Genomic DNA, 72,089 nt, shown 5'->3' with positions numbered 1-72,089 from the left:
TGGAAATTACAAAGGTGAAAGTGACATTAGACTTAGCTATGGAAATAAGATCTAAACTTACATAAAAAGAACATCAACAGAAATCATGGGAAATGAAAAAGAAAGCTTCAGAGGACTGTAGCTAGGTTTTGAAATAACAAAAAAACACTGAAATTCATCAGTTATAGTTTAGTTGCCTAATTATACCTTGCCCTCTCATCATGCATTGCTTATAATGGGTTGAAGGTTATAGTTACATTATTATCCTATAGGGGCCTATTTACAAGCCGCTAGCTCCACTGTTGTGTCATTTTGTTGATGCAGTGGTGGTGCTAAGCAGTCCCCTACAATGCAGCACATTTACAAATTGGCACAATGGGACCATTGCACCAGTTTTTAAAGCCCTGCGCCTCATTATACCTGCATCAGGTATAATGTATGCAAGGTAGGCATTCCCAAATAAAAAGCCATGCACAACTGGTTCAGTAAAATTTATAACATTTCACTGTGCTGTTCTGTGACTTCACTGTGTCAGAATTTTAAACCCTGCTCAGAGCAGGTGTTACACTGATGCAGGGCTTTTTAACATGGGAGACTTCCTGGCATTACTGGAGTAGCGTAATTTTCTTTATGCTAGTCCAGCAATGTGTGACTTTAGCACCACAGATGCAGCAGAATTTCTGACACATCTGTGAAAACTTGCACCATGGAGCTACGTATTGTAAATATAGTGCATCCATGGCGTCTTTAGAGGGGTGCAGAGCAACACAAGAAATCTGTGCATTGGGGCTGATGCATCAAATTATTGTAAATGGGGCACATAGGGGCATATTTATACTCTGTTTGCGCCGGAATTGCATCGTTTTTTTTTACGCAATTCCGACGCAAAACTAACTCCATATTTATACTTTGGCGTTAGACGCGTCTAGCGCCAAAGTCCATGGAGTTTGCGTAATTTTTTAGCGTGGACACCTACTTTGCGTTAATGATATGCAAGGTAGGCGTTCCCGTCTAAAAAATTTACTCCGAGGCATGTGCGCCGTATTTACACTCCCGGGCAAAATTCACGCCCGGGAGTGGGCGGGTCAAAAAAAATGACGTACGCCCGCTTTTGCGCCGTTTTTTAGCACCTGGACAAGGCAGGCATTAAGGGACCTGTGGTCTTGGAAGGAGCCCAGAGGTGCCCTCCCATGCCCCCAGGGACACCCCCTGTCACCCTTGCCCACCCCAGGAGGACACCCAAGGCTGGAGGTACCCATCCCAGGGACATTAAGGTAAGTTCCGGTAAGTATTTTTTTATATTTTTTTTGTGGCATAGGGGGGCCTGATTTGTGCCCCCCTACATGCCACTATGCCCAATGACCATGCCCAGGGGACAGAAGTCCCCTGGGCATGGCCATTGGGCAAGGGGGCATGACTCCTGTCTTTGATAAGACAGGAGTCATTTCTATGGGGGTTGGGAGTCGAAAAAAATGGCGCAAATCGGGTTGAGGCAAAAAATTTGCCTCAGCCTGACTTGCCCCATTTTTTGGCGCCCAAGCTCCATATCCCCCTACGCCGGCGCTGCCTGGTGTACGTCGTTTTTTTCCACGCACACCAGGCAGCGCCGGCGGCTAACGCCGGCTAACGTCATTGATTAAATATGGCGCCCGCATGGCCCTTCAGAATGGCGTTAGCTGGCGCTAATTTTTTTGACGCAAAACTGCGTTAGCGCAGTTTTGCGTCAAAAAGTATAAATATGGCCCTTAGTCTTTGTGATTCAACAAGCTACAACCAATGCCAATTTACTATCATCACTCCACTGAGTAGTAATACTTACCTTTCACATCTCAGTAACTATAACTCACACCCTCATCATCATGCACTTCTAATTAACTCATATACTACATCACTCATGACATGTTCTATGATACCATTACTGATATCAGTGCAACATATGAAATAACATCATTGAAGACAACACTGATCATGGCGGGGATGCAAGTTATAGTTAATTTACAGCAGAAGTTGTAGTTGTTGAGATAACTTTAACAGGTGAACTTCAATTGTTTTATTAGTTTACAAAGGTGTGTTTTAACAAATAGTTTAACCGAATCATATTATTCCATTGGCCTTTGTTTTTTCAGTGGTTTTAAGGTTTATTTAATGTAAGTAAAAGTATAATTACAATTCCTAACTATATTGCTACTTTAACCTTCGTATTTTCTGGGAATGTCTAGCATTTTGTAATGTAAAGTAATATTTTATTACTATGCAAAGGCCGACCCACATTGTGCACAGTCTTTCCAGCAGCCAGGTCCTGTATCGAACTTCCCACGTCCAGTGAAACCCCCTCAAGCAGCCAACTCTGAACCATGGACAGACTTTGGCCATGTGCAGTGGGGATTGGCATCTGCATGTGCATCCAACCCTCGAGGGCAGCCAACCCCCTGGCTGGCAATGCCTTCAGTGATACAGGCGTTCATTATAGTGTGTGGGGAGGGTTTGCTTTCTCTGCAGAGGCTTTTCCCAAGGGTGACATTTGGGTAGCAGGGTGTGTGGAGAAATTAGACTCTCCTCTGACACCTTTCCCAAGGGCAACAGCTGTGCAGAGTAGAGTGTATGGAGGGACTGCCTTCTCTGCTGAGACCTCACACAAGGCTGACATGTGTGCGTAGTAGGGTGTGGGGAGGGACTGGCCTTTCTGGTGAGACATCTCCCCAGAAAACGGGTATGCATTGTACGGTGTGAAGATGGACTAAGCCTCTCCACTAACACCTCCCCCCTTTGCGATGAGTTTGTATAGTGGGGTGTGGGGGAGGACTGGCCGCTCAATGTTTTTCCACAATGCTGCAAGAGCCTCACAACAGTTTCATATGAACTCCAGTGGCATTGCAACGTTTTTTAACACAATGTAATTTTACTTCATCACTTTAGTAATGCCTCAAAGACCTCCTCTCAATTACTATGGGATGAGGATGTTTTTACCCTGCCTCCTTACCTAGCTTTTCTAATCATTTTTCCCCATATTCAGTAACAGCCTATCAGGACACGAGCTCCCACGGGATTGTGACTGTCATATTGTTTTAATAAAGCTGCATTTAAAAAAACAAAACAATGTGTATTTTGAGTCTTTTTAAAAACATTTTCAAGACTGCAAAGTGCAGCCACAGAACTAGTCACAAGGGGGCCCTACACTCCAGCAGGGAGCATACATCTTAATCTCAGCTTGCTTTAAAATTAATAGTAAGCTTTCGTGGGATCACCGATTCTACAAACCATTGAGAAGACTACGCTCTGTCTCCCTTTCACTTGTCCACACTCCCCCCTCTACCGAATCAAGAGTGGAGGGCGCTCCTTCTCTCACATCACAGCAAAAACCTGGAACAGCCTCTCCACAAATCTCAGGACCATCACCTCACTTCTGGAATTCTGAATGGCCTTCAAGACCTGGCTGTTCGAATAAGCCTCCAGGACCTGCAAGCGCCTGGATACCTTATCGGGTGATTAGCTTAGTTTTATAAATCCTGATTGATTGATTGATTGAAATACCCAGGAGATCTCCCCCCCCTTCGGTCACTTCCACTTCTACTCCCCTTCACTCTTGGCTCCCCCCTCTCTATGTCTTCCCTTGTCATCATTATATTTCGCGTCATCCTTCGGAACATACGGGTGGCTCATAATGTGGCCACCGCGGCCTCTGTCCTTATGGTTAGTAATTATCCTCTCCCCTGGACTCACCCTGGCTTTCTGCCATTCAGGTTATCTCCCTTACTCACCACCCCCTTCTCCTCTCTCTTCCTTCTTTCCCGCTCATATTTTGTCGACTCTTACTTCTTCTTTTTCCTCCCCCACTTCCCCTTCTCTCTCGCCTGTTCATTCATCAAATTCCCCTTTTTCTGTCCTGGTTCTTCCTACCCACCCCAGGTTCAAGACCCCTCCCCTCGAGGGTCCATAGCCCTACATCATCACCCTTTATAGATATAGGCTATTGGCTCCGCCCTCTCCCTTCTTTCCATATCTAGTGATTCCGGGTATCCTATAAGGGCAGAAAACCACATTGTACCATACCTACTTATTAACTCGCCCTAGACCTGCTAATTCTACTTAGACCTAGCCAACATACAATGGAGTCCCGGGTGGTTCTGTGAAGGGGTGGCTGAATACGTTTCCCCCAGAGTCCTTGAGGCTCCACATCCAACTTAGCCTGGGCATGGTGTAGATTGATGGAAGTCTCACACACTGTGATATAGTCAACAACATTTAGGGCCATATTTATACTTTTTGACGCAAAACGGCGATAACGCAGTTTTGCGTCAAAAAAATTAGCGCCGGCTAACGCCATTCTGAAGCGCCATGCGGGCGCCGTATTTATTCAATGACGTTAGCGGGCGTTAGCCGCCGGCGCTGCCTGGTGTGCGTGAAAAAAAAAACACGTACACCAGGCAGCGCCGGCGTAGGGGGATATGGAGCTTGGGCGCCAAAAAAAGGGGCAAGTCAGGCTGAGGCAAATTTTTCGCCTCAACCCGATTTGCGCCATTTTTTCCGACTCCCAACCCCCATTGAGATGACTCCTGTTTTAGCAAAGACAGGAGTCAGGCCCCCTTGCCCAATGGCCATGCCCAGGGGACTTCTGTCCCCTGGGCATGGTCATTGGGCATAGTGGCATGTAGGGGGGAACAAATCAGGCCCCCCTATGCCACAAAAAAATAAATAAAAAAAACTTACCTGAACTTACCTTAATGTCCCTAGGATGGGTCCCTCCAGCCTTGGGTGTCCTCCTGGGGTGGGCAAGGGTGGCAGGGGGTGTCCCTGGGGGCTTGGGAGGGCACCTCTGGGCTCCTTCCGAGCCCACAGGTCCCTTAACGCCTGCCCTGACCAGGCACTAAAAAACAGCGCAAAAGCGGCCGTACGTCATTTTTTTGGACCCGCCCACTCCCGGGCGTGAATTTTGCCCGGGAGTGTAAATACGGCGCACATGCCTTGGAGTCAATTTTTTAGACGGGAACGCCTACCTTGCATATCATTAACGCAAAGTAGGTGTCCACGCTAAAAAATGACGCAAACTCCATGGACTTTGGCGCTAGACGCGTCTAACGCCAAAGTATAAATATGGAGTTCGTTTTGCGTCGGAATTGCGTAAAAAAAAACGACGCAATTCCGGCGCAAACAGAGTACAAATATGCCCCTTAATGTTTTATTGAGTTTTCAATTTGATACAGGGCATGTCATGCTCTTTTGTCCATTTGCACTCAACATTATGCCCACCTATTTCTGTATTCTGTATTGTAGTGTCTGTACTGCCAGGATTGTGTACTTTGCTACGTTGAATGGCTCTGTGTACTGTTCTCTTGTTTTTTTGAATAAAGTATTACAACACGAAATACTCAGAAGACTTGCTGCAACTTTGTTCCTAAATGTTGCAAGGACAGCTGCTGTGCTCTCGACGTCCCCAACAACATTACAAAAATGATGTTGTGTCCCTGTATCTTCTTGGAGCACAACCAGAACAAATATCATTTAAAAGCTTTTGAAGGGCGTTATTGAGTGCTTCATGCCTGGAGCAGTGAATAACAAATGAGTGGCTCCAGCCACAGATTAATTATTATTTTTACTTTATTCATATTAATTTTGTGGGTGTCATGTCCTACCCGGGACAAGCACAGGTTGCTTTGGGGTAGGGGAGCCACAAGTCCCCTCTGTGGCCCCACTGGCTCCTCAGCCAGCACCTATCTTGGGGAGCAGGTGGGGATTGGCAATTCTTTAAATGCATTTTTTAAATAATTTATATGGGTGCCCTGGTCCCACCCAAGGAACTCATAATGGTTCCAGTCTCTGGGGGCAATGGGGAGTGGTCTATGGTTGTGGCAGCCCTGCCGGTTCCCCTGCCAGTACCAATCACTGGAGCTAGTGGGAGTCGGCTTTGCTCCCATCCGGCAAGAGCAGATTATCTCTCTGTTCCCATAGGTGGGAGCAAAACTATGGTCCCTGTCAGCAAAGGATCAGGAAGGGAGTTGAAGTGCTCCCTGCCTGTGGTCTTGCAGACAGGGAACAGCAGTGTCCCAGAAAATGGGGTCCCCCAGACACTGCTGCTATCACTGGATGGCTCGAGGAGGGGGGCCTGATGCCTGATGCCCTTACGTGCCTGAGGAGGAAGGACTTATGCCCCCCTCCCTCCTCTTCAAAGTAATGTTAATAATACTTTCTGGTGACCCCTGGGCCCTTACTCAACCTGGGGGTCTTAAAATAGAACAGGGATGGAGACTGCCCTTTTCCATTTATACCAGAGTCTCCATAGATCTGCAATACTACTACAAACAATATATGTTTTTGGCCCCAGTGGAACCCCATCCAGGTGAAAGTGGTCCTACTCTACTCTCCAATATATTTTTGTTATCTTTGTAAAATGCTGCAGCAACACCTTTGTTAATGTTGTGACAGCCAACCAGTTTGTATCCTTTGACCTGTTCGATCTGCAGAATATCCACATCGTTTTATATACATACATTTTAAATCTTAATTTCTAAAAAACTACAGAAAGGCATTTACACCAAACCACAAGTAATGCACTTTCTGGATCAAGACCTAGGGACAGATTTACTAAGGCTTTGCATCGTCCTTGCATTTTGTAAGGCGCCACATGTAACAGGAAGGGTTTAAGTCATATCTAATATTCATTGCAGTTTGTCTTTAGTGTAGTTTGGCTTGCCTTGCATGGGGCCATGTCTGTGTTTTGGCCGCTTCTGTGTCTTAGATTGTAAGGTATACAAGGTAGGTGTTTCCGTGCAAATGTTAATGCCAGTATGACATATTGTTATTTAAAAAGCAGACACTGTGCTACTCATTCTCACGCATTGTTTTGCAATGTTGAGAGTGCACCAGAATGCTATACATGGTCCCTGCAGACGTAAGTAGTCATAAAATAGCCTCAAACTAAAAGGAATAAAGCCCTAGCAATCTGCACGGGACATGCTGTAGTCATGGAGGATTCAATTGAGTTGTCGTTTTCCCTAGTGTAACATTCAATGAAGGAGGAAGAAAGGAACATTTAGCCAAAGGATCAACCTCATAGTTTTGAGGGATAAGGAGATTGTTTTGTTATATTGTTTAGGGCCAGCATCTTACAGTTATTGGGGGAAAATTTTCCTAGCCTGGAACTCACAACATCTCATTCACGTGACATTCCACTGCACATATATTTGTTTATGGTACTACATACATTGGCTTCTGGACCATTTCAGTCAACCCCTGCTCACTTGGCAGGAATTTCACAGTCTCCGTTCTGTTCTTTTTGGAAAACTTACTGGATGCCATATTGAGGATCACTCCTCAGTATCTTAAGTTTCCAAACAACTGGCAAAAACAAATTAACATGAGGCAAGGATTCTATGAAGTTGCACACATTATTGGAGCCATTGACTGCACACATGTTCTATGCCCTCCATTAACAGATACCGCAATCGCATACTGCAACAAAATGCACACATATTTCATTAACGTCCTAAGAATTGTGGACAAGAAAGTTCAAATTATAAATGTTGTTGCCAAATTTAAATTTCCTGCTGGTGCACATGACTCTCATGTCTACCGGCATTGCCTACTTAATCAACATTTTCAGGCGGGATGATATTGAAGTACACTACTGCTTGATAAGCGTAATATTTAAACATTATTTTCTAATATTATATCCATATGTCTTACTGTATGTCTACATAATTGTTATTTTGTTCACCAAATCATAATGTATAATGAAATCTAATTGTGAATAATATACAAGGATATATAAGGATGTTGTTGAAGAAACTCAAAAATTATTTACTAGTTGACGAAGAGGTGCATATGCAAATTGATATTTTTAGTGGATTGTGCGTTGCCTATTGACAGCTCATGCACCTTTACGTCATGCTAAAAGTGTGTGTGAGTTACAGCCCTGATGGTATTATTGCATAACTTGACATCATCCTACACATATAAAAATTCCAAAAAACAAATCACTCTTTATTTGTGTCTTGCACAAGGTATCATGAATAGAAGTAGGAAATATCATTAGTAAAAAACAAATCTTCTACACATGGTCGTGGTGTTACACTGTATGGAGCACAACCCATGTTTGCTATGGTCTCTAAGTCTTGCATCTCCAACAAATCCCCAGTGTACATGCATCTGAACACACATCATCCACCCATGGAATGTGTCCCACATGCAATCAAACACAATGAAAGGCAAATCAATGTGTTGTGTTACATTTATTTGCTAAAACACGCAAGTCCTCAGAAATCACAACCTTTTAAAAGTTGTTTACAAATATTTGTTGTAAATTTTTTTGAACTTCCTGAATCCTATTAAGTAATATGTTGGATTTTAACAGTACGCAGTTGTCTTATTCATTAATTGAAGACTGGATCATATGTACACATACAATATTTAAATACTTCCTCTACGAGCATTGACAACAAATCTGTGCATAATAATTTACTATGATAATGTGGACCGCCAGAACCATTTCCAGAAGAAATGGAACATATCCATTTCTTCTGGAAATGGTTCTGGCATTCCACATTATCATGATAATGTACATGAGTCTACTGAAGGATGTGGAAAGAGAAACTAAATTGTTCAAAAGTTTTTCAATTAACAAAATCATGTAAATATATATATATATTCATTACACTAAAACAACAGCTCAGTATGTGATATTCTGATTTCAAACCAAAGGATCTGCTATTATTGTTGCATTAGAATACTGCTTTTGGTATTTAAATGAAAGAAAAGTCTGAGTATGTTATATTGTACCTTGCATTAACATCCCTATTGAACATTTTACTTGGAACATAGATACCCAAGCCAGCTATACTACAGGTACTTTTCATTTGCTTTGTTGTGTTGTTGTGGTGCGATTCTCACACACATTATTTCCTACATGCAGCCACCTTCCACATCCTTACACCTATCTTTATATATATGTCACAACTTACCCTTTTGGTACTCATTTCTCGCAGCAGTGCATTGTTGCACTGCTATTCTTTTTTCTTTCCTAATATCACATTGAAATCATAAAAATATTATTTTCTCAAAATATTTTTTATAGGGGTGGGCGAGAATTCTGGTCTGCAGACAGAGTCCATGGAGTTGTCTCCACTCTGCACAGAGTTCCAAAAAACTTTGCAAAGTGACACGGAAGGGAGTTTTTTCTCTTGTTTGTGCTCACCAACGTTGAGTTCGCTCGCGTTGAGGAAGTTGCAACTCGAGCAGAAAATCTATTTGCATGGCAAAAATAACGTAGCGCAGTTTTTACAGATTTTACAGTGCAGTGGCGTTTTTTCAGCATTTCGCGGAGTTCAGCATAGCAGCACTCTATAATCTCCACCCAGGCCTAATTTTTTATTAAAATGGATAACTAATAATTACTGTCACTACACTCACCCTAAAATATTCTAACTTATTTATTAACCTAACTTTTCTAATATTACTATAACCCCATAAAACACTCCTACTAATATTCAACTATTATCCCACAACAATAACCTCCCCGATTAAAATCTAAGCAAATATTATTCCCATCTACATGGTAATTTCCAAACCACACCTAATCTAAAAGAAACACTAATTTACACATATATATTGTATCACATATACTACACCATTAACCCCATCCACCGTATCTTATCTTTAAAAATGCTACATCTACTTAACTCTAAACATTAAACCAACTATGACTAATCTATCTAAAAAGCCTGTTCTAAAATAATCATCATTACTAACAAGTGTGGGGCATATTCATAAGCCCCTAGCGCCAAAATCCTTGTGCCATATTTACAAAGTGGCGCAATGTATGCATTGCACCACTTTGTAAACCCTTTGCGCTACATTATGCCTGCTCCAGGCATAATGTATGCATAATGTAAGCCTGTTACGGGGGTGAAAAAATTATGCAAATACATTTTTTACAGCACTTTTAACGCCCGCTCAGAGCAGGCGTTAAAAGGGGGCTCCATTATTTATAATGGGCCCCTATGGACTCAGCAGGAGTTGCGCCAATATTTTGTCACTACGCCTGAAGAGTACATCAATAGCGTCATGAAAAACGCATGGTGGTGGTAGGGGGCGATAAAGGGTGCAAGAAAAGTGTGGCAACACCACTTTGCTTAAATATGACCCTATGTGTGTCAATTGTAAGGTGTTACAACTCTTAGGAATAACCTTGACTCAAAATTAACAAAAGAGTTTAAGCAAAATGTTCACACATGCAAACACACACACACACACCCACACACAAACACACACACACACACACACATTGCTTGCTGCATGCAGCCACCTACACATCCTTACACCTATCTACATGTTTCACAACTCACCTATTTAGTACCTGTTTATCATTACTGTGCATTGTTGAGTCAACATTTTTTTCTCTTTCATAATATCACTTTACAATCATAATTTTTTTTTTAAAGAAAATGTATAACTGAATAATTAAAATCACTACTACTCATTTGGAGCCAAATGTATCATTTTATTAAATTGTGATTACCTAATTGTGTTTCCCTGTGTATCGCAATTAGGTAATCGCTATTCTAATGTATGAAACTCATTTAATTTTGTGTTTCCAAATGGGTCACAGAGCGGCCTAGCTCATTAATATTCATGGGGTTGGTTGCAATGTGCGACCCATTAGGAAACGCTAAAAGCACAGGGATGATGGCCTGCTGGACTCAGCAGACTACCATGTCTGTGATTGCTTTTAAATAAAGCAATCTTTTTTTTAAGATGCAGCACGTTTTCCTTCAAGTAAAACGGGATGTATTTAAAAAAGAAAAATTAAAAGTTTTCAAGAGTAAGCAGTGGTCCATGGGATCATTGCCTGCTCTTAAAAAATTTTTTCACATGCATTCATAAAGGGGGACCCCTTTTTCTTTGCAAATGGGTTACCACCTACTTCAGGTAGGTGGTAAAATGCAAATGTTTTGCGACTGCATTTTGGTCACAAAACATTCCTGCATACTGCTGTGATTCAGTATTAGGAAGGGACGCCAATGCATGATACATCTGGCCCAAAGTATCCTCACTTATTTACTGACCTAACTTACCTAATCTTGCCATACTACCTAAAACACTCCTACTAATAAATGCCAACATTTAACTATTATCTCACAACAATAACCCCCTTTCCCAGTTAAAATCTAAACAAAAATTATTCCCATACACATGCTAATATTTACCTTACAGATTCTAAAATAACACTGAAGGCCAGATGTAGCAAATTCCGGCGTTGCGACTTGCAAATTGCGAGCCGCAATGCCGGATGCAGGATGATGTTTCTGACACCATCTGCGAGTCGCAAGGGGGTCGCAAAGGTCCACCTCATTATTATTAATGAGGTGGGCTGCAATTTGCGACCCCCCTTGCGAATCGTAGCACTCACAGGGATGGTGGCCTGCTGGAGACAGCAGACCACCATGTCTGTGACTGCTATTAAATAAAGCAGTTTTTTTGTTGTTGTAATGCAGCCCGTTTTCCTTAAAGGAAAACGAGTTGCATTACACACGAAAAATGAAACGTGTCAGTTCCATTTTTTCAGAGCAGGCAGTGGTCCATAGGAACAAGTCCAAGTGTGCATTCTGAGGGTTCTGGCAGGGGGACTCCTGAACTGCACATGCCATAGGCATGGGCAGTGCAGGGACCCCCCTGAGGCCCCCAGCACTGGCCTTCTGCCAGCCATTTCATGGCAGGGACCCGGCCATGAAAAGGCTGGCAGAAAGAGGACTCGTGATCAGCACAGCAGCGCTGAACTCAGCACCACCGTAGCTGACCACAACTCTGACCGCTGCCACCCCACAGGTCCGATCGCTACCATGGGTTTGGCAGTCCTCCGCAGACCACCAAACTTGTAATGGGGCGATAGGCTTTTTCTTACCTGCTTGGTAATACATCATGATGTAAAAGCAACAATGATGTAATTAAAAGTGGGAATCTACTGTAAAGTTGTCATCCATGATATAACGACTGACATTTGGCTGTATTACTATTCAGAACTAGAAGTATGGACTCAGTATTAATTTAGGGCAATGTTCCTGTCAGTCTTGCCTTAGATATTCACTCAGTCTTAAATAGTGAACAGTGACTAAAATTTCATATTATTTCCAAACATGTTATTTGCCCAATTGCTATGGCACTCAACATTTCATTGATTTCCTAGCATGGCCATAAACAGACTCTGTGATGCTTTACTAACATGTGCACAGTCATTCTGCCCATCTTCAAGCTGTTGCGGGCTCCATGGGGCATACAGGTGAATCAGGCAGGGTCATGTGAGCAATAGCGACAGGACACCGTAGTAGGCTAACCTAGCCTTTGGTGCCAAGCCTCTGGTGTTTTTATTCTCTCCCCCCTCACGTCAGGGCCGTACCATAGTGCACAGTTAAGGGCAGGGGAAAACACTGGGGGGCATATTTATACTCTGTTTGTGCCGAATTTGCGTCATTTCTTTTAATGCAAATTTAGCGCAAACTTTACTCCATATTTATACTTTGGCACTAGACCCGTCTCGCGCCACATTAATGGATTGAGCGTCATTTTTTTACAGTGGAAACCTACCTTGTGTTAATGACATGCAAGGTAGGCGTTCCCGGGCAAAAAATGACTCAAAGGCATTTGCGCCTTATTTATACTACAGCACAAAAATGACTCACGGGAGGGCCTTAAAAAAATTACTCTAAACCGGTTTAGCGTCATTTTTTAACGCCTGGTCAGGGCAGGCGTTAAGGGACCTGTGGGCTCATTTCAATGGTCTCCGACCAAGGAAGCAGGCCACAGGTACCCTTCCCTGCCCCCAGGGAAACCCCCTGCCACCCTCGCCCCTCCCGGAGGACACCCATGGATGTGGGGGCCTTCTATGGTAAGTAGAGGTAAGAATTTTTTTTTAACGTAGAAGTGGCATAGGGGGGCCTAACCTGAGCCCCCTACATGCCTCTGTGCCCAATGGCCATGCCCAGGGGACTGGAGTCACCTGGGCATGGCCACTGGGCAGGGGGGCATGACTCCTTTCTTTGCTACGACAGGAGTCATTTCCATGGGGGTTGTGCATCAAAAAATTATGCTAGTCAGGTTAGAGCCAATATTTTTGTCTCTAACCAGACCTGCACCATTCTTTGGCGCACAACCCCCAGTCTTCCCTTCGCCTCCGCTGCCCGGTTACTGCTATTTATTTTGACACTAACCAGGCCGCAGCGCCGGCTACAGTCATTCCATAAATAAGGCACCTGGCTGGCGCTTTGGAATGGCGGTAGCCCACGTTAAACTTTTTGACGCATATCTGCGCTAGCGCAGGTTTGCGCCAAAAAGTATAAATATGGGCCTGGGTCTCACCACGAGGTGCTCCCCTCGCAGTTGGACTATCTCACAACAAAACACAAGCATCTCCATTTAATGTGTTCTATAAGCCCTATTATATCTCAAGGCCCTCTTTGACTCTTTCTCTAAATTTTACATAATACCTCTTGCCAAATAAATGAGAAAAAGGATAATCTAGCTGTGTCACCCATGGACAGAAGTTCAGTTGGCTTGTAAATGAAGTTTATAACAATGACAATTCCTAGCTTAGAAAACAGTATATAAATGATGCCTTAAAACATTCACCTTGACCAATGGTGGCCCGTGTTCTTAATTAGTCTTATCCAACTCATTCTACTGTAAATTCCAACGTGTCGCTGAACACTTCTCTCGCTCATGAGAAAGCTTTGACAAAGTGTGTTCAAGCCTGTTTCGCTCTTTCCAGCGGCGTGCATGCCTTTGGAGATTCTGTTGTATATAGAAGGTGGGAATGCTTCTCTGAATTTATTGGAAAAATGAAAACAGGTGAAAACCTCTCTCATTATACATAGCACTATAAGTAAAAGAGAAAAATACTGCTGCGCAAACTGACAAATAGAAAAACTGAAGTGAAAAAGGTAAGAAATACTAGACTTGTGAAGGTGACAGTAGGGTTCGGCCAACAGAGAAAAAAAGGATGAGCTTTAGGGGCCTGGCTCTGGCGGCAGGGACGTCTTAAGGATTCTGGGGGCCCGGGACATAAACATATTTTGGGGGTCCGTGTTCAGAACACCTTTGAATTTATGATCCAATTTCAGGTCTTTCATGCCCTCTTTGACCAAGTCACTGACTGTGCACAAGCACACGCCCAAATTCTTAATGTATTTACATCTAATATTGAGAGATTGTGACATTAGTTTTTTAATAGTATAGCAAAGCAGCAGCTCACTCATATTACTGGGATAATCACTGTCACTCTCACATTTCCGATATGTGAGGTCCTGTTTTGATCTGAAAGAAACTTTTTTATGGATGCTGCACAAAGCATAAACACAACATTTCTCTGGAAAATGTCTGCAATAGACTCACACATCACCCACATTAAAAATACATTTGAGGACAAACTGTTTAAGAACTATCCAAGGTCATCAGGGCAAGACTCTCAGCAGAACAGAGCTGGCTCCCCCTTCCTCTCCTCCCTGAAAGGCAGGAGCACTAGGCAAGAGCTCACTTCGCCTGTGCCTTAAAACGCCTCTGTGATGTAGTACACCCACCTTTCAGGTACTGCCTGGACTATAATACTGCACCCTGCTACAATAGGAGGTAAAATACAACTAACTGAGGGAGAAGATTCAGTGGCAGATTGACAAGAAAGTGGTGCATCATAGATGATTTGCCACTTTTCTTGCACTCCCCTAATGGCACCTAATGACACATGGTTGCGCTGTATTTAGAATACAGCAGACCATGGTGGTCGTTAGCACAATAGCGTCAAACTTTGTGTGGTGCTTTGCTACACCAGTGTCAACATTTTTGATGCTAGCGCAGCAAAGCACAGAGAAGTCCATTAAAGATAATAGGTGCATCATTTTAACTCCTGCTCTGAGCAAAAATTAAAAATGATGGAAAAAATGGCTCAGTGAAATATTGGAAATTTCACTGCACCACCCCTGCACACTTTATACCTGACTCAGGCACAATGTGACGCAAGGGTTTACAAAGTGGCGCAATGCAAGCATTGCACCTCTTTATAAATAAGGTGTGCCAGAAAAGCTACCTTAGCGTAAAAAACATTACGCTATGGCTGCGCTAAGGAGGCGCAATGGGCTTTTAAATATGCCCTAAAGAGTTAATTTAAAGAATATCAGTTGCAAAATAAAACAAAGTAGACAGTTACAAACACTCCTGAGCAAGGGCTAATAAAATCCAGTACTTCATGGATTGGAATGTATTGGATGGGTAAATAGTATCTTTTAAACCTGGCATCCTTGACGTGGTCTTCCCTGTCTTTTTTGCCTTTGCTACCCATGTTTTGACTGTGTGATGGACTCTGTTTTTTCAGTTTTTGGTACTCTGGGCACTTTACCACTGCTGACCAGTGCTAAAGTGCAAGTGCTCCTGTATACAATGTATGTGTAATTGACTTCTTCCTGATTGGCATATTTCATTTCCTAGTAAGTCCCTAGTAAAGTGCAGTAGAGGTGCCTAGGGCCTGTAAATCAAATGCTACTAGTGGGCATGCAGCACTGGTTGTGCCACTCACATGATTAGCCTTGTAAACATGGCTCAGACCTGCCACTGCAGTGTCTGTGTGTGCAGTTTTAAACTCCCAATTCGACCTGGCAAGTACACCTACTTGCCAGACCTAAACCTTCCCTTTTTTACATGTAAGGCGCCCCTAAGGTAGGCCCTAGGTAGCCCTATGGGCAGAGTGCAGTGTATGTTAAAGGCGGGACACGCACTGATGTGTTTTACATGTCCAAACAGTGAAATAGTGCCAAATTCGGTTTTCACTGTTGCAAGGCCTATCGCCCTCATAGGTTAACAATGGGTCTGCCTTTAAAAAACTTTTAAGTGCAAATTCCCTTTGGGAGCACATAGAAATAAGGAATTTGGTCTCTCTGAACTCACAATTTAAAAGCACATCTTTTGGTAAAGTTGGTTTGTAAATGGTCAGTTTGAAAATGGCACTCTTAGAAAGTGGGCATTTTCCTGCTTAAACCATTCTATGGCTCTGTCTGTTTGTGGATTCCCTGTCTGGGTGTACTGATAGTTGGGCTATTTGTGACTCCCCTCTAGACAGTGAGACAAAGAGAGCTGGGGAGTAGCCTGCATATGGGCCATCTGAGCTAGAGTGGAGGAAGGAGTGATCACTTACACCTAAATGGGCTGGGCCTGCCCACACAATGCAGTCTCCAACTCCCTGGTGTGTATCTGGGCCTGGCCTGGGCAAGGCAGGATGTTGTGAACAACAGAGAATTTCCTTTGAAGTTTGCCAATGACAAAGGCAGAAAGGGGTAGAAGTATTGGACCCAAAACCTCTGAAAATCAGATTTCTTCAAGGATTCAAGACAAATCTCTACCAAGGAGAAGAGCTGAAGAGCGGAGAAGTGCTGCCCTTGCCTGTGACTGTGCTTTGTTGGGCTATCCTGCAGTTGCAGCTTCTGCCTGTGAAAGGGGACAAAGACTTGACTTTGTTGTGCATTCCTTCTTGAGAGGAATCTCCAAGGGCTTGAGTTTAGTCTGCCTCCTATTTTGAAGTCTCAGGGCCATCAAAGACTTCCTCTGCTAACATCTGGACTCTCTGCTGAGACTCCTGCCCTGCCAAATGGTGTCCTATCCAGTCCCTGGGCCCTTGAAAAGTGAAGTTGGCAGACAAGAGCTGAAAATCCATGCATAGAACTCCGTGCAGGGAAATTTTCAATGCACCATCCGCAACGCGGCTGATAAACATTATGCTGCTGGCTTTGCAGCTAAAATTGACGGTCCACCTGCATCGCGGCTGGGAGATCGACACATTGTGGCTGGAGAAACAACGAACAACACCCACTTGAGGCTGCTGATAACAACATAAATCCCACACAGCATGGTTTTCTGACACGGTGTGACCGAATTTCCCATACATCATCCCTGGGCGTCAAAGTCAACCCAACTCTATGTGGTCCGAGGTGCCCTGCCCAGAAATTGATGCATCGCTCAGTTTGCATGGAAGGTTAAACTATGCATCACCGACCCGACCATAAACAAAATGATGCATGGCCTCCCTTGTGAGGAAGGAATCGATGCATGGTTGCCTTTTCCGACGCATGCTCACCTGTGTGGCTTTATTTTTTTACACTAACTGGGTACTTTGCGCACAATCATCGTTTCCATTGTTCTTTATGAATAAGACTCTTATTCTTTTGAAAATTCGGACCTTGACTTCTGTATGTTGGATTTTTGTTGCGTTGGTCTTGTTTGATTTAGATAAATATTGCCTATTTTTCTAAACTGGTGTGGTGTCCATTTTGTAGTGTTTCACTGTATTACTGTGTGTGTTGGTACAAATACTTTACACATTGCTCTTGAGTTAGGCCTGACTGCTTGTGCCAAGCTACCAAGGTGGTGAGTGGGGATTAATCAGGTGTGTTTCTCTTTTGCCCTGACTAGAATGAGGGTCCTTACTTGAACAGAGGATAACCTGACTGCCTACCAAATACCCCATTTCTAACAGCATCAGTTATGGGCTTTGCTGGAAACATGGAACATAGCATGTTTTGGTGCTTTTTAGAATCATCTTCTCATGCCTCAATATTTGCCAGGCATAATTCCCTACCGATGTTACATTTACGAGGGAAAAATTGCAGGATTGTGGTGCTTGCTGCAAAAATCATAATTTTGAGGAGTTACTAACCAGAGGTAACAATGCCAAAATATACAATTTTGGGGCCCCAAATTCAGATTTTATTTTGAAGCAAAAGAGGCGAAACCTGATTAACTGTCCACATTAGGGCAGCAAATGTTTCCCAGGAAATCATGTTCAAATGAGAAACCTATGAAATTATGCATGAAAGACTAGAAATTAAAGTTGATATTTGGAGTTTAGTGACTGGGCTATTGCACAAACTGTGTCAGATATCCTGTCTACCCCATTTACAGGTAACAGGCTATAATTCACTTGTAATCAGCTCAGTGGGACAACCACCGTTTTTGTGATGAAGTATCCTGTCTGCTAAGTGGTAAATGAGAATCACATTTCTTCAAGTCTATGAAGAGAGATGAAAAACTGAGGGCCATATTTATACTCCGTTTGCGCTGGATTTGCGTCGTTTCTTTTACGCAAATTCGACGCAAAACGAACTCCATATTTATACTCTGGCGTTAGACGCGTCTAGCGCCAAAGTTCATGGAGTTTGCGTCATTTTTTAGCGTGGACACCTACTTTGCGTTAATGATATGCAAGGTAGGCGTTCCCTTCTAAAAAATGACTCCGAGGCATGTGCGCCATTTTTACACTCCCGGGCAAAAATGACGCCCGGGAGTGGGCGGGTCAAAAAAAATGACGTCCAGCCGCTTTTACGTTGTTTTTTAGCGCCTGGTCAGGGCAGGCGTTAAGGGACCTGTGGGCTCGGAATGAGCCCAGAGGTGCCATCCCATGCCCCCAGGGACACCCCCTGCCACCCTTGCCCACCCCAGGAGGACGCCCAAGGATGGAGGGACCCATCCCAGGGAACTTAAGGTAAGTTCAGGTAAGTATTTTTTTTTTTTTTTTTGTGGCATAGGGGGGCCTGATTTGTGCCCCCCTACATGCCACTATGCCCAATGACCATGCCCAGGAGACATAAGTCCCCTGGGCATGGCCATTGGGCAAGGGGGCATGACTCCTGTCTTTGCTAAGACAGGAGTCATTTCAATGGGGGTTGGAGTAAAAAAAAATGGCGCAAATCGGGTTGAGGTGAAAATTTTGCCTCAGCCTGACTTGCCCCATTTTTTGACGCCCAAGCTCCATATTCCCCTACGCCGGCGCTGCCTGGTGTAAGTCATTTTTTTTTACGCACACCAGGCAGCTCCGCCGGCTAACGCCGGCTAACGTCATTAAATAAATACGGCGCCCGCATGGCGCTTCAGAATGGCGTTAGCCGGCGTTCAATTTTTTGACGCACAACTGCGTTGGCGCAGTTGTGCATCGAAAAGTATAAAGATGGCCCTGAGAATCTCTAGCTTCTTCTTGCCCACCAATATAAATAACCAACCAAAATGGGAAGGTCATTTTTATGGATATCAGAACTCCAATACTTGGCACTACGGAACTGACTAGGGTATTAGCTATTATTAGAATTCATTCTTCATCTGGATTCCTGTGAGTGCTGTAAGGCTTAGAGCTAGCCAGACCATAATTGAGGAAATCTGGCTATCTGAAAGCAATACCTTCCTCTTCAATTTTATAATATTATCACTAGCCATGCTTAGGTCAGAAGCAGTTCATCAGCTTTGAGTACCTCGGAGTTGGGGTCATTTCCAGGCAAAGGTAGACCTTTGTTTAAAAAACAAAAAACACAAAAACACAATTGTTTGAGGTCCAGGTAGTTCACTCCCTGTGCATGGGGACTATTGAACAGTTTCTCTACTCAGAACCTCCATGCCAGACGGGGTCATCAATCTCCAAGTCATTTAATGACCCCTTCATCACTGTATTCCTGCAAGCAATTGTTCTGACTCGATAAGTCACATATATAAGCATTCAGAATCCATATCAAGGGCAATATCAAGATGAAAAAAAGTCTGATTCCAGCCTAGTGTCATTGGTGCTGACTTTGGCTGTCCATTAGTTCAACAATCAACTTACATTTCTCTACAGAACTCATAGTACATCTCTAAGGTGTCACGGTTTGCATGCTTTTTACTGCTGTAGTCAGCAAGTCTCAGGGCACCACCTGGTTCTTATTTGTTCGGGATTGGCCAAGATAAGGGCGACCCCTTCCAATAGCCACAGTGCTGCTGCCAATACTACACCTAGCAGTTCCTACCCTCTAGAAGAGTCCCAGAGGAAAAACCCAAAATATGGGAAAAAACCTCAGACCACAGGAACTCCTGAGAAGAGGCAAAAAGAGAAGCAGAAAAAAACGTAGAATTAGGAACAACAAAACTTCAGGCAAAAATAGGATGGAGGTCCAAAATCACTGGAAGCAGGAATGAGTATCACCACCAGGCTGGAAGTGTTGGCAACTCAAGGAAAAGAAGACCTTCTGTGCTTTCATACCGGCAAACAGGAAGTGACATGCAGGAAGAACTAAAGATACCATCTTGGATTGGGAAAGCCACATATAGATGAATAGAGAAAATGTCATTGAAGAAAAGGGTAATAAGCAATTCATGCAGGGAAAAAAAAGACAATATGGCCACAAGAAGAAAAAGGACAAAAGAAGAAAGAAAAAAGAAAAAGCATTCCAGCAAGCAGGGAAAGAAAAAAGTACGGGGTCCGCAAGCAAACGTGGCGCAATCCAGAGCCCAAGAGAGGATCCCTGGACCACGCTGCTGTCGAGAAAACAGGTCACGGCCCAAAGAACGGCCTCAGCAGGATCGGCCTCCTGAAACGCAGACCGCCAACCCAATTGCAGCCCCTCAGTGGGACCCCGCAGATCCGATCAGGTCCCAATGACTAGTATACGAAAAGATTCTCATCTCTTCACAAGCTACTGTTTGTGCAAGTACTGGAATTGTGGGTGCTCCTGAGTTCTCCACATTCTGAAATTACTTCATGCAATACAGTTTCACTATTCCACTCCCCTATTTTCTCCTGGTCAATTTGCACAGTTAACAAGTGCTGGAATGGTTGGGGTAAGTACCAAAAATTAACTGCGACATGTGGAATTCGTTGTTACAGGCACTAAATTCCGCATGTTATGACCAATTTCTGAATGAAAACGCGGGCTAAATGGTGCCTACCAGACGGAGTAAGTACTTCACTTCACAGTGTTGCCACAGTGTTGCCATGTGCCAGGTCAAATAGAAACACCAACCGCATTTGGGACACCTCTAATCTATGCCTATTTCGGGGGGTTAGCAGAGGTGCTTTCAATAGAGAAGCACAGAAACAAGGAGCATCATAACATATTTATGTTTAATATAAAAATAAGAATATTAGCTCTCGTTATTTCTTCGTTATGCGGGCCTGGATTCCATTTGCAAATAGGGCACTCTTTAGATAGCTCTCTAGAAGAGTCACTCGCATTCGAAAAGAAATTATATCATGGGGCACAGTGTGACAAGACACTACAAGTATCTGATAATTAGAAGAACCATGCACACAATACGGAACACAATGAAGAGTAGTAGGGCCTCAGTTATTTTCATCATGCAGAATAATGAAAGAAGGGTCTGCATACTTATTAGCATGAAACTGCTGTTTGCTCTGGAGCAGATAATATGTTGCAAAACAAAAACAGGGTCTCAGATCACAGCGAATCATTGATGGGGAAGTGATACAATCTAATCAGTGGGTGTTTTAAAAGAGATGAGAATCTTAAACATTTTCTCAATGGTGGCACACTTAAACAAAAGGAAGGGCACAGCACTGATTGAGTGACAGTTTACCTTTACCTTGAATCTGAAAAAAATGTTTTCCCGACATCTCATTTTTTGAGAACAGAAAAAAAGTCTTCTTTGCTTCAAATTCCATAAAGCTGGGGAAAAGTAAACTTTTTGCAAAATAAAAATCCTATTTAGGATCAATTATAATATCTCTCTGATACCAGATTTCTTTTCTGATCGACTGCTTCCAAATTACTTCAACGCACAATGTTTAACAGCTATAAAGCAAAACAGAGGTGTGTACCCAAGAAATATGATGAAATGAATGTCATACGAAGAAAGGCAGAAGGTGGGAGCATGTTAAAATGCCTCAAGTTACCTTAAAAGCAAGTAATGTGAGGCCCCTGTAAAGTCCAGGTTGGTGACGCCATCCAACTGAGGTAGACTTATAAGAAAATGCCACGTTTATTTTGTTAATTTGAAAGACTGTGGAACTTATTTACAAGGACCGTGGCACATGGTGGCGCAGCAAGTGCCTTGCTGTGCTTCCCTACATCACCGAGAAAGGGCAGAAAGGGCAGAAATGCACCATATCTACCGCTGGTGCACAAATTGCTGCCTAGCGCCAATGCAGGCACCCTTGCATCATGGTGCAAGGGTGTCTGAGTTGTGGGGATGATTGTTTTTGTGCAGAAGGGGACTCCTTCCTTCACAAAAAGAATCACAAGAGGTGTTTTCCTCTTTCTATATGTACAAAACAGGAAACAACAAGGAGAAATAACAATATTTCTCCTTGTTGTGTCTTTCTTATTCCACCCCTGAGGTTGTGTAGGAATCTGACACATTCCCAGATTTGTAAATCTGGGAATGTCAGATTCCGTCAGGTTCCATGGGTGTTGCGTGCGATCACCCCAAGCAACAACCATGGAACGCCCCTTTCACGGAGTGCTATGTTACTATTTACAAAGTGAAAAAACTAATAAAAACACAGACTGTGCTATGTACAATTAGTAAACCTTCAGACCACATGACTAAATTTCATTCTATGAACAAGGACCCATATTATCCCAGCTTTAACTGGAGGCAAAATGTTCAAAAAATATTGATGCCACTGACCTGCTCCAGCCCTTGCCATTATCCACATTTACATAACTTTTTACACAACGTTCCACCCATACAAAGGTCACTCAAGCAAAATAAGTCACGTGTATCACCTTTAGACTGACATTTCGAAAAATTTAAATTACACTATCCGGTTTTCACAGCCTCTAAAACATGTGTAACATACAAAACCACACAGTGAAAAATGCTATTCATTTCTCCAGTTTTCTACATACACATGTAAAGGGCCTTTTCAACATACGATAACGGAGAGAGATTAGCAGTTTCTTTAGGTCTTCTCGAGCACTGACACAGTCAGAGAAAAGGGTAACTAAATGATTACCAGGCAGAATAAAGACCAGAAAATCCATGACATTAGGTTTGGGAAAAAAACCTTAATAAAAAGCTAGCTGGTGGTGAAGACACAGGGAGACATTGTGACGTTTGCAGATGCCTGTAAGACATGTCTCCAGACCTGCCACAGCAGCCTGGATATGCAGTATTAAGGTGCCAACCTTCTGTTTTAATACTTGTAAGTCACCCCTGAGGCAGACCGCCTTCAGTCCCCATAGGCCAAGGGACATGGTATTTAAAACATTGGGCATGTATTTTTAATGTTTACATAGTATGACACCGAAAAACCTCCAAAGTTGTGACAAGGCTGGCCCTCTCATACAAAAACAATATGTTACACTATAAGAACCTCTAGTGCTTAAAATAAGTTTGGGAGCAGCTAGGAAAATGTTTCAAGGAGTCATTTAATTGATATTTAAAATCCAACGTAACGGTTAATTCATAATTTACATTACAAATTTGGGAACAACAGTTTTAGAAAGTTTTCATTTTCCTGCCTAAATCAAAAGGGGCTTTTCTGCCAGTGTCCCGTATTACATGACTGCCCATGGCTCTTCTGTGTCTGTGTCACAGACAGTGGACAAATGGCTTGGGTGTGAGGAGTTGTTTTTCTTTTGTCTTCCTAGATAACTGAGCCCTAGACCCAGTGGGGGAAGTTGCTCCATAACTAGTTTGGAGTGACCACAAGGGAGGATTTGTTCATTATCAAAGCCACTCCCTGGGTGAGTACAGGGTGCTCTGATCAGGTGAAGAAAGATTCTGCCATGTTGAACTTTGAGAAAGAAGGGTTCTGCAAGATAGTTTACAGCAAAACACATAGAAGTACTCCAACGGTGGACACGGTCACCCCCTGGGAACTTGTACTCCATTTGTTAGGAAGTAGCCAGGAGTTTCCCACTCCAAAGGTTTGGTGCTGGGCTAAATGTGGCAACACAGTACCCTCCTCAGAATGCTCGTGCACATGTGAAGATCATAATTTCCATCCTGCTGTCTGGAACCTGTGGTAAGACTGGACCTTCGTGGCTTGAACTCAGGAACCCCAGAAGTGACTTCAAGGCTGATTTGGCTGACCTCCTGTTTGAGCTACAGGGACACAACACACTACATGAGGCCACTCTCCCTGCAGCTGTTCCAACTTGACATGTCCCTGACACTGCTGCTTGGCCTCATTTGGAGTGATTGTTAACTCCCAAATGGTTCTCCCCAGGTTCTGGACTTCTGGCTGGTATGAGAGGGTACTCCTCCTGTCCCCAATCTGCAAGAAGTGTGACTTAGAATCATTTTGCCTAGAGAATCGATGATGACCGGTATGACATTCACCTCAGCTTACCAGTTTGGCCTCACTAAACAACTTACTATAAGAGAAACTTTTAAGTCCGAAAGTAGAGGGCTTCATCAGTATTGACGCCGAGCAAAATCCGATCAACGTAAAGAACTTTCTGGACACCAGAGCTTTCCTGCCTTCATTGATGACCGCACAGACCCTGCTCTTCAACAACCTGCCATTTCAAACCCCTGCTTCGTGTCCAGCTTGCAGCGAGCCCGATGGTGACTTGTCAAACTTCTCTTTTTCTCCGTAAAAGTTTCTAAGTCAGAAGGTAAACTTTCTACTGGGATAAACCTCATCCTTGTATCCAACCTGCACTCCATCACAGTCAGCCTTTATTCTTGTCCTTGACCCACTCTAATGCAACCAAATACCTGTGGTTGGTGCTTCGTGTTTTTTGGTGCCAGTTTTATTTCATATTTTTAAAATTCACATCACAGGTTCTATTTGTTGGGTTTTGTCATTTTGGTCTCATTTAATTTATTGTTTAAAACAAATGTTTGAGATTTTTGTTGAGTTGTGGTCTTACTTTAATACTGTTTGAATACAGCATAAATACTTGACATTGCCTCTAAGTTAAGCCTGGGTGCTTTGTGATGAGCTACCAGATGGTTAAGCAGAGGTTTATTTAGTGGTTTTAGTGGTTCACCATGGCAAGAATTGTGATTAGTATATGAAATTAGTTCTCAACCCCCAACTAACACTCCCATTTCTTACATTGGTGCTCAGAGGGGGATTTGGGTACATATATTTTTGCATCGCCACTTATGCTCTCTCTTTGTGCTGACCCATTCTAGGCAGTCCAGTGCCAATTCTGACACCCTTGAGCAATGGTTCCTGTATTTCAAGCAGAATTGTGTTTTTTTACAGTAAGGGATACGTTCCTGCACAAAATAATTCCTAGAGGCATATTCCTCTTTCCACTTGGGCTGCAGAATGCAGAAATAAGCACTGGGTCTGCCACCAATCAAGCCTCCTTGTTCAGATGCACAGTTTTTTATGCAATGACAGTGTCACTGTAATTTGGCATTGGGCCAAAGATCATGGTCAGAGTTTAATGATGAAAAATAAATTGCAGTGCCTGAAAATAGGTGCTGGTGCTCACCTGCACCTGCAAATATTAGCATAAATTAAACGATGCTCTGGTGTTAGTTACTATTGCGGCCATGTTGTGCAAGAAACATCTAGCTGAGTGTAGCTGACTTTACCCTCAAAGGTACTTTGTGCAACACGTGTCACAATGTCCCCGTAGATCCTTTTTAAAATCACACCTCTTACGGATATCCCACAAGGTGCCATCAATTATCTAAACACTTGTTTCAAATGTGCTATATTTGTTCACTTTTTCAAATCGCCACATGGTGTTGGATATTTCATGCATAGTGTTCAGCATTGGCATACCACATTGTTTGTTTGCTTTTCTTTTAAAAGCATTGTAAATGCAATAGTGACACTAAAAACCACTGTGCCGTATATGACACATGACATCACCACTATTCTGTTTAAGGGAGAGAGGGACAAGTAAGTAGGAACTCTTGTATGCACTTACCTATTTCACCACTGACAAAAGGTCACTAAAGTATAATGATCTCACAATACAAAACCGATTGTGTAATCTTGAGGCTCCTAAAACGCCTCTTGCTCTTAAATGAACATACTTAGGCCCAGATTTATCATGGCCTTGAGCCACTGTCGTGTTACGCAAGGTGGCACAAGACCTTAAGTCAGATTCACCTTGTGTGACTCTGCATAGCATATCAAATCTGGAGTGATGCAAAACAGTACAAGTTGCTGCCTTGCACTATCCTGCATTGGGAAGGCATTCCATGGGTGGAGCATGGGTGTACCCGCGCATCCACCCACATTTTTTGGTGAATTCCCAGGGAATGTGTTAAAAACTGACAACTTCCTAGTTGAGACGTAACTGGGAAAAGTATGTTTATTTCTCCTCTTTATTTCCTCTATCTTTGTGTGCTGCATTTTGCAGCACACAAGGTAAGAGGAAAATGCCCCTGGGGATTGTTTTTGAGCAGGAAGGTATCCCTGTAACGCACCATGAGGCAAGGAAGCCTGCATTGGTACTGGGCAGCCACAAGTGTGCCAGTGTAGAGAGAGAGCAGGAATGCACCATATGCTAGTAATTATGGCACATTCATGCTCTCTCCATTTGAGGCAGGACAGCAAGTTGTCTTGCTGCATTAAGTTGTGCCAAATGTTGATAAAGCTGGCCCTACATGTTTAACTTTGTCTTTTGCAATTTTTCCATTCATTGCAAGGCTCTTTCTAAAAAACGTTTATTAAGTGCAGAAAAGGCTCTACCAAACATATGAAAAGATAGTGTCTGAAAAAAAAAAATTAGACCACGTACGCACTCCTGAGTGAATTTGACTAGATGGATAGTCTAGGAAACATATTTTAGCTCCATTATCTCGTTTCTTGTTGACTGAATTGTCAGTTTTAATATCACTCAGAACAGAACAATTATGCTGCTGAGCTTCAATTTCTGCAGCAATTTAGCTGGAAGATTAGCTTCTGGGAGTTTCATAAAATTGTTATATATTTCATCAAATGATAATGCACTTGAAGCTTTTTAACTTCACGAATAGTTTTTACCTAAGAAGTGGAGCGGGAACACTTTGAAAGCTAGAATAAATATACTTCTTTTGTGCTCAATCAGTTATGCTTTGTTTTGTGTGCTTATGCATATTCTCAAAAATAAACAAACGAAAATAATTGGAATCTAAAACGAAGAATAAGCAGGCACGAAGGCTCGGCAATTTAATCACTCTCTTCTGACATCTGATGTGAGCTGTACATCAAATTCCAACTCACCATTCAGTGTTCTATACAGGAAACAGCATTTGATTTAACTTCTTTAGATCCTACAACATTAATGGCGGTGTGAAGTAAAAGTTATTTCTCATTGCTTGATTAAAAAGCAAAAGAGAAAACTAACGTAAAGCAGAATGAGTATAATGGGTGCCAATTCACAAAGGTAAATTCAGTCATAAATCTATGCTTACAGGCTAATTTACCTTACTTACACTTGCCAAGAGTTCACAAAGGGATCACTCACTGGAAGGTCTCTGCCACAGGTGTGGAGTTGTCTGCACCTGGAAATCCCACAAAATGATTGGAATGTGGGTTTTTGAGGCATTCCAGGGTGTAGTTAGTCTTGGAATCATTTTTGGTTCGCACTCAAAGATCTACATTTGTGGATATTTCCAGCCCAGAAAGAGTCCAGTTTTTACTACAGCACGGTGCTGCATAAATCGCTTTCATGGGAGCGAAGGAGAATGAATCACCCCAGATCAGTTGAGAGAATAGGAGAAGAGGGTTCTTCATAGGAAAATATTTTCTCTACATAAACGAAAAAATAAAGGTGTGCGTCTGCACTGGGGATACTATTTCCTCTCTACAGACCTCTTCGCTCTGGAAAACTCTGCACAGTAGAAATGGAATACAGATGGGAATTGCAAATGGTATTCCTAGGAATCTTCATGGAAACCTGCTTCAGGTACAGCTTTCCATGAGAACTCCTGTAGAAAATCTACATTCGGATGGGGCTGTTAATTTAGGAGTGTACATTCAATATTTTCTTTGTAAAACTTCATCATTGTCTCTGTGCACTAACTATAAATCACAAGAGAGGAGGAGAAATTAGGTTGTAATGTGCTAGCCTAAAGGAAGAATTGATCTTTTACTCTTTCCTGTAAGGTGAAGAAATTGCCGTAGAAAGCATTTTCCCATATGAATCTTTGAAACACCTTTTCCCACTAATGATTAGTCTAAAATTGAGGACCAAAGGATTCATTGCAAGTGGGCTGTATGATGTCCTGGTATTCCCTCCAGCCCCCACTCTGGGAATCGGAACCTATATAGGGAGTCAGGGGTGGTTATATCAGGGGATCCTGTGTTTCACCGAAATGGTATCTTCAGGAATAAAAAATGACCTACCCAGTCTGTCTAGAAATGCTGCCATAATCCCTTAACACGGAGTACTCAAAGATTTCCTAGAAAGTCTTATTTCAACTAAATAATTTTCTATAAAAAATGTTGTCCTGAAGTGGAAATTCCCCAAGGCTATAAAGTTTCCATTACACCTTCTGACAAACTAGACACAGAAGCCATGATTTCTGTCTGTAATTATGGCATCCTCATGATATGCAGGACACCAACTGAATATTTTCAACCTACACTTTGCCAATCTCAAGAATACCAAGATCTATATTCAAACACAAAACATAGGGTCTCATTTACAAGGCCTTTGCACTACTGTTGTGTCATTTTTTTGGATGCAGCAGTGGTGCAAAGCAATGGTTTACACTGCTCCAGATGTACAAACATGCGCATTGGGCTCAATGGTCTGCTTGTAAAGCCTTGCGTCACATTATACCTGCACCAAATATAATGTATGCAAAGTAGGCATTCCTAGTCAAAAAGCCAGGCAGAACTGATACAGTGAAATTTACAAAATTTCACTGTATCATTTGGTAACACACTGCGTCAACATTTGAACGCCTGCTCAGAGCAGGGCTTATCTTTATGGGAGCTTCCTCGCATTGCTGGAGTAGCGTCATTTTTTGATGCTAGTCCACCAATGCATCAGTTTAGTGCTACAGATCCATCAGAACTTTTGACGCATCTGTGATAAGGTGTGCCATGGAGCTCTGTATAGTAAATACATCGCATCCATAGAGTCATTATGGAATCGATGGGCAGCACAAGAAATCTGACACATTGGGCTGATGGGTCAGTTTCTTGTAAATGAGGGCCTAAGACTCTATTCCATACCCATAGCAATACCCAGCCTGCATCTCCTTTGCACACAGATGAACTGGTTGCAACAATTCAGACACCAGCAAACTCCCCCACCAATTGAGATCCAGCACTGCATCAAACTACTACGTAATGCAAACCACAAGCACAAAGCCTCTTCACCTTACAAGTGTCTCACACACTCTTGAACTATCATGCCGGTAAACCTCCTTGTTCCTTCCAGCCCAAAGATGTACTACTCTTTCCTACCCCATGCCATGAATACCACACTTACTTCTGATTAGCTCAATTAAATCCACATAAGAAGTGATGAGTCATATGTCAGTACTCGTCAAACTTGTAAACTTTCCTTCTGAACATTTAGAATTGACTCTCTAATGAGAGAAGCCAACACATTGGCCCTCATTCTGACCTTGGCGGTCTTTCCGCGAGACCGCCGAGTTACCGCCGCGGTGAAGACCGCCGACCGCGGCGGTATGCCGCTGTGCGCATTCCGACCGCTGGGAGCGTTCCGCCGGGAAACCGCGAGCAGCCACACTGGCGGTCGGCGGAAAAGTGGAGACTGGTCAACCTCCACCGCCACGCCAGCAGAACACCGCCCACAGAATTACGACCAACATATCTGTGTGGCGGTCTTCTGTTGGCGGTGTTCTGTTGGCGGTCACCTCCCCATGGCTCCCGTCGCCTCCCGGAGGACCAACGCACAAGGTAAGCTGAGGGGAGGGGGAGGGGGGGTGTTGTGTGATGTGGGCGTGCATGGGGGTGTGCGTGTGAGTGTGTAGAGGGGGTGTGTGAGTGCGTGTATGCGGGCGGGGGGTGCTGCTGTGTCTATGGGTAATGTGTGCTGTTCGGCAGGTGCGCATGTCTGCATGTATGTGTGCGGGTATGTGTCCCCGTTGTGTATGTGTGTGTAGGGGGTGTGTATATGTGCATGTTGGGGGTGTGTGCATGTCGGGGTGCATGTATGTGCATGTCGGGGTGGGGGTGGGGAGGGGGTTCGTACCACCTCTGGGGGTGGCAGGGGGGTGGAGGGTGTGGGGGGAGGACTCGGGTGGGTAGTGGGGGGTGGGGGAGACCCCTATCAGTGCCAGGGAAGGAATTCCCTGGCCCCGATAGTGCCTACCGCCATGGTTCGCATGGCGGTTCCCGACCGCAAGAAACCGCGGCGGTAGGCAGGGTCATGATACCGTTGGCGGTCTTGGGACGACCGCCGGGCCGGAGTGCGCAAACTCCAGCCCGGCGGTCATGACCGCCGTGGCGGTCGGAGTGGGGAAGTAGCGGTCGATCGCGGCGGTGACCGCCGCGGTCAGAATGCCATTTTTCTGACCGCCGGTCTGTTCGCGGTCCGACCGCCGCCTCTCCGCCGACCGCCAAGGTCAGAATGAGGGCCATTGTCTGCAGGGTGTAGACTCACAAACCATTCAGTCTCGGAAAGCAAAAAGATAATGACACTACAGAGTAATTGGTACCAACTAGTTATTTAGTATAGATTTTAACTCACTTCACACCGTTGGAGTACCAAAGAAGACTTCCCAAAGACAACTTGATGCAACCTGACTGAAGGGGATTGTAACTCATTATTAGAAGACTTCATCTCAATAAATGCCTTTGAACACTTATAAAATAAGCACCAGAAAAAGCTACAGAAAATATTGGAGCTCTCAGCTTGAAAACTGAATCTCATCACCATTCAATGCTATCTGGCACAATCCTCAATGTCTGATAAAAAAAATTCTAATGCAAACTACTAAACCCAAGATCTGCTGCAAAACACTGTACAGAGAAGGTCGTGATTATACACTCACATGACCCAGAGCTAGTGTTCTTGGCACAAACCTAGATACATGGCTTCTCCATCCCTTTGATGAACATTCCTGAGCCCTACCAACTATGATGATTGAGAGTAATGTACAGGACATGGTTTGGTTATATGACACAATATCATCCACCAGGTTTACCAAAATATTGTAAAAAAAAAAAATGTTTACCAAAATATTGTCACCCTGCATGCAAACAAGAAATACAAAAATGCTGATGACAAAAATATCTCCGCTAAAAATATCTAAAACATCACAACATAGAACACGAAAGTACGTATAACAAAATATTGCTACATCTTGAAAAATAGAGTAAATGTAAAAAATATTGGATTCAACAAAATTGTCTACTAAAATTATTGTTGAAACCAAAAAAAATATATAATTTCCAACTACCTTTAAAAACCCATAAAAATAACAACACAAACAAAACAATATCAAATATGAATCAAACCAAATAATATTATATAATCATCCATAATTAAAATAAAAAAGCTGAATTAAATATAAAATTATTGTAAGTAATTAAGAATATTAAAGTGATATAAAACAAATAACAAAACATATATAAACCAAATCGAATCCAAAATATAAAATATGAATTTATATACTCTCAAAAAAATAAGCGTACAGCATAGTAACTAATTTTAACCTCAAACATAAACCTTAAATAGTTTTGGCATTTTACTGGGACATACCCAATTGTTCCTATTTTTTGTGCTTTCAACCTTCTTCCAGTTAGCTAAAGAAATGGGTCTGAAAACAATTGTGAATCCCGGAAAACTATCTCTCTTGTGTGGGTGCCCAAACCAGTGTCAGCCTAAAAACATTTGAAAAATTGTGCTTATCAACTTGCTGTGATATCCCCTCAATCTCTATATGTTTTTTTTTCCTTTCCCTGTTGCAGGCACTTAGCCCATCCACACAAGTGAGGTATCATTTTACTCGGGAGACCGAGGGGAATGCTTGGTGCTAGGAAATTTGTGCTGGTGAGGTGATCTCTGCCAGAAATGTGAGAAAAGCGTGATTTTTTTTAGCTCAACTTAAAGATTGCTGTGTTCAGAGAGCCCTGACCGGATCCCGGGCCACTGGTGGGCCCTGGGGCTGGTGCTCCCTTCCTCCAGCCTGCCGTACCCTGAGAAGCCGACGCCTGGGAGTCCGCCAGGCTTGGGGAGGCTTCCCCTTCTGGTTCGAGTTCAGGGGCCCTGGACCAGGTCTCTGGCAGGTCCCGGTTTGGGAACCCTCATCCTAGGCTTCGTCCTCCAACCCGCCGTGTGGCAAGGAACCTGGGACGGGTTCTAGGGAGGCCTCCCCTGCGTGGCTGTGTTCAAAGAGCCATGGATGGGCCCGGGCCCCTGCCGGACCCTGGAACGGGCACTCCCTTCCTCCAGCCTGCTGTATCCTGAGGGGCCCAGGCCTGGGAGTCCAATGGGCCAAGCGAGGATTCTCCTGTCAGTTAGGGTTCAGTGGCCCCGGCAGGCCCCATGTTGGGAGCCCCTGTCCTGGGCTTTGCCCTCCGGCCCACTAAGTGGCAAGGCACCCAGGACAGGGTCTGGGGAGGACTCCCATGCATGGCTGTTTTCAGAGAGCTCCAACTGGGCCCCTGCCAGGCCCTGGGACGGGCACTGCCTTCCTCTAGCCTGCTGTACCCTGAGGGGCCCAGAACTGGGAGTCCACCAGGCCCGGGGAGGCTTCCCCAGCCAGTTTGGGTTCAGGGGTCCTGGCCAGCCCACCCCAGGCCCTAGGGCGGGCGCTCCCTTCTTCCAGCCTGCTGTTCACTGAGGGGCCAAGGCCTGGGAGTCCACTGGGCTCAGAGAGGCTTCCCATGCCAGTTTGGGTTCAGGGGCCCCAGCCGGCCCCCACCGGGTCCTGAGGCAGGGGCTGACTTCCTCCAGCCTGCCATACCCTAAGGGGCCCAGGCCTGGGAGTCCACCAGTCTAAGCAAGGCTTCCCCTGTCAGTTTGGGTTCAGGAGCCCCAGCGGGCTCTGTGGTGGGATCCCCTCTCATGGGCTATGCCCTCCGGCCCACCAAGTGGCAAGGAACCCTGGACAAGGTCTGGGAGGACTCCCATGCATGGCTGTGTTCAGAGAGCTCTGACCGGGCCCACTCCCTTCCTCCAGCCTGCCGTACCCTGAGGGCCCGAGGCCTGGGAGTCCACAGGGCCAAGCGAGGCTTCCCCTGTCAGTTTGGATTCAGGGGCCCTGGCACGGCCCCCACCAGGCCCTGGGGTGGGCACTCCCTTCCTCCACTCTACCGTACCCCCAGGGGCCCTGGCCTGCTAGTCTGCCGGGCCCAGGGAGGCTTCACCTTCTGGTTTCAGTTCAGGGGCCATGGCCGGCCCCTGGGCCAGGGCTCTGGCAGGCCCCGGGGAAGGAGCCCCCATTCTGGTCGTTGTACTCTGACACCCCGAAGCCAGGGCTCCCAGGCAGCCTTTACGCCCTTGTGGCCCAGCCATCTGGTCGCTCTGACAACTCGGGTCATCTGATTGCGCCCCATGCGTTCCTATGGCGCGTCTAGATGGCCAGACTGCCCTGGATGTCCCGAAGGGAGCTCATTTGCTTCCTCAAACTCAGCCAGGGCTCCACGAGGTCGGGTGCATTCTCACCGACGGTCCCCTCCATCTCTCGGTGTGCACAGAGTACCAGAAAGGGGGGTAGCCTTCCTCTGGATTACTAGGGACAGGCTACTCCGGACCCTCTTGGGGTACAGTGTTTCCAGGATTGGACACCGTAAGGGCCTGGGCCGACCCACTTTGGGGGCTTGGGTGTGGTCCACCTTGCAGCCCTGTCAGATGGGTTTCTCCTCCAAACCTGGCTTCCCACAGAGCAAACTGACGTCCCAGAGGCTGGGGTGGGTGCTCCCTTCCTCCCGCCTGTCGTACCCTGGAGGGCCTTGGCGTACACTGGGGCAAGGGAAGCTTCCCCTGCTGGTTTGGGTTCAGGGACCCCGGCCAGGGCTGTGTTAGGCCCCAGTTTGGGAACCCCTTGCTGGGCTTTGTCCTCTGGCCCTCCATGAGGCAAGGCACCTGGGACGGGGTCCTGGGAGGCCTCTCATGCGTGACAGTGTTCAGAGAGCCCCAGCTGGGGCCCAGGCCCCCACCAGGCCCTGGGGTGGGCGCTCCCTTCCTCCAGCCTGCTGTACCCCCAGGGGCCCAGACATGGGAGTCCACCGGGCCCGGGGAGGCTTCCCCTGCCTGTTTGGGTTTGGGAGCCCCAGCTGGGCCCCCAGCCAGGGCTCTGGCAGGCCCTGGGGTGGGAGCCCCTGTCCTTGTCTTTGTCCTCTGGCCCCTTGAAGCCAGGTCTCCTGTGGAGCTTTTATGCCCTTGTGGCCCGGCCATCTGCTCGCTCTGACAACTCGGGTCATCTGGTTGCACCCCATGCGTTCCTATGGCACGTCTAGATGGTCAGACTGCCCCGGATGTCCTGATGGGAGATCATTTACTTCCTCAAACCCAGCCAGGCATCCACGATGTTGCAAACGTTATCGCCGATGGTCCCCTCCGTTCCTCAGTGTGCACGGAGTACCAGAAAATGGTGGGGGGGCTCCTAACCACTATTAGGGACAGGCTACTCTCGACACCCTTGGGGTCCAGTGGTTCTGGGACTGGGCACCGCAAGGGCCTGGGCCGACCCACCCTGGGGGCCCACGTGTGGGGCCACCTTTCAGCCCTGTCAGATGGGTTTCTCCTCCATACCTAGCTTCCCACAGAGCAAACTGACTTCCCAGAGGCTGGGTGGGTGCTCCTTTCCTCCAGCCTGCTGTACCCTGGAGTGCCTTGACGTATCCTGGGCCAAGGGAGACTTCCCCTGTGGTTTGGGTGCAGGGGCCCCGTTTGGGACCTGGGCTTCAGGCCAGGTCTGTGGCAGGACCCAGGGTGGGAACCCCTAACCTGGGTTTTGTCCTATGCCCTGCTGGGTGGCAAATAGCCTGGGACGATCTCCCGCAGGCCCTGGTAGGGGTTTTCTGGTGTGTAAAGAGGCCTCTGGGCACTAGGTTGTAGGTTGGTTTGGGCCCCCATGCCTGAGGCTAAGCTGGGGCTTAGAGAACCCAGGCTGCAGAGTCCCCTGCAGGGCCTGGGGTGGGTGCTTCCTTCCTCCAGCTGGCTGTACCCTGGAGGGCCTTGGCGTACACTGGGCCAATGGAGGCTAACCCTGCTGGTTTGGGTTCAGGGGACCCGGCCAGGCATGGGCCCCAGGCCAGGGCTTTGGCTGGACACAGGGTGGGAACCCCTTGCCTGGGCTTTGTCCTCTGCCCTGCTGGGTGGCAAATAGCCTGGGACGGGGTCCTGCAGGCCCTGGGAGGGGTTTCCTGGTATGTAAAGAGGCCTCAGGGTCCCAGGTCGGAGGTTGGTTTGAGCCCCCATGCCTGAGGCTAAGCTGGGGCTTAGAGAACCCAGTCTACAGAGTCCCCTGCAGGGGTGAGTGCAGTCTCCTTATGTAATGTTAAGGCCCTGTCCTCTGAGCCCAGCCATCTGGTCGCTCTGAGACCCCAGGGCATCTGGTTGTGCTCTGTGCATTCCTATGGCAAGTCCAGATCGCCGGGCTGACCTGGAGAGGCTTCCTCTGCCAGGTCATGCTCAGGGGCCCCATCTGGGCCCTGGGGTCGGGTGGGAATCCCTATCCTGGGCTTCGTCCTCCAGCCCACCATGTGGCAAAGCACCCAGGACGGGGTCCCAGAGGGCCCAGGGAGGCCTCACCTGCATGGCTGAGCTCATGAGCCCTGACCAGGCCTCGCCAGGCCCTGGGGTGGGCACTCCCTTCCTCCAGTGTACCGCACCACGAGGGGGCTGGGAGACCACTGGGCTGGGGGAGGCTTGCCCTGCAAGTTCATGTTCAGGGGCCCCAGGGTGGGAGCCCCCATCCTGGGCTTCGTCCTCCGGCCTGCTGGGTGGGAAAGTGCCCTGGACGGAGTCCCACAAGCCTCGGGAGGGCTTTGCCAGCATGTAAAGAGGCTTGAGGCCCCGGGGTAGGAGGTCTGCCGAGGCCCACCTCGGAGCCCCGGGCCTGAGGGCCAGCGGGGGCTCTGATAACCCAGGTCACAGAGTGTCCATCCCCTGAAGGGGAGAGCACATGCTCCTAATGTTAAGGCACAGTGCTACCAAATGGCTGTTCTCTGCGCCCAGCCACCTGGTCACGCTTCATGCATTCCTATGGCACGTCCAGATGGCTGGGCTGCCCTGTATGTCCCGATCAAACCCAGCTGGGGCTCCACCAGGCTGCTTGGCGGAGTGTGGGCAGGGGACCGGTTTGCCCTGGGGATGTCCTGGGGCCCCTGGCTGCATGCTGCGTGTGCTTGTCTGAGGTGTTCCACGGCTGCCTATACACACAGCCTTGGGTGCACACATCTGTGGCTGGTTCCCCGGGGGTGGTTGGGCCAACTGCTTGCCTTGGGCTTCAATCCAGGGAAAAGGGTGTGCTGCCATGTCTCCATGTCCCCTGTAGCCCAGGGGATGTTGGTCCTGGCTTCCCCCACTGCTTCGGCATCTGACTATGACCTCAGATCAGGGGTGGCAACCTGCTGAATGTAAGTTGATGCAGACCGAAGGGGGCCACCTCCATCGCCCTTAATGCACTGCATGTTCGTTGGGCACCCCGTGCTAAATCATTTGTAAGTGACCTGATTCCGGTTCAGGGTTTCTTAAGTAGCAGAGCAGCTACCTTCCTGCGATCTATTGAAAGACATCCTGAGCCAAGCTTTTGTCTATGTCTGTGGGTGCCCGTGTCCCCCCCACCACCACACCTAGGTGGGTGGTGGTCGCTCTGCCGCCAGGCTGGTGGGGAGGGTGGTGGTTGTGGGCCCTTGGGAGGCTGCCTCCACCATGTGCCACCTGGCACAAGGCCTCCCTCTCCCGCCCTGCGCCACTGGGTGCAGGGATGGGGGCCACAATCCCTTGCAATTCAGCAGGGTGGCCAAATGGTCAGGGTGGGAGTCCCTGGTCCGCACAAATCACCTGGACACAAGCTGCCCTGGGAAGGAGCCTCTCAGCGTGCACGGCCGCTCTTGTCTTTGCCGTGGTGACTGCCATGGTGCCTGGGTCACTCTGGCCACTGGGTCATCCCAAGCCATCTGGTCACCGAGTCGTCCTGGGCCATCTGGTCGCTGGGCTAGCCGACCAGATGGCCGGCGGGCCGGGCCACCAGGCTAACTCAGACTTTTGTCTCCACCTATGGTTCTGTAAACTCCCACTTTGTGGGGGCTTAATAGTCAAGGAAAACGGGCATGCCAGTGGGGATAGGGTGGGGGGCAGTCCGGGCTTTAGCCTCCTGGTTTCCCTGTGCCTGGGTTCCAGGAAGGTGGAAGGCACCCACCCAGAGGCAACACCTTGAGCCCACAGTATGGTGAAGGCAGTCACTACACAGGGGAGGGTGGCTGCAGACTGGAGAGGACTCTTGTGCTCCCCCACCAGGTTCAGGCCTAGAGCAGCACCTGTTTTAGTGATATTTTCAACATTTTGATTTTTTTCTGGTTCTAGGGGGCAAAGTCACTCCTTCTACCCATGGCTACGGAGCTCTAAGTGGCATAGGATTTCAGGGTTTTCCCTTAGATGGAAGTGAACAAAAAGAACCATGCCACATAGTCCAAAATGTATACAAATTCCTTCTGAATTTCAGTTCAGTGCCCCTGGTCCCTTTCTAGCCTCCCAGCACCAGTTTTAGTGATATTTGTGACATTTTGAGTTTTTTTAGTTCCAGGGGGCAAAGTCACTCCTTCTATCCAGGGCTATGGAGCTCCAAGTCAGGTAAGATTTCAGGTTTTTCCTTTAGATGGAGGTGAACAAAAAAAACACTCCATATGGTCAAAAAGGTATACAAACTCCTTCCCAGTGTCGGTTCTGAGCCTTCAGTGCCTCTGGCCCCTTTCTAGCCCCCAGCATCAGTTTTAGTGATCTTTTCAACATTTTGAGTGTTTCAGCTTCAAGGGGACAAATTCACTCCTTCTACCCAGGGTGATGTAGCTCAGCGTATGGTGAGATTTCCAGTTTTCCCTTGGATGGAGGTGAACAAAATAAACCCCCCAAAAATACACACTTCAAGTAGCCCAAAAGGTACTCAACCTCTTTCCCAGTGTCAGTTCTGAGTCTTCAGTCCCTGGGGCTGGGGCTGGGTCTGGTTGAGAGCTCTGGCTGGCCGTGGGTGAAAGCCCCACTCCAGTCTCCCAATCCACAGATATAAATAAACCATTTACAAGTGGTTCTAGGTAAGTACACCTTATGGGATCCACACAAAACACACCACATATTATTCCCTTAGTGACTAGTTTCCAAAAATATGTGATGGCAAGGTGTTTACTATGGAGAGAGTAAGCATGGATGGTAAAAAGCAAAGATAAACACCAAAATATTACTGCACACCCACCCACTAGTCCATCTCAGGCATACTGTTTGGCTTTGGCATAAGGGTAAGTAAATGGTTAAAAAAAATTATTCACCACTGACGTTATGAAATAAAATCCCTAAATATCATTAATAAATCAACCATTTACAAGTGCTTTTAGGTAAGTAAGCCTTGTGGGAGCCAAATAAAACACACCACCTATCATTCCCTGCTCTGATAACATGGGTGCACCGTGCGCGCGTTGACATCATCAGACCCTCGGGGGGTGTCAGTGATGGCTGCAGAAAGGTGTTCCGTTGCCACCTCTGGGGGGGGCTGTGGGTGGGTGGCCCATGGGGGGAGCACCAGCGTTTTCCCTGTGGGTCAGTCCCTGCACATAATGGTTACGTCCTTAGCACAGCAGCACTGCAGCCAAGGACATAACCATTATGCCCTGGGCACAGAAGGGGTTAATGTAAAAAAGCAAACTAAAAAACAAACACTCTAACCTAACTTAACTATTCCTCTAAACATGAAAGTAAAACAAACCTTTTCTGTCCAACAGACTAAAAAAACACACAATCTGAATCATATCTCGACTCAACACAGCAGAGTGGAAAAATGAAGCAAACATGTAGCTATAAAGCGTCAGCAGTAAAAATGTATTTAAAAATGTTTAATGTAAACTACAAGCATTTTAAATTTAAAGTAATAAATATATATAGTTTTAATATTTCTAGATATAGGCCCTCATTACAACATTGGCGGTAAATCCCGCTTACCGCCATATAGAAGACCGCCAACACCACTCCGCTACAGCTATTACGACCCACAGCTCAGAATCCGCCAAAATCTAGACACCCACACAAGTAAGCCACACCAAAGGTCAGTGATAAACTGGCGATAACCAAACCTCCACCGTCACGCCAACAGGAATACGCGCACACTATCACAACCCACGAATCCACGCGGCGGTCTTTCAACCGCGGTATTCCATTGGCGGTACACACCGCTGCGCTCAAAATACACACACATTTACAAAACAGTACCACATTGGACAATTCCTAATACAGACACCTGATACACATACACACACCACTCCCACACACCCAATACAATATAAAACACACAACCACATTACCCACAAACCCTTACAATAAAAAATTTGGCAGAAGAAAAGAGACAGCAAAGCAAAGACCACACCAACATACAGAGGCACACAACACCATCACTCACACAACATCCACGCACAAAACACTACGCACCCCCTAAACATCACCCCACACATCACAACACACACCACCTCACACATCACCCACACCACCCCATGGCACTGCAAAGACACCCCAGGTTTTCTGAGGAACTCAGGGTCATGGTGGAGGAAATCATCCGGGTAGAGCCACGGCTATTTGGATCACAGGTGCAGCACACCACCGTAGCTAGGAAGATGGAGCTATGGCGCAGAATCGTGGACAGGGTCAACGCAGTGGGACAGCACCCAAGAACACGGGATGACATCAGGAAGAGGTGGAACGACCTACGTGGGAAGGTGCGTTCCGTGGTCTCAAGACACCACATTGCGGTTCAGAGGACTGGCGGCGGACCCCCGCCTTCTCCCCCACAACTAACAACATGGGAGGAGCAGGTCTTGGCTATGCTGCATCCTGAGGGCCTCGAAGGAGTAGCTGGAGGAATGGACTCTGGTAAGTCAAATCTTTCACTACTTCATCCCCCACCCTATCTGCATGCTATCACATACCCCTACCCTCGCCCTCATCCCCATCACTCCAACTCCTCACATATGTCCCACTATCACAAACCACACATTCCAACACCAAGCCCTGCATGCAACAACAAAGCATGGACACCCATCACCAATGCACGTCCACTACACATACCCACACAGACCCTTAAACAATTATCACTCAAGGTCCTACAGAAGAATGTAAGCACTGGGGTACAGGGTCACCCACCCATTGCACACCATGGCACACACAGATGCAATAATCATTCCTTTACACCCCTGCAGGACCCCTACCCAATGTCACCGGACAGGAGGTTCCAGACATGTCCACTCCCCCCACAGAAGAGGCCCACATTGATGACAGCAGCTCTGTCCAACTGGATCTAGATGACCAGCCCAGCCCATCTGGGACCTCGGGAAAGTCGGTTCCCCTGACACAGGCCACCACAGAGCCTCCCCCCTCAGGAAACACCAGCACAGCACCCACCCAGCGGGCCCATACCTCTGTCCCCAGGACACGTCAAGCAGCAGTGTGTTCATCAATACAGGGAACCCAGGCTAACCTACCACCCCAAGAACAACAGGGACCTGGGGGCAGTGGCAGTGGGCACACGGTTCAGGGGACAGAGGCCCAGGAAAACCGGGGAACTGGGAGGTATGCTGTGCGACAGGGGGAGGACAGGCCCAGGGTACCCACTCTCCACGAGGCCCTCTCCAACATCATGGGAGTATACCATCATTCCCAGGAGACGATGGCAACGGTACTGGCCAAGTTTCAGGAGACCCAGCGGCTGCAGGAGGAACAGTATTTGGGGTTCAGGGAGGAACTCAAATCCATCAAGACCACCCTGGGCACCATTTTAGGGGTGCTGAAGGACCTCGTGAACACCATGAGGGACACTGTGGCACAGAAAGGGGCCCCTGACACTAGCCTGGATGATGAACTGTCCACCACCTCTGCCGGCACTAGTGGACAGGAGGCACCGCCACAGGACCACAACACCAGCACCCGACCCCCTGCAGATGGAGAACCACCCCGCAAGCGGTCCCTGATGTAGGAGGTTGGCCTGGCTTGTAGTGGGTACTAAGGGGTACTTACACTCTGTACCAGGTCCAGTTATCCCTTATTAGTGTAGAAGAGGTGTTTCTAGCAGCTTAGGCTGATAGAAGGTAGCTATAGCAGAGCAGCTTAGGCTGAACTAGGAGACATGCAAAGCTCCTACTATACCACTGGTGTCATATGCACAATATCGTAAGAAAACACAATACACAGATATACTAAAAATAAAGGTACTTTATTTTTATGACAATATGCCAAAAGTATCTAAGTGAGTACCCTCAGTATGAGGATGACAAATATACACAAGATATATGTACACAATACCAAAATTATGCAGTAATAGCAAAAGGAAGTAATGCAAGCAGTGTAAAGTTACAATAGATTGCAATAGGAGCACATAGGTATAGGGGCAACACAAACCATATACTCCAAAAGTGAAATGCGAACCACAAATGGACCCCAAACCTATGTGAGCTTGTAGAGGGTCGCTGGGACTGTAAGAAAACAGTGAAGGTTAGAAAAATAGCCCACCCCAAGACCCTGTAAGGTAGGTGTAAAGTGCACCTACAACCCCCAGAGAGAACAGAAGTCGTGATAGGGGATTCTGCAGGAAAACCAACACCAGCAATGCAACAACAGTGGATTTCCGGACCTGAGTACCTGTAAGACAAGGGGACCAAGTCCAAGACTCGCGACAGTGTCGAGAGTGGGCAGGAGCCCAGGAAATGCCAGTTGAGGGTGCAAGGAAGCTGCCACCGGATGGAAGAAGCTTGGTGTTTTGCAAGAACGAAGAGGACTAGCAACTTCTCCTTTGGAAGATGGATGTCCCACGTCGTGAAGAAGGTTGCAGAGGTATTCCCACGCAGAAAGACCACAAACAAGCCTTGCTAGCTGCAAGGGTCGTGGTTAGGGTTTTTGGATGCTGCTGTGGCCCAGGAGGGAGCAAGATGTCGCCACTTGGATGAGGAGACAGAGGGGGCGCCCAGCAAGTAACGGAGCCCTCACAGAAGCAGGCAGCACCCACAGAAGTACCAGATCAGGCACTTAGAAGAGGAGTGAACTGGAGTCCACGTGAAGTCACAAAAGGAAGTCCCACGACTCCGGAGGACAACTCAGGAGGTTGTGCACTGCAGGTTAGAGTGTCAGGGACCCAGGCTTGGCTGTACATGAAGGAAATCCTGGAAGAGTGCACAGGAGCCGGAGCAGCTGCAAATCACGCAGTACCCAGCAATGCAGTCTAGCGTGGGGAGGCAAGGACTTACCTCCACCAAACTTGGGCTGAAGAGTCACTGGACTGTGGGAGTCACTTGGACAGAGTTGCTGAGTTCCAGGGACCACGCTCTTCGTGCTGAGAGGGGACCCAGACGACTGGTGATGCAGTCTTTTGTTGCCTGCGGTTGCAGGGGGAAGATTCCGTCAACCCACAGGAGATTTCTTCAGAGCTCCTGGTGCAAGAAGGAGGCAGGCTACCCCCAGAGCATGCACCACCAGGAAACAGGCGAGAAAGCCAGCAGGATGAAGTGATACAAGGTTGTAGTAGTCATCTTTGCTACTTTGTTGAGGTTTTGCAGGCGTCCTGAGCAGTCAGCGGTCGATCCTTTGGCAGAAGGTGAAGAGGGAGATGCAGAGGAACTCTGGTGAGCTCTTACATTCGGTATCTGAAGAATTCCCCAAAGCAGAGACCCTAAATAGCCAGAAAAGGAGGTTTGGCTACCTAGGAAGGAGAATAGGCTAGTAAGAAAGGTAAGAGCCTATCAGAAGGAGTCTCTGACGTCACCTGATGGCACTGGCCACTCAGAGCAGTCCAGTGTGCCAGCAACACCTCTGTTTCCAAAATGGCAGAGGTCTGGGGCACACTGGAGGAGCTCTGGGCACCTCCCCTGGGAGGTGCAGGTCATGGGAGTGGTCACTCCCCTTTCCTTTGTCCAGTTCCACGCCAAAGCAGGGCTGAGGGATCCCTAAACCGGTGTAGACTGGCTTATGCAGAGATGGGCAGCATCTGTGCCCATCAAAGCATTTCCAGAGCCTGGGGAGGCTACTCCTCCCCAGCCATCACACCTATTTCCAAAGGGAGAGGGTGTCACACCCTCTCTCAGAGGAAATCCTTTGTTCTGCCTTCCTGGGCCAGGGCTGTCTGGACCCCAGGAGAGCAGAAACCTGTCTGAGGGGTTGGCAGCAGCAGCAGCTGCAGTGGAGACCCCGGAAAGGCAGTTTGGCAGTACCCGGGTTCTGTGCTAGAGACCTGGGGGATCATGGAATTGTCTCCCCAATGCCAGAATGGCATTGGGGTGACAATTCCATGATCTTAGACATGTTACATGGCCATGTTCAGAGTTACCATTGTGACGCTATACATAGGTAGTGACCTATGTATAGTGCACGCGTGAAATGGTGTCCCCGCACTCACAAAGTCTGGGGAATTTGCCCTAAGACTAAGTAACTTTGCACCCAACCTTCACCAGGTGAAGGTTAGACATATAGGTGACTTATAAGTTACGTAAGTGCAGTGGTAAATGGCTGTGAAATAACGTGGACGTTATTTCACTCAGTCTGCACTGGCAGGCCTGTGTGAGAATAGTCAGATCTCCCTATGGGTGGCAAAAGAAATGCTGCAGCCCATAGGGATCTCCTGGAACCCCAATACCCTGGGTACCTCAGTACCATATACTAGGGAATTATAAGGGTGTTCCAGTATGCCAATGTGAATTGGTGAGATTGGTCACTAGCCTGTTAGTGATAATTTAGAAAGCAGAGAGAGCATAACCACTGAGGTTCTGGTTAGCAGAGCCTCAGTGAGACAGTTAGGCATCACACAGGGAACACATACATATAGGCCACAAACTTATGAGCACTGGGGTCCTGGCTAGCAGGGTCCTAGTGACACATAACAAACATACTGACAACATAGGGTTTTCACTACGAGCACTGGGCCCTGGCTAGAAGGATCCCAGTGAGACAGTGAAAACACCCTGACATATACTCACAAACAGGCCAAAAGTGGGGGTAACAAGGTCAGAAAGAGGCTACTTTCTCACACCTGAGATCCAGGATAAAGACAGAGAACAATGCCAAGACCCTCGCCAAGAAATGAGACCACCCTGAATGTCATCCTTCTGTCCCACTTTGTCACCCTGTCCATCCTTAAACTGCCCTAGCTCCACTTCCTATGCCCCTTTGGACAATGCACCTATGAGACCAATAGACTGGTATCTGCCATGGACATTCCTCCAACATCACCCCTGACCCTTTTACAACCCCCTCCACTATTTAGCACTTAAATAAACACCCTTGAACCACAAAACAATCCTGAGTCAGTCTGTGCTTTCACAAATGTGTATTTGCAATAACTGCGGGAAACAGCAATGTCCATTCTATTGTCAACATACCTATGTCACACAGCTCTAGTCCATGAGGTAACATAGCAGAGGTCACACAGTGGGACCCACATCTGTGAAAACGAAAGGGAAAGTGACAAATTAGGGTCCATACACTGGGTGAAAGTGACAGACAGATGAGAGGTCGAACAATTTTAGCAGATGTAGGAGGCAGTGATGTCTTCTTACATGTGTCTCACTGGAAGTATTGTTGGATCACGGTGTTTCTGTTGTCTATGCCCTCTTCTTCTGCCTCCTCTTCTTCACTGTCCACAGGCTCCACAGATGCCACAACACCTCCTTCACGACCATCCTCCTGCAGAAAAGGCACCTGTCGTCGCAAAGCCAAGTTGTGCAGCATACAGCAGGCCACGATGATCTGGCACACCTTCTTTGGTGCAACGCACACAACAGCAAAGAGCTCTTCAGCATCGTGAAGGAACTCTCCTACCCCAGCGCCAACGTCAACGACATCCCACCTTCCCAAGAGCTGTGCGACGCATTGGCCACCTCTTTCCACCGGAAGATCACTGACATCCATGACAGCTTCAACACCTCGACCACCTCGACCACGCCAGTCTCCTCCTCCGCGAACACCACCCGTACCAACCGCCTGACCTCATGGACCAACGTCAACAACGACGAGACACGCAAGATCATGAACTCCATCCACTCAGGATCACCATCAGACCCGTGCCCACACCACGTATACAACAAAGCAGATGCAGCCATCGCACCCCAACTACGGAAGATCATCAACATCTCCTTCGAAACAGCGAGATTCCCGGAAAGCTGGAAGCACGCCGAAATCAACGCCCTTCTCAAAAAACCCAAGGCAGACCCAAGGACTTCAAAAACTTCCGGCCCATCTCCCTGCTCCCATTCCCTGTGAAGGTCATCGAGAAAATCGTTAACACACAACTGACCCGCCACCTCAAAGACAACAACATCCTGGACCCTTCCCAGTCCGGATTCAGACGGAACCACAGCACCGAGACCCCCCTCCTAGCCGCCACAGACGACATCAGATGCCAACTCGACAATGGCGAAACATCAGCCCTCATCCTCCTAGATCTGTCAGCCTCCTTCAACACGGTCTGCCAACACACTCTGAAAACCTGCCTCCATGAAGCTGGAATCCATGAGAAAGCTCTCGACTGGACCACATCCTCCCTCTCCGGCAGAGCCCAGAGAGTCCGCCTTCCTCCCTTCCAATCCGAAGCCACCAACATCATCTGCAGCGTACCCCAGGGCTCATCCCTCAGCCCGACACTGTTCAATATCTACATGGCTCCCCTCGCACAAGTGGCCCGCCAACACAACCTCAACATCATCTCCCACGCCGACGACACCCAACTCATCCTCTCCCTCACCAAGGACCCGCACACTGCCAAAACCAACCTTCACGAGGGTATGAAAGCCGTCGCCGACTGGATGAGAGGCAGCCGTCTGAAACTGAACTCGGACAAGACGGAGGTCCTCATCCTAGGGCCCACCCCCTCCGCCTGGGACGACTCGTGGTGGCCAACCTCGCTGGGTACCCTACCGACTCAGACCGACCACGCACACAACCTTGGATTCATCCTCGACTCATCCCTCTCTGTGTCAAAACAGGTCAACGACATCTCCTCCTCCTGCTACAACACCATCCGCATGCTCCGCAGGATCTACAAGTGGATCCCGACCAAAACAAGAAGAACAGTGACACAGGCCCTCGTCAGTAGCGGGCTTGACTACGGCAACGTACTCTACGCAGGTATCCCAACCAAACACTTGCAACACCTCCAACGCATCCAAAATGCCTCCTCCCGACTAATCCTCAACGTGCCCCACCGCAACCACATCACCCCCCACCTGAGAGACCTTCACTGGCTCCCCGTCGACAAGAGGATCACCTTCAAGCTCCTCACACACGCACACAAAGCACTCCACAACGCTGGGCCAGCCTACCTGAACAACAGACTCAGCTTCGACACCCCCACCCGACAGCTCCGCTCCGCCAACCTCACCCTCGCCGTCGTCCCCCGCATCCAACGAAAGTCCTCTGGTGGCAGATCCTTTTCCTACCTTGCCGCCAAGACCTGGAACACCCTCCCGACCAACCTCAGACAGATCCAAGACCTGCTCACCTTCAGAAGACACCTCAAGACCTGGCTCTTCGAGCAGTAGCATCACCCCTCCCCCCCAGCGCCTTAAGACCCTCACGGGTAAGTAGTGCGCTTTACAAATATATTGATTGGTGAGTAGTAAAGGGAACCACCTGCCATATGGAGGCACCGGAACCTTGCCTTCAGGAGGCCGAAGGTCCTCTCTATAACCCTCCTAGTTCGCCCATGTGCTTCACTGTAGCGTTACTCTGCCCTTGTCCTGGGATTCCTCACTGGCGTCAGTAGCCATGACAGGTTGGGATAGCCAGAGTCACCTGAAAATGTCGAGGGACAACTTTTAGACACACACTAACCCTTAGGGACAACCACAGACCCACTATTCACACTGTATAGGGTCCTTGTCCTCACCTACTAGCCACACACGGTGCCTCTGGAGTTGCCCCATCACATAAGGGATGCTGCTATTCCTCAGAATGTAAGCGTCATGCACTGAGCCAGGAAACTTGGCATTCACATGGGAGATGTACTGGTCAGCACACCATCTGCACATTCATAGAATGGTAGCTCTTCCGGTTTCTGTACACCTGTTCACTCCTGAGGGGGGGTTCCAAGGCCACATGTGTCCCATCAATGGCACCTATGATGTTGGGGATATGTCCCAGGGCATAGAAGTCACCTTTCACTGTAGGCAAATCCTCCACCTGAAGGAAAATGATGTAGCTGCGCATGTGTTTCAGCAGGGCAGACAACACTCTGGACAACACGGTTGGGAACATAGGCTGGGACATCCCTGATGCTATGGCCACTGTTGTTTGAAAAGACCCACTTGCCAGGAAATGGAGTACTGACAGGACCTGCACTAGAGGGGGGATTCCTGTGGGATGGCGGATAGCTGACATCAGGTCTGGCTCCAACTAGGCACACAGTTCCTGGATTGTGGCACGATCAAGTCTGTAGGTGACTATTACATGTCGCTCTTCCATTGTCGACAGGTCCACCAGCGGTCTGTACACCAGAGGATGCAGCCATCTCCTCACCTGCCCCAGCGGACGGGCTCTATGGATGAGAACAGCGATCTGAGGGTCAGCCAACACTGAGGTACAAAAAAAACAACTTTATTGCACACAATTGTCAATCCGCTATGTGCCTGTCTTAGTGTGCATGCACGGCCTAGATATGTGTGACGCATTTAAAATCAATGCCATGTGGCCCCCTGAAATGGCGGCTGCCTGACCTGTAAGGTGGGACAAGGGGATATGAGGTAACTGCGCTGGCACTGTACACCGCCACGGTAGGCGGTCGAAGACCGCGGCGCAATCCTGCATTGGTTAACATTGGACCCTATGGGTCCCAGGAGCCAATGACGATGTACGCCAGCGGTGACGGTACGCACCGCCGCGGACGTGACCAGCATTTTCTCTCTGTTCACTCACTTGATACCTGATCTTCGACAGGAGAGGACCTACACTGCAAGTGCTGCTGTGACCTCAGTCTGGAAGCGACAATGGCTCAAGTGTCTGGGGAAAGGGTCCCTGCCTTCACATCGGAGGAGTTGGAGAAACTAGTGGATGGGGTCCTCCCCCAGTACACGCTACTCTACGGTCCTTCAGACAAACAGGTGAGTACACTGTGAGCATGCTGTATGGGCAATGCCTTTTTGGAGTGGTGTGGATGGGAGATAGGGGGGGATGAGGCGTCTATTATATGACGGTGAGTGTATGTGCGTCAGGGCAAGGGTGGGAACGTGGGACAATGACTGTGACAGTTCGGATGATTAAAGTTTTTCCTTTTCCCCTGTACTAACCCTGTAGGTCAGCGCCCACCAGAAGAAGGATATTTGGCGTGCCATTGCCAAGGACGTCCAGACCCTGGGGGTCCACCACAGATGGAGCACCTACTGTCGTAAAAGATAGGAGGACATTCGCCACTGGAGCAAGAAGACGATGGAGGCCCAGCTGGGGATGGCATCCCAACGTGGGTGCCCGTCGCACCATGACCCCCCTGATGTTCCGGATCCTGGCGGTGGCGCATCCGGAGTTGGATGGGCGCTTGAGGGCATCACAGCAGCCACACAGGGGTGAGTACCGTCACATCCATCTGACTCTGCGCGCATTGGAGGTGTCTGGGTGGGGGAGGTGGGCAGTGGGTTCCCCTAGGCTAGGGCGAGCTTTGTAGGCAAGGACCCTTTGTGAGGCAGGCTAAGTGGCACCCCAACCCCACCAGTAGTAAGAGCCATCTACACCTAGTCAGGCTCCTGTGACTTCCATGTGTGCAGCAATTGGGCATGGGCCTTGTACCCCATGTCCCTGTGATAAATTAGGGAACTCTAAGTGCATGGCGTAGTGCAGAGGGCTGCTGTGTCTGTACTGTCCGCCAACAGTAGCGGTGTTGTATGCACTGAACATGTCTTTCTACTTTCTTTCCCCCACCCTTTTTATGGTCTCCCTGTTCTTCTGTGCATTAGCATCATCAGGCGGAAGAGCTGTGCCACCAGAGCAAGAGGGAGCTGCGTCCCACATGGCCCTGGAGGGCGAGACTAGGGAGTCAGAATTCACCAGTGGCATGGAGGGCGAGGGGAGCTCCACGGCGGGGATTGGAGCAGAGACCAGCGACACCGACTCCTCCTCTGATGGGAGCTCCCTTGCGGTGGCAGGCCCCTCTGTGCCCCCCACATCTACAGGTACAGCTGCCACCCCCCCTACTAGCACCGCCCTCCCAGCAGCCCCTCAGCGTGTGCCCCGTGGCCGCTCACTCAGGAGGGTGGGTATCTCCTTCGCCCCAGGCACCTCTGGCCCTGCCCCAGTCAGCCCTGCTGCCCTCAGTGAGGAGGCCATTGACCTCCTCAGATCCCTCACTGTTGGGCAGTCTACCATTCTGAATGCCATCCAGGGTGTGGAGAGGCAGTTGTAACAGACAAATGCATACCTAGAGGGCATTCATTCTGGCCAGGCAGCCCAACAGCGAGCATTTCAGACTCTGGCCTCAGCAGTGATGGCAGCCATTGTCCCTGTGTCCAGCCTCCCCCCTCCAACTTCCTCCACTCAGACCCAATACCCAGTACCTCAATCAATCAATCAATCAAGGATTTATAGAGCGCACTAATCACCCGTTAGGGTCTCATGGTGCTGGGCGGGGGGGAGCTACTGGTCATAGAGCCATGTCTTGAGGCATTTCCTAAATGTCAAGAGGTCTTGGGTCTGGCGAAGGTGGAGTGGTAGGGAGTTCCAGGTCTTGGCGGCTAGGTGAGATAAGGATCTTCCTCCGGCGGTGGTGCAGCAGATGCGGGGGATGGAGACGAGGGCGAGGCTGGCGGAGCGAAGATTGCGGGTGGGGGTGTGGAAGGTGAGTCTGTCGTTGAGGTAGGCTGGGCCTGTGTCGTGGAGGTCCTTGTGTGCGTGGATGAGGAGTTTGAAGGTGATCCTCTTTGATACTGGTAGCCAGTGAAGGTCTCTGAGGTGGGGGGAAATGTGGTCGTGACATGGGATGTCCAGAATGAGGCGGGCAGATGTGTTCTGGATTCCTTGCAGCTTTGTTAGAAGTTTGGTTGTTATTCCTGCATATAGGGCGTTTCTGTAGTCCAATCGGCTGCTCACCAGGGCATGGGTGACAGTATTCCTGGTTTCGACAGGAATCAACTTGAAGATTTTGTGGAGCATGCGGAGACTGTTGTAGCAGGAAGAGGAGATGGCATTGACCTGCTGGGTCATGCTGAGTGTGGAGTCCAAGAAGAAGTCTAGGTTGCGTGCGTGGGTGGTGGGTGAGGGTGTGGTTCCTAGGGAGGTGGGCCACCAGGAGTCATTCCAAGTTGAGGGGTTGGTGCCAAAGATGAGGATTTCTGTCTTGTCTGTGCTTAACTTGAGGTGGCTTGATTCCATCCTGCTGGCGATGGTGTGAAGTCCGTTGTGGAGGTTGTTCTTTGCAGTTGTAGGGTCCTCAGCCTATCCCAAGCACACCATCAGACCAGCTTGCACACACCTCAACACACAAGGGTAGCTCTGGCAAACATAAGCACCATACATCCCACAGGCACTCACACAAGCATCATACTGTAGTGCTTCTGCTCTTATCTCGTTTTTAGCACTTACATAACATATCAAGAATGCACTTCTGAGTTCAAAGAAGACTTTTATTGTTGTTAATTCTTCCCCAACCGCAATTTCATAACTGACGGATCAGTAGATTTCAAGCACACGTTCAATGAAAACAAAATATATCAGTTTGCAATATACACAGCAGGTTATATTTATAAGATATTGAATGCAAAGCAAAACAAATACTTCACCGTGTGAGAAACTATTTACAGCTTCATCTTTCTAGGGTCTGCAAGCTGATGACTCCTTGTCAGCTGCGAGAAAGAGATTTATCTACCCACACGGGATGCTGGCAACTGGCGCCAAGCTCCAGCACGAAGTCAGGCAAATTCGAATCTAATTCTCTGAAGCCTGTGACATCCGTTACAAAGGTGTGCCCCCTCCTCTCAGACTCGGGAAAACTACGCAAGCCTTTGGAGATTGGCCAGATCTCCTAGACTGCTCCTCTTCCCAGGCTCGAGCAGAGAAAAACACCCAATGTACCCTCTCTTATCAGGTCTAGTCTACTGTGAGAAGAAAACAGCTTGGTTCATCTTGTGCAAAAACACAGCTTGGAAAACTACAGCTTGGATTCTCAACTGCAATGTCTAACTTCACGTTAAAGGCAATAGGCAGCTAACCTAAATATCAAATGCAATGTCTAATGTCATATCAAAGCCAATAGGCAGCTGAGCTGAATACAAAATGCAATGTCTAATATCATGTCAAAGCCAATAGGCAGCTGAGCTGAATACAAAATGCAATGTCTAATATCATGTCAAAGCCAATAGGCAGCTGAGCTGAATACAAAATGCAATGTCTAATATCATGTCAAAGCCAATAGGCAGCTGAGCTGAATACAAAATGTAATATCATGTCAAAGCCAATAGGCAGAATATCTAATAGCATGTCAAAGCCAATAGGCAGCTAAACTGAATACATCATGTCAAGGCCAATAGGCAGAATACAGAATGTAATGGCTAATGCAATGTCAAAGCCAATAGGCGGCTAGACTGGATACAGAAAGTAATGGCTAATGCCATGTCAAAGCCCATAGGCGGCTAAACTGAACAAAACATACCATGTGCTACTGGTAAACATTGGGCAACTAATATGTGCAGTGGTGAAACACAAAGTCATTGGTCAAACAAAATTAATCAATGGCAGGACATTCCACCTTTTGACCAATGAATTTTTGTTTCACATATCTCTTGTTTAAAAAAAAAAAAAAAAAAAACATCAGCACAAAAAAAACATTATCAGCAAGTCAGATTTGAATGATCAAAGCAATCCCTGTAAAGCAATAGAAGTGGATTAACATATAGATCTCATAACCTTTCACATCAGATACGTCTACACAGAAAAGACTGAAACATTTGTAGATTATAGTGTCTCTAATTCAACAGTGTTAGCAATTTGATGTGGCATGAGTTCTACTCATGTAAAGGTGCACGGTCCACCTGAAAGGTTTGCTGGAAGGTAAGCAAAAGTCAGAGTTCCATACGAGAAGAGAAAAAAAACACAGCTTAGTTCCAGTGGAAGAATGCAATCAAACAAGTTGAACTTGAACTGAAGGCGCAGTTTGCACAAAATGGATCCATGGTGCTGGCACTTTACTCAGCCAGGTTCAGGTTGGGGGTTCGGTCCCTTCCCCGACCCCACACGCACACACACGAAGGGGGACCACACAGCACACTCAGGGACAGTGGCGAAACGTGGTAGGATCTGACAAAGAAACAAGTATGACTTTTCTTGCAAATAACATTTTTCATTTAAACTGCACCCTTCCTCTTTCTTTCCCTGTTTTATAATCAGCAGGACGTTTTTGGGGCCCTTTGTTATATTCTCTGCAGGTTCTGGAGGATCACTTGGGGCTTCAACCCACACCTCAGCACTGAGGTTTTTATCTGCTGCACCACAGCTTCCCTTTTCTTGCACGGTCAGAAGGGCTGGGGCAGACTCATTCTTTACCAAACCTCCATTCACTGCACTTTTGTCAATTTGGGCCATTCTGTCTCCAACTTGTATGAATAAATCAGACTCTTTTCTAGGTATCAGCATAATTTCGATTTTTCCTTGGTAATCTGCAGCAATCAGTCCCCTTAAAACCTGATCAATTTGCCATTTCTGTCCTGGTAACTTTCCTCTCCCCAACTGCTCTGTGACTGCTTGCATGACAGATTGCTTTTGTGCGTGCTGCACAGTTTTTATCAAATCTAGGGGAATGTGCATCCCTCTCATCTCTGCCCACCTGTAAGTGACTTTTTCTCCCAGCTGTTCACATTTCTGGGGCACCCACTTAGCCATCCCCACTAAGGCAGAATTCTGGGTGTACACTTTTCTCTCTGAATTTTTCTCTTTAACATCTGCAAGGGAATTGAACCAGTTAGTTGCAAGCCATGTGGAAAACCAAACGGCTAAACCATTGGCAATGAACCAAGAATCAGTGTAAAAATGACACATCTCACGTAGCTCTTGCTTTAAAATCTGACACACATTGTACAACGCTGTTCCTTCTCCTGTGCCAGAAAATAACATTTCAGTCAATGAATCATTAGTAAAACAAACATGCTTTTTATCTTCAGTGAACACGAATTCAAATGGTGCACTCAATTTCACTGGTGACTCTTTTACCTGTGGTACTCTAGCCCTGTTTTGCAAGTACCAGATCCATTGTATGATTCTAGCTAGGGGCACTATTTTCTTCCCTTATTCTTGATTTACATGTACATCAGTGTTTACATTCAATTTCACTGCGCAGAAACCTAAAGTCTGCATTATTTCATTTGCCAAATCACAAGCGCGCAGCTGCATATTATTTTTCACAGTGACCATATACCAAAGTGTTAGAATTTCACTCAAATGAGGGCTATTCTGTTTCCAAAAATCAAACAAGCTAATGAAACTCGGTGTCTCTTGCTTAGTGCAAACAGTAAACAACCCTAAAATCTTTCTTTTTACTTCCTTTTGCAACGGTAACTCGTAAATCACATTCTGAGCTCTCTCGTTCTCGTCCTTCCGTGTTATCAGTTAAGGAATGCATTTTGGCTGCCAAAAACCCTGGCTCACACAAAGGCTCAGAGCAGCTCGAAGCTGTCTTAACCCTCTCATTACTGGAATGGGAAAAGAAAGATTCTTCTAAAACAGCATTTTTATAACTTTCAGCATTATCTTGAATTAATGTATTCTGGCTAATTTGCTCACGTAAATTCTCATTTTCATGTTCCAACTGCCTACATTTCTCCTGCATTTCTCTGTAAGCAGATAAAGGTATCCAAACCTTTCTGTCATCATTGCTTCCAAAAGGCACATTTTCTAAATATGCTTCATCACAAAAAATAATATTTCTCAAAGCACCATCAGGCAGTTTAGCTACACATACATTTTCAAACATGGTCTGCCATGCTTCTGTGATTCTCCAAACAACAAAAAACAATTTCTGTAATTCTCCAAACAACAAAAACAATTACACTTTTAAAGTGTGCACTTAGAAATCTACTAATTCGTCAAACCCCTTAACCACCTCTTAACCGCCTCTTAACCACCCCACTCCTGGTACCAAATGTAGTGCTTCTGCTCTTATCTAATTTTTAGCACTTACATAACATATCAAGAATGCACTTCTGAGTTCAAAGAAGACTTTTATTGTTGTTAATTCTTCCCCAACCGCAATTTCGTAACTGACGGATTAGTAGATTTCAAGCACACGTTCAATGAAAACAAAATATATCAGTTTGCAATATACACAGCAGGTTATATTTATAAGATATTGAATGCAAAGCAAAACAAATACTTCACCGTGTGAGAAACTATTTACAGCTTCATCTTTCTAGGGTCTGCAAGCTGATGACTCCTTGTCAGCTGCGAGAAAGAGATTTATCTACCCACACGGGATGCTGGCAACTGGCGCCAAGCTCCAGCACGAAGTCAGGCAGATTCGAATCTAATTCTCTGAAGCCTGTGACATCCGTTACAAAGGTGTGCCCCCTCCTCTCAGACTCGGGAAAACTACGCGAGCCTTTGGAGATTGGCCAGATCTCCTAGACTGCTCCTCTTCCCAGGCTCGAGCAGAGAAACACACCCAATGTACCCTCTCTTATCAGGTCTAGTCTACTGTGAGAAGAAAACAGCTTGGTTCATCTTGTGCAAAAACACAGCTTGGAAAACTACAGCTTGGATTCTCAACTGCAAAGTCTAACTTCACGTTAAAGGCAATAGGCAGCTAACCTAAATATCAAATGCAATGTCTAATGTCATATCAAAGCCAATAGGCAGCTGAGCTGAATACAAAATGCAATGTATAATATCATGTCAAAGCCAATAGGCAGCTGAGCTGAATACAAAATGCAATGTCTAATATCATGTCAAAGCCAATAGGCAGCTGAGCTGAATACAAAATGCAATGTATAATATCATGTCAAAGCCAATAGGCAGCTGAGCTGAATACAAAATGCAATGTCTAATATCATGTCAAAGCCAATAGGCAGCTGAGCTGAATACAAAATGTAATATCATGTCAAAGCCAATAGGCAGAATATCTAATAGCATGTCAAAGCCAATAGGCAGCTAAACTGAATACATCATGTCAAGGCCAATAGGCAGAATACAGAATGTAATGGCTAATGCAATGTCAAAGCCAATAGGCGGCTAGACTGGATACAGAAAGTAATGGCTAATGCCATGTCAAAGCCCATAGGCGGCTAAACTGAACAAAACATACCATGTGCTACTGGTAAACATTGGGCAACTAATATGCGCAGTGGTGAAACACAAAGTCATTGGTCAAAGAAAATTAATCAATGGCAGGACACATACCCATGCACACATACCAACATCCACTGCCTCCACTGTGTCCCCCTCCTCCACGTCTCCCTCCTCCCTCCCTGTCACGCCTCCACTCACACCTGCATGCACTACATCTTCAGCCACTATCTCCATCACCAGCACGCCCATCACCACACACCGCTCGCGTGCAGTCACCACCCCCACTACCATTCACACATCCCCTGTGTCCTCTCCCAGTGTGTCTATGAGCCCTCCTCTCAAAGTACACAAATGCAGTCACACACCCACCCAACAGCCATCAACTTCATCACAGCCTCCAGCCCATGCACTTTCACCCAAAGTCAGCAAACGGACACCTCCTACAACCACTACCTCTTCCTCCACTCCCAAACCCCCTCCATCTACCCGTCCCAGTGTGTCTAAAAAACGTTCCATGTCAAACCTTGATCTCTTCCCTTCACCTGCCCCACCCCTTCCATCCCCTAGGGCCCACCTTTCCAGGTCCCAACCCAGCACCTCAGCCACCAAATCACCGGGCACAGTGGTGCCAGCAGTAACCGGCTTCTGGAGTGCGCCAAGCAACAGGGCTGCCAGTGTCCCAAGGAGCGAGTCCAAGGACATTCCCCCACCTCCAAAGCAGAAGTTTCCCACATCCTGGAGGGAGAAAGCCAAAACACCTGCCACCAAGGGCTCAGCCAAGACAACAGTTGGGAGTAGCAAGACAGCTGCGCCACCATCCAAGGTGGGAAAGGGCCTGAAAAAGAAAGGCAAGTCACCGCCAACCTGCACGGCGGACAAGACCGCCACTGGTGCTGCCACATGCACCACTGCCACGGCCACCGCTGCCAGCACCCAAGATACTGAGCTCTTCACCAGCACCGCAGACACTGTGCCCTTCAGCAGCACCGAGGTCAGTGAGCTCGCCACCAGCACCGCCACTCAAGACACCGCCACCAGCACCGAGGTCAGTGAGCCCCCCCACCAGCACCGCCACAATTGACACCGCCGCCAGCATCGAGGTCAGTGAGCCCCCCACCAGCAGCCCAGCTGCGCAATGACCGCCGCAAACACCGCTGCTACTGAGCCCGCCGCCAGCACCGCCAGCTGCCACACCACATCCTGAGCCAGTGGCACCACCGCAGACATGGATGCCATCCCCAGTGGTCATTCGTACGAGGCTGGTGGTCAGTTCCAGGGGCCTGGGCAGCTTCCATGTTGCCCCATCGACAGTGGAGTATCACATCCACTTCCTCAGTCCTTGGCAGGATGAAGCACTCTGAGCACAAAGCCCCCTCCAGAACCAGTGGAGAAAGGCATCCACTACCTCTATCCTTGGCAGGATGAAGCACTCTGAGAGAAAGCCCCCTCCAGAACCAGTGGAGAAAGGCATCCACTACCTCTGTCCTTGGCAGGATGAAGCACTCTGGGCAGAAAGCCCCCTCCAGAACCAGTGGAGTATCACATCCACTACCTCTGTCCTTGGCAGGATGAAGCACTCCGGGCACAAAGCTCCCTCATGAACCAGTGGAGAAAGGCATCCACTACCTCTGTCCTTGGCAGGATGAAGCACTCTGAGCAAAAAGCCCCCTCCAGAACCAGTAGAGTATCACATCCACTACCTCTGTCCTTGGCAGGATGAAGCACTCTGGGCACAAAGCACCCTCCAGAACCAGTGGAGAAAGGCATCCACTACCTCTGTCCTTGGCAGGATGAAGCACTCTGGGAGAAAGCCCCCTCCAGAACCAGTGGAGAAAGGCATCCACTACCTCTGTCCTTGGCAGGATGAAGCACTCTGGGCAGAAAGCCCCCTCCAGAACCAGTGGAGTATCACATCCACTACCTCTGTCCTTGGCAGGATGAAGCACTCTGGGCACAAAGCTCCCTCCTGAACCAGTGGAGAAAGGCATCCACTACCTCTGTCCTTGGCAGGATGAAGCACTCTGAGCACAAAGCTCCCTCCAGAACCAGTAGAGTATCACATCCACTACCTCTGTCCTTGGCAGGATGAAGCACTCTGGGCACAAAGCCCCCTCCAGAACCAGTGGAGGCTGTTATCCACTTGAGAGACTGTGGCTTTGCACTCCCCAGGATACAGCAGTGGGCAACCCACCCACTGGAGAGACTTGAGAGACTGTGGCTTTGCACTCCCCAGCACAAAGCAGTGGGCAACCCACCCACTTGAGAGACTTGAGAGACTGTGGCTTTGCACTCCCCAGGATGCATCAATGGGCATGGAGCCCCCTCGTGGAGCTGGCGTCGTGCACTCATCTGGCTGAGGTGCCCTCCCTTCCCTTCCCCCTGAGATGCCTGTTTTATTTCGATATGATGCCCCTGCAGTGTTCTCTCCGTTTGGATCGGGTATCTTGTGTGGGCCTCACCCATGCATTTTGGGCCCAGTGGTCCACGGACTATACAGGTGCAATACCTGGACTTGAATTCTTGGTGTGCATATTTGTTAATAGTGTATATACATTTTTGAGTAATGGATTTTTCTTGATTACATTCGTTCAAATCATTTCCTTTTGTCCTTGTGTTCTTCCAGGGGAGGTTGGGGGGGGAAATGTAACGTTTCAGCATGTATTTGTGTGTGTGTTGTTGTGGGTGAGGGTGGGGGTGGGGGTGTTGCTTGTTGCGTGTGTATGTCACTCTCTTTTCCCTCCCCCCTCCCCTGTGTCGTAGGTGCAGTACTCACCGTGGTCGTCGCCGCCGTCGGTCGTTCTCCTGGTAGAGGAGCAGGAAGACAATCGCAGGGAGGATTTGAAGTTCCAGCTCCATGGCATCCTGGTTCCTTGTGGGGTGTGTAGAGGTGAGAGTTTTCCTTTCCAAGTCCTGTTTCCGCCGTGTTTTTGTTCGCACTGAATCCGCCCCGGAAAAGGTGGCAGATTGGCCTGTCATAATAGTGTGGGCGGTACATTGTCTTCCGCCTGTCTGTTGGCGGTGACCGCCAAGCTGTTTGTTTGTACCGCTGTGGCGGTCGGAGTGTTAAAGTGGCTGTCTGTGTTGGCGGTGTCCGCCACAGTCGTGATTCCATTTTTGTTTCCGCCAGCCTGTTGGCGGTCTTACCGCCGCTTTACCACCGACCGCCAGGGTTGTAAAGAGGGCCATAACGCCAGAAATAGCCACATACATCACCTCTCAGAAAGAAAAGAAATCATTATTACATATGGGATAGGCATACAGACAGAAGAGCACAAGCACAGAGCTTACACATAGGATACATACTAAATGCTATGATAATGCATGTTATGGAGGGCTACAATGAGGAATTATATTGTATTTGTTAGGGAGCACAACCACCTCCCAAACATAAGAGAAATAGTAAGCAAGAAATGGATTGCAAGACCTAAGAGATTCGAACAGTAGCTCCTCCACAGCAAGACTCTTTTTTTAAAAACTACCCAGAGTTCCAGTGTATACCTCTAGGCAAATGCCAGGAATACCGAAATTAAAAAGATTAATTTCACAACTAAAAGAATCCACAAGAGAAACCCCTGCTGCCCGTCAAGATAATAAGATATCGACATTCCTAGAAACCTAACCATTACATATACTGACGAATCCATTCTCCCACACAACAATAAAAAATATTAGCAGGAGAATAAAACATGCAACCAAAAATAACCTCCTAAGATTAAGCCAAAGTCATACTTTTATATTGTACCATCCATCTTTCACACACAGACACACCATACACAGTGAGTATCACAATAGTAACATACCCCTAATTTACGCTCTCCTTTTACAACCTACTAAGCAAAATTAAAATAAGAACTAACAATTACTACCACCAAGAATTATGATACAAGCTATGATACAAACTATTTTAAAAATTACCCCTACACAGTCATACAAGGCTGCTATTGCCACTTCAGTTAGGCATTTGGAGACACCTCCAAATCTCTGTGCTAAGTGCAGCATATGCAAAACTAGAAAACAAATATATATATATTGTCTTGGAATATGTACCAGTTATAGAAGGAGCTAACCACTACAACTTCATTATAGAATTCCCTCATTATCAGGCCCATAATGCAAAAACTATGGGCCTGATTATGAGTATGGCGGTCCAGGGACTGCCAATGCAGCTGTTGCGGCTTGACCGCCACAGTGTTGGCGGTCCGACTGCTGTATTATAATACATGTGGTTACATAGGTGAAAGACCACCACGGTCCCTCACACACCAGATAGGCCAATGTGTCCATCGGAGGGCAGGCCGCAAGTCCTACTGCTGTCCCAATTACGATGTTGCTTTCCACTGACATGACTGTGATGGTACAACCACCACACTTGAGCTGATGGAAATGGAGGGATGCGAGGCCAAACCTCACCTGTAACAGTGTCACATATCCTGGTCTGCCATCGAACCAATACTAAAGATCCTGCCACTGTTTGTGCTGCTCAATGACCCACAAAATTGACCTTGTCATAGATGTAACCGACGGTAAGCCAAACACCTACCCGTTTTCTCAAACTACACAGCAAATCGAAGGGCCGCCAGTGACCTGTAATGTGGGCTGTGCTCTGTGGCCCAAATATATGTCATGTGTCCCAGTTAGGAGTTGTACACCACATATGTCCCAGTCACAGCCCCATGGTGCTCCCTTTGGCCAGGGCATTGAAACTGCACTGCCACACACTAGAAAACCTCATATATGTGCACATCCAGTTTCAGGGATAGTGATGTGCTCATAACAGTGGTGTCACACAACAGCTAATCCTCATCAATATCACACCTACAAATTGAAGTGACACCCTCACATTGTTCACAACCCTGGCCTGATGTGACAGACCATATACATCTGCATGGATGTGTCATTAAACCCAAACACACCTTCCCTGCTAAATCCTTGTAAAGGACTCACATATATGCCTGATCGTAGCCACCAACAATATCGGAACCCTCCTTGACCGAGGACAAACAGCAGCTTTAATCCACCTTGACCTCTTGGCAGCCTTTGACACCGTATTCCACCACATGCTGATCTAAAGACTCCACCACATTGGCATCCAAGGGGACATTCTCAGATGGATTACCTCCTTCCTTACCGGATGAACACAGAAGATCTACCTTCCACATTTCATCTCCGAACCCAAGGAGATCACCTGTGAGGTCCCCCAGGGCTCATCCTTCAGCCCCACACTCTCATCGCATATATGACTCAGCTGACCAACATCGTCAGATCCTATGGTCTCAACATAATTTCCTACACAGATGATATCCAGCTCATCCTCTCACCAACAACCTCTCCCTCATCAGAACCAGCTTCCAAAGATGCGTGACAAGCGTAGCTGATTGGACGAAGAAGAACTGCTTGCAGCTGAACACAGACAAGATGGAAGTACTGATCTTTGTCAACAGCAGCAACACATGGAATGGCTCCTGGTGGCCATCAGACCTAAGACCTTTACGCACTCCCTCCGACCATGCCAGAAACCCTGGAATCACCATTGACAACAAGCTCACCATGAATTCACAGATCAACACCATCTCTTTCAACAGCTTCCTCACTTTCCCCATCCTACGTAAGATCTTCAAGTAGCTATCTCTAAACATGAGACACACCGTGACACAGGCCCTCATCACCAGCCGGTTCAGACCATACAGAATGCCGTAGCAGAAGCCGTGCACACAAGGCTCTGCTCAACCAAGGACCTGCATTCATTAACCACTGCCTGAACTTCCACCAACCATCAAGGACTATACTTTGCCTCACTTTCACTTGCCCATGCTTCCTGCATCTACCAAAACAGAAGTGGAGGACACTCTTTTTCTCTCATGTTGGAGCAAAAACCTGGAACAGCTTCCTCACACACGTTTCGGACCACTGCCACACTTCAGGAATTCTTAAGGGCCCTCAAGACCTGGCTGTTCGAATAGGCCTCGGGACCTGCAAGCGTCGGGATACCCAATTGGGAGATTAGCTGCAATTTATAAATCCTTATTGATTGATTGAATGACACATATCACCCACATTGCAAGAGAACGTGAGGTAAATGGGATGCAGAATAATTTGTGTTACAAACATCCAAAGCACACAATGTAAACAATCCGTGCAGAATACGTATGGTGGCATCAGGGGGACCCCAGGAAGGCTGCTGCCCTGTGCACATTTCACTTTGCTCATGCCTCAAAAAGAGTATTTGCACAGGAACTGTGGCCTGATGAATACCAGGGACAACCAAAAGCATAACCAAGTGTAATGCCCAGGAGGCAAATGTGTAAGTGCAGATCTAGAAAGCAAACACACCAGTATAAGCATGGGTCACACATTTAGATAAAGTAGGTGTAAGGTACACACATTAAAATGGACACATGTCCATTCAAATGTATGGGAAAATAGCCCACTTGAACACCGTCCTCTGTGGACAAACAAGCCTTTAGCTTGCACACATTAAACAAATGTCCAATCTACATCAGGAGGAGAAATGTAACCCAATAGATGTTTGTTGACATTGGCCAAGTCAATCAGAAATAGTCATTGTTAGAAATGGCCCTTATCCCCTAACGTTTTGACTCCTATTTTTTCTGATCTGTTTTTACTGGTTTACGGTTCTGTTCACTTTACCACTGTGGATCAATGCTAAAGTGCAAGTGCTCCCTGTAGTAAAGTACCATCTTGCCTGGCATGTTCCCCCCATATTTCACTGTATATATGTTGTTTTAGTTGTATGTGTCACTGGGACCCTGCCACCCAGGGCCCCAGTGCTCATAAGTGTGCCCTGTATGTGTTACCTGTGTGATGACTAACTGTCTCACTGAGGCTCTGCTAACCAGAACCTCAGTGGTTATGCTCTCTCATTTCTTTCCAAATTGTTACTAACAGGCTAGTGACCAATTTCACCAATTTACATTGGCATACTGGAACACCCTTATAATTCCCTAGTATATGGTACTGAGGTACCCAGGGTATTGGGGTTCCAGGAGATCCCTATGGGCTGCAGCATTTCTTTTGCCACCCATAGGGAGCTCTGACAATTCTTACACAGGCCTGCCACTGCAGCCTGAGTGAAATAACGTCCACGTTATTTCACAGCCAATTACCACTGCACTTAAGTAACTTATAAGTCACCTATATGTCTAACCTTTACCTGGTAAAGGTTGGGTGCTAAGTTACTTAGTGTGTGGGCACCCTGACACTAGCCAAGGTGCCCCCACATTGTTCAGGGCAAATTCCCCGGACCTTGTCAGTACGAGGACACCATTACACGCGTGCACTATACATAGGTCACTACCTATGTATAGCTTCACAATGGTAACTCCGAACATGGCCATGTAACATGTCTAAGATCATGGAATTGCCACCCCAATGCCATCCTGGCATTGGGGAGACAATCCCATGATCCCCCGGGTCTCTAGCACAGACCCGGGTACTGCCAAATTGCCTTTCCCAGGGTTTCACTGCAGCTGCTGCTGCTGCCAACCCCTCAGACAGGTTTCTGCCCTCCTGGGGTCCAGCCAGGCTTGGCCCAGGAAGGCACAACAAAGGACTTCCTCAGAGAGAGGGTGTTACACCCTCTCCCTTTGGAAAAAGGTGTCAGGGCTGGGGAGGAGTAGCCTCCCCCAGCCTCTGGAAATGCTTTGATGGGCACAGATGGTGCCCATCTCTGCATAAGCCAGTCTACACCGGTTCAGGGATCCCCCAGCCCTGCTCTGGCGTGAAACTGGACAAAGGAAAGGGGAGTGACCACTCCCCTGACCTGCACCTCCCCTGGGAGGTGCCCAGAGCTCCTCCAGTGTGCTCCAGACCTCTGCCATCTTGGAAACAGAGGTGCTGCTGGCACACTGGACTGCTCTGAGTGGCCAGGGCCAGCAGGTGACGTCAGAGACTCCTTCTGATAGGCTCTTACCTGTGTTGCTAGCCTATCCTCCTTCCTAAGTAGCCAAACCTCCTTTTCTGGCTATTTAGGGTCTCTGCTTTGGGGAATTCGGTAGATAACGAATGCAAGAGCTCATCAGAGTTCCTCTGCATCTCTCTCTTCACCTTCTGCCAAGGAATCGACTGCTGACCGCGCTGGAAGCCTGCAAAACCTCAACAAAGTAGCAAAAACGACTACTGCAACCTTGTATCGCGGATCCTGCCGCCTTCTCGACTGTTTACCTGGTGGTGCATGCTGTGGGGGTAGTCTGCCTCCTCTCTGCACTAGAAGCTCCGATGAAATCTCCCGTGGGTCGACGGAATCTTCCCCCCTGCAACCGCAGACACCAAAAGACTGCATCACAGGTCCTCTGGGTCCCCTCTCAGCACGACGAGCGTGGTCCCTGGAACTCAGCAACTCTGTCCAAGTGACTCCCACAGTCCAGTGACTCTTCAGTTCAAGTTTGGTGAAGGTAAGTCCTTGCCTCCCCACGCCAGACTGCATTGCTGGGTGCCGCGTGATTTGCAGCTGCTCCGGCTCCTGTGTACTCTTCCAGGATTTCCTTTGTGCACAGCCAAGCCTGGGTCCCCGACACTCTAACCTGCAGTGCACGACCTCCTGAGTTGTCCTCCGGCGTCGTGGGACCTTCTTTTGTGACTTCGGGTGAGCTCTGGTTCACTCTTCTTCGTAGTGCCTATTCCGGCACTTCTGCGGGTGCTGCCTGCTTCTGAGTGGCTCCTTATCTTGCTGGGCGCCCCCTCTGTCTCCTCATGCAATTGGCGACATCCTGGTCCCTCCTGGGCCACAGCAGCATCCAAAAACCCTAACCAAGACCCTTGCAGCTAGCAAGGCTTGTTTGTGGTCTTTCTGCGTGGGAACACCTCTGAAAGTTTCTTCACGACGTGGGACATCCATCCTCCAAAGGGGAAGTTCCTAGTCCTCTTCGTTCTTGCAGAATCCACAGCTTCTACCATCCAGTGGCAGCTTCTTTGCATCCACAGCTGGCATTTCATGGGCATCTGCCCACTCCCGACTTGATCGTGACTCTTGGACTTGGTCCCCTTGTTCCACAGGTACTCTCGTCTGGAAATCCATCATTGTTGCATTGCTGGTGTTGGTCTTCTTTGCAGAATTCCCCTATCACGACTTCTGTGCTCTCTGGGGAACTTAGGTGCACTTTGCACCCACTTTTCAGGGTCTTGGGGTGGGCTATTTTTCTAACCCTCACTGTTTTCTTACAGTCCCAGCGACCCTCTACAAGCTCACATAGGTTTGGGGTCCATTCGTGGTTCGCATTCCACTTCTAGAGTATATGGTTTGTGTTGCCCCTATACCTATGTGCTCCCATTGCAATCTATTGTGACTATAAATTGCTTGCACTGTTTTCTATTGCTATTACTGCATAATTTTGATATTGTGTACATATATCTTGTGTATATTTGCTATCCTCATACTGAGGGTACTCACTGAGATACTTTTGGCATATTGTCATAAAAATAAAGTACCTTTATTTTTAGTATATCTGTGTATTGTGTTTTCTTATGATATTGTGCATATGACACCAGTGGTATAGTGGGAGCTTTGCATGTCTCCTAGTTCAGCCTAAGCTGCTCTGCTAAGCTACCATTTTCTATCAGCCTAAGCTGCTAGACACCTCTTCTACACTAATAAGGGATAACTGGACCTGGTACAAAGTGTAAGTACCCCTTGGTACCCACTACAAGCCAGGCCAGCCTCCTACACTCCCTATGTAAATTGGATTAGTGATTGGTTTATCCATGATTGGCATATTTGATATACTGGTAAGTCCCTAGCAAAATGTGTGCACAGGGCCTGTAAATCAAATACTAATAGTGGACCTGCAGCACTGATTGTGCTGCCCACATGAGTAGCCCTGTAAACATTGGACAAAAAGAAAAAAGGGAGCACACTGGCTCACACTCAAGCAAAAAGTTAGCCCCAATGCATCATGGTAAATGCAGTCACTTCGTTTTGTGCTGAAAAAGTAATCAAAAGTCTTTCACCTAAGTAGGTGCAGCAAGTGCTGTGTATCTCTGGACACGTGTTTCTAGGTTTAGCCCGTCATCAGCAGAGAGCAGCCAAGTCTGTGGGGTTGCTTGAAATGCCACCAAAAGTCTTCTCGGGTTTATGTACCACTCACTGGCGCACAGGTGCCTCTCCAGAGCTCGTCAGCTCGTTAGCTCAAGGGAGCAGTCATTGGACAAAAAGAAAAAAGGGAGCACACTGGCTCACACTCAAGCAAAAAGTTAGCCCCAATGCATCATGGTAAATGCAGTCACTTCGTTTTGTGCTGAAAAAGTAATCAAAAGTCTTTCACCTAAGTAGGTGCAGCAAGTGCTGTGTATCTCTGGACACGTGTTTCTAGGTTTAGCCCGTCATCAGCAGAGAGCAGCCAAGTCTGTGGGGTTGCTTGAAATGCCGCCAAAAGTCTTCTCGGGTTTATGTACCACTCACTGGCGCACAGGTGCCTCTCCACAGCTCGTCAGCTCGTTAGCTCAAGGGAGCAGTCATTGGACAAAAAGAAAAAAGGGAGCACACTGGCTCACACTCAAGCAAAAAGTTAGCCCCAAGGCATCATGGTAAATGCAGTCACTTCGTTTTGTGCTGAAAAAGTAATCAAAAGTCTTTCACCTAAGTAGGTGCAGCAAGTGCTGTGTATCTCTGGACACGTGTTTCTAGGTTTAGCCCGTCATCAGCAGAGAGCAGCCAAGTCTGTGGGGTTGCTTGAAATGCCGCCAAAAGTCTTCTCGGGTTTATGTACCACTCACTGGCGCACAGGTGCCTCTCCAGAGCTCGTCAGCTCGTTAGCTCAAGGGAGCAGTCATTGGACAAAAAGAAAAAAGGGAGCACACTGGCTCACACTCAAGCAAAAAGTTAGCCCCAATGCATCATGGTAAATGCAGTCACTTCGTTTTGTGCTGAAAAAGTAATCAAAAGTCTTTCACCTAAGTAGGTGCAGCAAGTGCTGTGTATCTCTGGACACGTGTTTCTAGGTTTAGCCCGTCATCAGCAGAGAGCAGCCAAGTCTGTGGGGTTGCTTGAAATGCCGCCAAAAGTCTTCTCAGGTTTATGTACCACTCACTGGCGCACAGGTGCCTCTCCAGAGCTCGTCAGCTCGTTAGCTCAAGGGAGCAGTCATTGGACAAAAAGAAAAAAGGGAGCACACTGGCTCACACTCAAGCAAAAAGTTAGCCCCAATGCATCATGGTAAATGCAGTCACTTCGTTTTGTGCTGAAAAAGTAATCAAAAGTCTTTCACCTAAGTAGGTGCAGCAAGTGCTGTGTATCTCTGGACACGTGTTTCTAGGTTTAGCCCGTCATCAGCAGAGAGCAGCCAAGTCTGTGGGGTTGCTTGAAATGCCGCCAAAAGTCTTCTCGGGTTTATGTACCACTCACTGGCGCACAGGTGCCTCTCCAGAGCTCGTCAGCTCGTTAGCTCAAGGGAGCAGTCATTGGACAAAAAGAAAAAAGGGAGCACAATGGCTCACACTCAAGCAAAAAGTTAGCCCCAATGCATCATGGTAAATGCAGTCACTTTGTTTTGTGCTGAAAAAGTAATCAAAAGTCTTTCACCTAAGTAGGTGCAGCAAGTGCTGTGTATCTCTGGACACGTGTTTCTAGGTTTAGCCCGTCATCAGCAGAGAGCAGCCAAGTCTGTGGGGTTGCTTGAAATGCCGCCAAAAGTCTTCTCGGGTTTATGTACCACTCACTGGCGCACGGGTGCCTCTCCAGAGCTCGTCAGCTCGTTAGCTCAAGGGAGCAGTCCTTGGACAAAAAGAAAAAAGGGAGCACACTGGCTCACACTCAAGCAAAAAGTTAGCCCCAATGCATCATGGTAAATGCAGTCACTTCGTTTTGTGCTGAAAAAGTAATCAAAAGTCTTTCACCTAAGTAGGTGCAGCAAGTGCTGTGTATCTCTGGACACGTGTTTCTAGGTTTAGCCCGTCATCAGCAGAGAGCAGCCAAGTCTGTGGGGTTGCTTGAAATGCCGCCAAAAGTCTTCTCGGGTTTATGTACCACTCACTGGCACAGGTGCCTCTCCAGAGCTCGTCAGCTCGTTAGCTCAAGGGAGCAGTAATTGGACAAAAAGAAAAAAGGGAGCACACTGGCTCACACTCAAGCAAAAAGTTAGCCCCAATGCATCATGGTAAATGCAGTCACTTCGTTTTGTGCTGAAAAAGTAATCAAAAGTCTTTCACCTAAGTAGGTGCAGCAAGTGCTGTGTATCTCTGGACACGTGTTTCTAGGTTTAGCCCGTCATCAGCAGAGAGCAGCCAAGTCTGCGGGGTTGCTTGAAATGCCGCCAAAAGTCTTCTCGGGTTTATGTACCACTCACTGGCGCACAGGTGCCTCTCCAGAGCTCGTCAGCTCGTTAGCTCAAGGGAGCAGTCATTGGACAAAAAGAAAAAAGGGAGCACACTGGCTCACACTCAAGCAAAAAGTTAGCCCCAAGCATCATGGTAAATGCAGTCACTTCGTTTTGTGCTGAAAAAGTAATCAAAAGTCTTTCACCTAAGTAGGTGCAGCAAGTGCTGTGTATCTCTGGACACGTGTTTGTAGGTTTAGCCCGTCATCAGCAGAGAGCAGCCAAGTCTGTGGGGTTGCTTGAAATGCCGCCAAAAGTCTTCTCGGGTTTATGTACCACTCACTGGCGCACAGGTGCCTCTCCAGAGCTCGTCAGCTCGTTAGCTCAAGGGAGCAGTCATTGGACAAAAAGAAAAAAGGGAGCACACTTGCTCACACTCAAGCAAAAAGTTAGCCCCAATGCATCATGGTAAATGCAGTCACTTCGTTTTGCGCTGAAAAAGTAATCAAAAGTCTTTCACCTAAGTAGGTGCAGCAAGTGCTGTGTATCTCTGGACACGTGTTTCTAGGTTTAGCCCGTCATCAGCAGAGAGCAGCCAAGTCTGTGGGGTTGCTTGAAATGCCGCCAAAAGTCTTCTCGGGTTTATGTACCACTCACTGGCGCACAGGTGCCTCTCCAGAGCTCGTCAGCTCGTTAGCTCAAGGGAGCAGTCATTGGACAAAAAGAAAAAAGGGAGCACACTGGCTCACACTCAAGCAAAAAGTTAGCCCCAATGCATCATGGTAAATGCAGTCACTTTGTTTTGTGCTGAAAAAGTAATCAAAAGTCTTTCACCTAAGTAGGTGCAGCAAGTGCTGTGTATCTCTGGACACGTGTTTCTAGGTTTAGCCCGTCATCAGCAGAGAGCAGCCAAGTCTGTGGGGTTGCTTGAAATGCCGCCAAAAGTCTTCTCGGGTTTATGTACCACTCAGAGGCGCACAGGTGCCTCTCCAGAGCTCGTCAGCTCGTTAGCTCAAGGGAGCAGTCATTGGACAAAAAGAAAAAAGGGAGCACACTGGCTCACACTCAAGCAAAAAGTTAGCCCCAATGCATCATGGTAAATGCAGTCACTTCGTTTTGTGCTGAAAAAGTAATCAAAAGTCTTTCACCTAAGTAGGTGCAGCAAGTGCTGTGTATCTCTGGACACGTGTTTCTAGGTTTAGCCCGTCATCAGCAGAGAGCAGCCAAGTCTGTGGGGTTGCTTGAAATGCCGCCAAAAGTCTTCTCGGGTTTATGTACCACTCACTGGCGCACAGGTGCCTCTCCAGAGCTCGTCAGCTCGTTAGCTCAAGGGAGCAGTCATTGGACAAAAAGAAAAAAGGGAGCACACTGGCTCACCCTCAAGCAAAAAGTTAGCCCCAATGCATCATGGTAAATGCAGTCACTTCGTTTTGTGCTGAAAAAGTAATCAAAAGTCTTTCACCTAAGTAGGTGCAGCAAGTGCTGTGTATCTCTGGACACGTGTTTCTAGGTTTAGCCCGTCATCAGCAGAGAGTAGCCAAGTCTGTGGGGTTGCTTGAAATGCCGCCAAAAGTCTTCTCGGGTTTATGTACCACTCACTGGCGCACAGGTGCCTCTCCAGAGCTCGTCAGCTCGTTAGCTCAAGGGAGCAGTCATTGGACAAAAAGAAAAAAGGGAGAACACTGGCTCACACTCAAGCAAAAAGTTAGCCCCAATGCATCATGGTAAATGCAGTCACTTCGTTTTGTGCTGAAAAAGTAATCAAAAGTCTTTCACCTAAGTAGGTGCAGCAAGTGCTGTGTATCTCTGGACACGTGTTTCTAGGTTTAGCCCGTCATCAGCAGAGAGCAGCCAAGTCTGTGGGGTTGCTTGAAATGCCGCCAAAAGTCTTCTCGGGTTTATGTACCACTCACTGGCGCACAGGTGCCTCTCCAGAGCTCGTCAGCTCGTTAGCTCAAGGGAGCAGTCATTGGACAAAAAGAAAAAAGGGAGCACACTGGCTCACACACAAGCAAAAAGTTAGCCCCAATGCATCATGGTAAATGCAGTCACTTCGTTTTGTGCTGAAAAAGTAATCAAAAGTCTTTCACCTAAGTAGGTGCAGCAAGTGCTGTGTATCTCTGGACACGTGTTTCTAGGTTTAGCCCGTCATCAGCAGAGAGCAGCCAAGTCTGTGGGGTTGCTTGAAATGCCGCCAAAAGTCTTCTCGGGTTTATGTACCACTCACTGGCGCACAGGTGCCTCTCCAGAGCTCGTCAGCTCGTTAGCTCAAGGGAGCAGTCATTGGACAAAAAGAAAAAAGGGAGCACACTGGCTCACACTCAAGCAAAAAGTTAGCCCCCATGCATCATGGTAAATGCAGTCACTTCGTTTTGTGCTGAAAAAGTAATCAAACGTCTTTCACCTAAGTAGGTGCAGCAAGTGCTGTGTATCTCTGGACACATGTTTCTAGGTTTAGCCCGTCATCAGAAGAGAGCAGCCAAGTCTGTGGGGTTGCTTGAAATGCCGCCAAAAGTCTTCTCGGGTTTATGTACCACTCACTGGCGCACAGGTGCCTCTCCAGACCTCGTCAGCTCGTTAGCTCAAGGGAGCAGTCATTGGACAAAAAGAAAAAAGGGAGCACACTGGCTCACACTCAAGCAAAAAGTTAGCCCAATGCATCATGGTAAATGCAGTCACTTCGTTTTGTGCTGAAAAAGTAATCAAAAGTCTTTCACCTAAGTAGGTGCAGCAAGTGCTGTGTATCTCTGGACACGTGTTTCTAGGTTTAGCCCGTCATCAGCAGAGAGCAGCCAAGTCTGCGGGGTTGCTTGAAATGCCGCCAAAAGTCTTCTCGGGTTTATGTACCACTCACTGGCGCACAGGTGCCTCTCCAGAGCTCGTCAGCTCGTTAGCTCAAGGGAGCAGTCATTGGACAAAAAGAAAAAAGGGAGCACACTGGCTCACACTCAAGCAAAAAGTTAGCCCCAAGCATCATGGTAAATGCAGTCACTTCGTTTTGTGCTGAAAAAGTAATCAAAAGTCTTTCACCTAAGTAGGTGCAGCAAGTGCTGTGTATCTCTGGACACGTGTTTGTAGGTTTAGCCCGTCATCAGCAGAGAGCAGCCAAGTCTGTGGGGTTGCTTGAAATGCCGCCAAAAGTCTTCTCGGGTTTATGTACCACTCACTGGCGCACAGGTGCCTCTCCAGAGCTCGTCAGCTCGTTAGCTCAAGGGAGCAGTCATTGGACAAAAAGAAAAAAGGGAGCACACTTGCTCACACTCAAGCAAAAAGTTAGCCCCAATGCATCATGGTAAATGCAGTCACTTCGTTTTGCGCTGAAAAAGTAATCAAAAGTCTTTCACCTAAGTAGGTGCAGCAAGTGCTGTGTATCTCTGGACACGTGTTTCTAGGTTTAGCCCGTCATCAGCAGAGAGCAGCCAAGTCTGTGGGGTTGCTTGAAATGCCGCCAAAAGTCTTCTCGGGTTTATGTACCACTCACTGGCGCACAGGTGCCTCTCCAGAGCTCGTCAGCTCGTTAGCTCAAGGGAGCAGTCATTGGACAAAAAGAAAAAAGGGAGCACACTGGCTCACACTCAAGCAAAAAGTTAGCCCCAATGCATCATGGTAAATGCAGTCACTTCGTTTTGTGCTGAAAAAGTAATCAAAAGTCTTTCACCTAAGTAGGTGCAGCAAGTGCTGTGTATCTCTGGACACGTGTTTCTAGGTTTAGCCCGTCATCAGCAGAGAGCAGCCAAGTCTGTGGGGTTGCTTGAAATGCCGCCAAAAGTCTTCTCGGGTTTATGTACCACTCAGAGGCGCACAGGTGCCTCTCCAGAGCTCGTCAGCTCGTTAGCTCAAGGGAGCAGTCATTGGACAAAAAGAAAAAAGGGAGCACACTGGCTCACACTCAAGCAAAAAGTTAGCCCCAATGCATCATGGTAAATGCAGTCACTTCGTTTTGTGCTGAAAAAGTAATCAAAAGTCTTTCTCCTAAGTAGGTGCAGCAAGTGCTGTGTATCTCTGGACACGTGTTTCTAGGTTTAGCCCGTCATCAGCAGAGAGCAGCCAAGTCTGTGGGGTTGCTTGAAATGCCGCCAAAAGTCTTCTCGGGTTTATGTACCACTCACTGGCGCACAGGTGCCTCTCCAGAGCTCGTCAGCTCGTTAGCTCAAGGGAGCAGTCATTGGACAAAAAGAAAAAAGGGAGCACACTGGCTCACCCTCAAGCAAAAAGTTAGCCCCAATGCATCATGGTAAATGCAGTCACTTCGTTTTGTGCTGAAAAAGTAATCAAAAGTCTTTCACCTAAGTAGGTGCAGCAAGTGCTGTGTATCTCTGGACACGTGTTTCTAGGTTTATCCCGTCATCAGCAGAGAGCAGCCAAGTCTGTGGGGTTGCTTGAAATGCCGCCAAAAGTCTTCTCGGGTTTATGTACCACTCACTGGCGCACAGGTGCCTCTCCAGAGCTCGTCAGCTCGTTAGCTCAAGGGAGCAGTCATTGGACAAAAAGAAAAAAGGGAGCACACTGGCTCACACTCAAGCAAAAAGTTAGCCCCAATGCATCATGGTAAATGCAGTCACTTCGTTTTGTGCTGAAAAAGTAATCAAAAGTCTTTCACCTAAGTAGGTGCAGCAAGTGCTGTGTATCTCTGGACACGTGTTTCTAGGTTTAGCCCGTCATCAGCAGAGAGCAGCCAAGTCTGTGGGGTTGCTTGAAATGCCGCCAAAAGTCTTCTCGGGTTTATGTACCACTCACTGGCGCACAGGTGCCTCTCCAGAGCTCGTCAGCTCGTTAGCTCAAGGGAGCAGTCATT

The sequence above is a fragment of the Pleurodeles waltl genome, chromosome 1_2, assembly GCF_031143425.1.
Source record: "Pleurodeles waltl isolate 20211129_DDA chromosome 1_2, aPleWal1.hap1.20221129, whole genome shotgun sequence".
NCBI lineage: Eukaryota > Metazoa > Chordata > Amphibia > Caudata > Salamandridae > Pleurodeles > Pleurodeles waltl.
This window is presented reverse-complemented; position numbering follows the sequence as displayed.